We start from the raw sequence: 54,298 nt of genomic DNA on the forward strand, positions 1-54,298 counted from the left end.
TCTAAGGTGAAACTGAAAGAGAAAAGAAATATTATAGTAGATACCTCAAAAATAAAAACAGCAAAAGTGCCATAGGCCAACAAGTTCTGGTCAGCTGCTGGATGGGACCTTGAGATGCCTCCACTAGCCAGGGGCAAACAAATCATTGGCAGAACATCCACATGGGACTGGGTTCCCTTTCTTTCATAAACTTTCTGTACTTTTCAGCATATAGATCTTTTACGTCTTTGGTTAGGTTTACTCCTAGGTATCTTATGGTTTTTGGTGCCATTGGAAATGGGATTGATTTCTTGGTATCTTTCCTGCTGCTTCAATATCAGTGTATTGAAATGCAACTTATTTCTGTACATTGATTTTATATCTTGAAACTTTAATGAATTCATGTATCAGTATTTTGGTGGAGTCTTTCGGGTTTTCAATGGAAAGTATCATGTCATCTGCAAAAAGTGAAAGCTTGACTTCTTTCTTGCCAATTTGGATGCCTTTTATTTATTTTTATTTTCTGATTGCTGAAGTTAGGACTTCCAGTACTATGTTGAGCAACAGTGGTGGAGTGGACACCCCCATTACAATCCTGATCTTAGGGAGAAAGCTCAGTTTTTCCACATTGAGGATGATATTGGCTGTGGGCTTTTCATAGATGGCTTTGTGATGTTAAGGTATGTTCTATCACTACTTTCTTGAGGGTTTTTTTTTTTTTTATCAAGAAAGTATCCTGTATTTTGTCAAATGCTTTTTTTCTGCATATATTAAAAGGATCATCTGGTTCTTATCCTTGCTTTTATTAATGTGGTTTATCACATTGATTGATATGCAAACATTGAACCAGCCCTACAGCCCAGGAATGAGTCCCAATTAATCGTGGTGACTAAATCTTTTGACGTATTGTTGAATTTGATTTGCTAATATCTTGTTGAGAATTTTTGCATTCAGGTTCATTGAGGATATTGGCCTGCAATTCTTTCTAGAGGGGTCTTTGGTTTGGAATCAAGGTCATGCTGGGTTTGTAGAATGAAGCTTTCCTTTCATTTCTATTTTTTGGAACATTTTGAGGAAAATAGATTTTAACTAATCTTTAAATGTCTGGTAGAATTCCCCTGGCCCAGGACTCTTATTTGTCAGAAGATTTTGGATAACTGATTCAAATGTTTTTGCTTGTTTTGGACCTGTTCAAATTTTCAATTTCTTCCTGTTTGATTTTTGGTAGTGTGTGAGTGTCTAAGAATTTGTCCATTTCTTCCGACTCTGCAGTTTGTTGGCATATAATTTTTCACAATATTCTATTATAATTGTATTTCTGTGGTGTTGGTTGTGATGTCTCCTCTTTCATTGGTGATTTTATCTATTTGGGTCTTCTTGCTTTTCTTTTTGAGAAGTTTCGCTAAGGGGTTATCAATTTGGTTTATTCTTTCAAAAAAACAGCTCTTGGAGCACCTGGGTGTCTCAGTCGTTGGGCATACAACTTTGGCTCAGGTCATGATATCACAGCTTGTGAGTTTGAGCCCCACGTTTGTGCTGACAGCTCAGAGCCTGGAGCCTGGTTCAGATTCTGTGTCTCCCTCACTGCCCCTCCCCTGCTTGTGCTGTCTCTCCTTCAAAAATAAATAAACGTTAAAAAAAAAAAGCTCTTAGTTTCATTGATCTGTTCTACATTTTTTGGATGCTTTATCATTTATTTCTGGTCTGATCTTTATTATTTCCCTTCCTCTGCTGGCTGTGGTCTTTATTTGCTACTTCTTTTCTAGCTTGTTTAGGTGTAAGGCTAGACTGTGTATTTGGCACCTTTCTTGCTTCTTGAGATAGGCATGAATTGCCATTTATTTTCCTTTTAGGACTAACTTTGCTTGATCCCAAAGGGTTTGTACCATCATGCTTTTATTTTCATTTGCTTCCATATTTTTAAAAATTTCCTCTTTAATTTCCTGGTTGACCCATTCATTTTTTTAAAGTGTTTATTTTTGAGGGGCGCCTGGGTGGCTCAGTCAATTACGTATCCAATTTCAGCTCAGGTCATGATCTCACAGTTTGTGGGTTCGAGCCCTGCATTGGGCTCTTTGCTGACTGACAGCTCAGAACCTGAAGCCCACTTTCTGTCTTCCCCTCCCTCTGCCCCTTCCAGGCTCATGCTCTGTCTCTCTCTGGACTCATTGTATAAAGTGGGAGTGATACAGTAGGTTGTGAAACCGGAGTCATATAAGCTGTGATCGGGTCCATAATGCCCCTTGATGTTCCCCTAGCCAGACAATAGTGGCCTTGAATGCCTGAAGTTGGGCAAAGACTTGATCAATTCTCACTTGTTATTCTAAATCTAATGTGGTATTTTGCATATACTGGTTTATCTGATATTCGGTCTGTAAGGAGATAGGTGTCTGCCCAGGCAGCTGTTGCTGCAAGTGCCACAATGGCCAAAATAGCCACCAACAATGTGCCTAGAAAATTTTTGGTTCTCTTTCTTCTAATGCACAGGCAAGCTGTTGCAGTGGGGACCCCCCACCCCCCACCTTGCCAAGGCCGATTTAATTGGACTCACAACCAGAGCTGTGCCTTTTGTTTGGTTGTACAGTCAAAGGTTATATATAAATGTGATATGTTTGTAGTGGAGAAACAGGAGTCACCCACTTTTTGTTCCCTGTGAAAACAGTGTTTATCTCGTTAAAATACGGAGTTGTAGATGCAAGTAAGGAAACCTGTGGCTTGGTAGTACATATAAGAGTACTGTTGATTTCATCAGTGTAGGACCAGTTAAATTTACCACGTATAAATGAAGCAGGTCCATGTCTAAATTTTCTTTGAATAAATGGTAGGTCAATCCTCCAAGAGGAAGTTTTAATAGAGGACTAGGCATTGGCGGAGTATTTGAGTCTAAGTATTGGACCCACAAATCCAGGATTCCATATGGGGTTAGAAGTATCATAACGGAAAGGAAGTGACCAGTTCCAGATACGTCCTTCCCAGGTTCTATTAATTTCCATCACCATTAGTCTTTGGGGTCCTTACTTTTCAAGGATTGTATTGTTAAATAATGATATTTGAGTAAAATTACAAGAACAGCAGAGGTGCCGTGAGAAGCCATCATAGGACACTGTCTCCAGCCAGGGCCTGGTCCATACTGGAACTGGAGTTTTCGGTACTCATTTTCCTTCACATAGGTCTCCTCCTATTCCTATTGTGAGAAAAAATGTTGATATTTGATACTACTTACCTGAGATTCATCTTCTGGTATTTTAAGTATGTTATTCACATACCATTGTTTGTGAAAAGGGACACAGAGGCTTAGGTTAGTATTGCAAATATTAGGACTATAATAGAAACAAAGAGGTATGCCCAAGTGAGACAAAGTCCAATTTATTGACAGTCTCTATGTGATAGACAAGTCATCAGCATTAATAGGAATCCAGTGTCCTCTGGTAATAGAGGAGTCACTAGGTGAGATAGGAATTTCAGGATCTTCCCAGGAGACTACATCAAACATAGGAGGGCTAAGAAGATGAGCCGAAGAGGTAAAAGTAGAGTATGGATGAATAGAAGCAACAGGTAAAGAATGCAGACACATTAGCAGGAGTGTTACCTTACTTGAGTTGGCAGTAAGGCAAGACATGAAAGGATAGAAACATATTTTCAGGGGTCACAGGCATGCCCTTGTTCATTAAAATGTCTTCAGGCTGGAGGTTATTGATTATTGATGTTTATTTTTGAGACAAAGAGACAGAGCAAGAGTGGGGGAGGGACAGAGAGAGAGGGAGACACAGAATCCAAAGTAGGCTCTAGGTTCTGAGCTGTCAGCACAAAGCCCGACTCAGGGCTGAAACTCACAGACTGATATCATTACCTGAGCTGAAGTAGGATGTCCAACTGACTGAGCCACCCAGGTACCCCTGGGAGGTTAATTTCTTAACATCACCCCAGGAGATGTCTTGGCTGGCTGAGTGGTCAAACTTCCTCTTCTTTGGATTCAACATCCCATTGGGAGGAGCCACCGCCATCAATTTGAAGGCTGGTACTGGATTTCTGAGTCCCTCATGCCATCTCATGATGTGGTTTTATTAACGGGCAGGTACCCACACGGGACCTTGAGGAGAAAGCCCAGCAGCATAACCCCTCCCCCAGGTTAACAATGATACTGGACCCTTCCAGGTTGGCCCCTCATTGGACAACCTATACCATACCTTGTGTTTTGGGAATCCCTGTTCCATTTGGAAATGTTTGAACATTGCAGAATGACAATTTCTAATTGTAAATGATTTAATGTGAATAGGGCTCTCATTAATCTGGCCCTAGGGGTGGAATTTCCCCCCATTTGTTTTAATAAAAGTAGTTGTAGGAGGACATTTGCATGTTCCATGATAACTTGACCTTGTGGGTTATAAGGAATTCCAGTGGAGTAGCATATATTCCTTTGTTGTAAGAAGAGTTCTAATTGTTGTGAGGTGTAAATCGGGGGATTATCAATTTTGATTTTTTTCGGGTACCTCCATTACAGTAAAACATTCCAATAAATGAGAGATAACAAGTGAGGTGCGCTCTCCCCTCTGGTCAGAAGCCCATATATACACAGAAACAGTGTCTATAGACACATGCACCCATTGAGACTTACCAAAAGATGATATATGTGAAACATCCATTTGCCATAATTGATTGGCCATTAGGCTCTGAGGATTTATTCCGTGGGGCAAGTAAATAGGGGAGAACTGTTAACCTTCTGGGCAAGAACAAGTGACATTTTTCTCTTAAGAGGAACAGAAAATTGTTTGGATACAGAGTGTGCACCTCGGTGAAAAAAGGAGTAAGAAGTGATATTAATGAGAAAAGTGATCCTATTAATAAGGAGTCAGCTAAGTCATTTCTGTACATAAGGGGTCCAGATAAATGAGAATGACTTCGAATGTGAAAATGAGATGATGATGCATTTGTAAAAGTGCTTGGGCTTCTAGAAACATGTTGAACAAAGGTTGATCAAGGTTAATATTGAGAGTGGCACAGAAGGTCATTAAGTAATTGAACAATATATTGAGAGTTGGTAATTAAATTAATTGGTTGATTCAAAAATGTTTTGAGAGCCAATATAGCAGCAACCAGTTCAACCCTTTGGGAAGAAGTAGTGGGAGCAGTAAAGGCAAATTTCCAGGTGGTGCTTCCTATCCATGTAATGACATCTCGGAAGGTCCCCTTTGAGCCATCAATAAAAACAGAGCATCAGAAATTGGTTGTTTTGAAATGAGGGGTTTAGCAGAGAAATGAAGAAATTGAAGTCCTTGGATTCTTTCATCATCCAGGAAAGAATTAAAAAAATCACCTGTGTAATCTGCCATAGTGATTAGGAAAAGTTCATTGTGGGTCCAAAGGTATTCTATCTTATCTTTATTAGTTCCTGGGAAAATAGATACAGTGTCAGCCCTGACAAATTGAATGATGTGATTGTGGCCTTCACGGACTAATTGCAGTCAGAGTGACAGATAAGGAAGATAAAAATAACCATTCAGTGATCAGATATTTAGTAAGCAAAAGTTGATAAAAATTCCAGTGGGAGAATGGGCTATATTTACAATTAAAAGAGTGAAAGAAAATTGGGATGCCTATCGATTAATAAAGATAATGGAGGCCTATGGGCTATGAGACAATTGCTCTAGAGCTCTTGGCGTGATGTGTTGTGGGGAAGCAGAACTAGGGTCCCCTGTTATCAAGTGAAACAATGAAGTAAGGTGATAAGTCAGGATTCCTAATGTGGGTCTGAGCCAAATGATATGTCCTAAGCATTGTTGTAGTGAACTAAGGGTCCAAGGATTAGGAAGATGAATTTTTTCTTTGTTGTGGGATGACATAACTTTGCAAAAATTTATATCCTAAATATTTCCATGGAGTTGACCTCTGAATTTTTTCAGGAGCAATGAGGAGGCCGACTGAAGTAACTGAATAAGAAACTGTAACCAAGTCTCAAGTATTTTTTGGGGGGTGGATGTTGCTGGTAGAGTATCATTTGTGTAATGATAAATGAGAACTTGGGGCTTCTGGTGGGTGTTACACCTGCAGTAACAAATGACTGACCCATGATGGTGCTGTTCATCATGTGTGGGGGCAGGAACTTCCAGTGAAATCTCTGTATATGTTGGTGATTATTACTAGTAGAGGACAAAGAAAGCAAATTTTTCCTTGTCATCTGGATGCAATGAAATAGTGAAAAAAATATTTTTTTTTCAATATATGAAGTTGATTGTCAATTTGGTTTCCATACAACACCCAGTGCTCATCTCAAAAGGTGTCCTCCTCAATACCCATCACCCACCCTCCCCTCCCTCCCACCCCCCATCAACCCTCAGTTTGTTCTCAGTTTCTAAGAGTCTCTTATGCTTTGGCTCTCTTCCACTCTAACCCCTTTTTTTTTTTTTCCTTCCCTTCCCCCATAGGTTTCTGTTAAGTTTCTCAGGATCCACATAAGAGTGAAACCATATAGTATCTGTCTTTCTCTGTATGGCTTATTTCACTTAGCATCACACTCTCCAGTTCCATCCACATTGCTACAAAGGGCCATATTTCATTCTTTCTCATTGCCACGTAGTACTCCATTGTGTATATAAACCACAATTTCTTTATCCATTCATCAGTTGATGGACATTTAGGCTCTTTCCATAATTTGGCTATTGTTGAGAGTGCTGCTATAAACATTGGGGCACAAGTGCCCCTATGCATCAGTACTCCTGTATCCCTTGGGTAAATTCCTAGCAGTGCTATTGCTGGGTCATAGGGTAGGTCTATTTTTAATTTTCTGAGGAACCTCCACACTGTTTTCCAGAGTGGCTGCACCAATTTGCATTCCCACCAACAGTGCAAGAGGGTTCCCGTTTCTCCACATCCTCGCCAGCATCTATAGTCTCCTGATTTGTTCATTTTGGCCACTCTGACTGGTGTGAGGTGATATCTGAGTGTGGTTTTGATTTGTATTTCCCTGATAAGGAGCGACGTTGAGCATCTTTTCATGTGCCTGTTGGCCATCTGGATGTCTTCTTTAGAGAAGTGTCTATTCATGTTTTCTGCCCATTTCTCACTGGATTATTTGTTTTTCAGTGTGGAGTTTGGTGAGCTCTTTATAGATTTTGGATACTAGCCCTTTGTCCGATATGTCATTTGAAAATATCTTTTCCCATTCCGTTGGTTGCCTTTTAGTTTTGTTGGTTTCCTTTACTGTGAAGAAGCTTTTTATCTTCATAAGGTCCCAAGTTCATTTTTGCCTTTAATTCCCTTGCCTTTGGGGATGTGTCAAGTAAGAAACTGCTACGGCTGAGGTCAGAGAGGTCTTTTCCTGCTTTCTCCTCTAGGGTTTTGATGGTTTCCTGTCTCACATTCAGGTCCTTTATCCATTGTGAGTTTATTTTTGTGAATGGTGTAAGAAAGTGGTCTAGTTTCAATCTTCTCCATGTTGCTGTCCAGTTCTCCCAGCACCATTTGTTAAAGAGACTGTCTTTTTTCCATGGGATGTTCTTTGCCGCTTTGTCAAAGATTGGTTGGCCATACGTTTTGGGGTCTAGTTCTGGGGTTTCCATTCTATTCCATTGGTCTATGTGTCTGTTTTTGTGCCAATACCATGCTGTCTTGATGATGACAGCTTTGTAGTAGAGGCTAAAGTCTGGGATTGTGATGCCTCCTGCTTTGGTCTTCTTCTTCAAAATTACTTTGGCTATTCGGGGCCTTTTGTGGTTCCATATGAATTTTAGGATTGCTTGTTCTAGCTTCGAGAAGAATGCTGGTGCAATTTTGATTGGGATTGCATTGAATGTGTAGATAGCTTTGGGTAGTATTGACATTTTGACAATATTTATTCTTCCAATCCATGAGCAGGGAATGTCTTTCCATTTCTTTATATCTTGTTCAATTACCTTCATAAGCTTTCTATAGTTTTCAGCGTACAGATCTTGTACATCTTTGGTTAGATTTATTCCTAGGTATCTTATGCTTCTTGGTGCAATTATGAATGGGATCAGTTTCTTTATTTGTCTTTCTGTTGCTTCATTGTTAGTGTATAAGAATGCAACTGATTTCTGTACATTGATTTTGTATCCTGCAACTTTGCTAAATTCATGTATCTGTTCTAGCAGACTTTTGGTGGAGTCTATCAGATTTTCCATGTATAATATCATGTCATCTGCAAAAAGTGAAAGCTTAACTTCATCTTTGCCAATTTTGATGCCTTTGATTTCCTGTTGTTGTCTGATTGCTGATGCTAGCACTTCCAACACTATGTTAAACAAGAGCGGTGAGAGTGGACATCCCTGTCTTGTTCCTGATCTCAGGAAGAAAGCTCTCAGTTTTTCCCCATTGAGGATGATGTTAGCTGTGGGCTTTTCATAAATGGCTTTTATGATCTTTATGTTCGTTCTATCCTGACTTTCTCGAGGGTTTTTATTAAGAAACATTGCTGAATTTTATCAAAGACCTTTTCTGCATCGATTGACAGGATCATATGGTTCTTATTTTTCTTTTATTAATGTGATGTATCACATTGATTGATTTGCGAATGTTGAACCAGCCCTGCATCCCAGGAATGAATCCCACTTGATCATGGTGAATAATTCTTTTTATATGCTGTTGAATTCGATTTGCTAGTATCTTATTGAGAATTTTTGCATCCATATTCATCAGGGATATTGGCCTGTAGTACTCTTTTTTTTACTGGGTCTCTGTCTGGTTTAGGAATCAAAGTAATGCTGGCTTTATAGAATGAGTCTGGAAGTTTTCCTTCCCTTTCTATTTTTTGGAATAGCTTGAGAAGGATAGGTATTATCTCTGCTTTAAACGTCTGGTAGAACTCCCCTGGGAAGCCATCTGGTCCTGGACTCTTATTTGTTGGGAGATTTTTGATAACCGATTCAATTTCTTTGCTGGTTATGGGTCTGTTCAAGCTTTCTGTTCCCTCCTGATTGAGTTTTGGAAGAGTATGGGTGTTTAGGAATTTGTCCATTTCTTCCAGGTTGTCCAATTTGTTGGCATATAACTTTTCATAGTATTCCCTGATAATTGCTTGTATCTCTGAGGGATTGGTTGTAATAATTCCATTTTCATTCATGATTTTTTTTTTTTTTTAAATTTTTTTTTTCAACGTTTTTTATTTATTTTTGGGACAGAGAGAGACAGAGCATGAGCGGGGGAGGGTCAGAGAGAGGGAGACACAGAATCAGAAACAGGCTCCGAGCCATCAGCCCAGAGCCCGACGCGGGGCTCGAACTCACAGACCGCAAGATCGTGACCTGGCTGAAGTCGGACGCTTAACCGACTGCGCCACCCAGGCGCCCCTTCATTCATGATTTTATCTATTTGGGTCATCTCCCTTTTCTTTTTGAGAAGCCTGGCTAGAGGTTTATCAATTTTATTTTTTCAAAACACCAACTCTTGGTTTCATTGATCTTCTCTTCTGTTTTTTTAGATTCTATATTGTTTATTTCTACTCTGATCTTTATTATTTCTCTTCTTCTGCTGGGTTTAGGCTGCCTTTGCTGTTCTGCTTCTATTTCCTTTAGGTGTGCTGTTACATTTTGTATTTGGGATTTTTCTTGTTTCTTGAGATAGGCCTGGATTGCAATGTATTTTCCTCTCAGGACTGCCTTCACTACATCCCAAAGCATTTGGATTGTTGTATTTTCATTTTCGTTTGTTTCCATATATTTTTTAATTTCTTCTCTCATTTCCTGGTTGACCCACTCATTCGTTAGTAGGGTGTTCTTTAACCTCCATGCTTTTGGAGGTTTTCCAGACTTTTTCCTGTGGTTGGTTTCAAGCTTCATAGCATTGTGGTCTGAAAGTAGGCATGGTATGATTTCAATTCTTGTATACTTACGAAGAGCTGTTTTGTGACCCAGTATGTGATCTATCTTGGAGAATGTTCCATGTGCACTCGAGAAGAAACTATATTCTGTTGCTTTGGGATGCAGAGTTCTAAATAGATCTGTCAAGTCTATCTGATCCATGTATCATTCAGGGCCCTTGTTTCTTTATTGACCGTGTGTCTAGATGATCTATCCATTTCTCTAAGTGGGGTGTTAAAGTCCCCTGCAATGACCACATTCTTATCAATAAGGTTGCTTATGTTTGTGAGTAATTGTTTTATATATTTGGGGGCTCCTGTATTCGGCACATAGACATTTATAATGTTAGCTCTTCCTGATGGATAGACCCTGTGATAATTATAAAATGCCCTTCTTCATCTCTTGTTACAGCCTTTATTTTAAAGTCTAGTTTGTCTGATATAAGTATGGCTACTCCAGCTTTCTTTTGACTTCTAGTGGCATAATAAATAGTTCTCCATCCCCTCACTCTCAATCTGAAGTTGTCCTCGGGTCTAAAATGAGTATTTTGTAGACAGCAAATAGATGGGTCTTGTTTTTTTATCCATTCTGATGCCCTATGTCTTTTTGTTGGCACATTTAGTCCATTTACATTCAATGTTATTATAGAAAGATAGGAGTTTAGAGTCATTGAGATGTCCGTAGGTTTCATGCTTCTAGCGATGTCTCTGGTACTTTGTCTAACAAGATCCCCCTTAGGATCTCTTGTAGGGCTGGTTTAGTGGTGACGAATTCCTTCAGTTTTTGTTTGTTTGGGAAGACCTTTATCTCTCCTTCGATTCTAAATGACAGACTTGCTGGATAAAGGATTCTCGGCTGCATATTTTTTCTGTTCATCACATTGAAGATTTCCGGCCATTTCTTTCTGGCCTGCCAAGTTTCAGTGGAGAGATCCGTCACGAGTCTTATAGGTCTCCCTTTATATGTGAGGGCACGTTTATCCCTTGCTGCTTTCAGAATTTTCTCTTTATCCTTGTATTTTGCCAGTTTCACTATGATATGTTGTGCAAAAGATGGATTCAAGTTACGTCTGAAGGGAGTTCTCTGTGCCTCTTGGATTTCAATGCCTTTTTCCTTCCCCAGATCCGGGCAGTTCTCACCTATTATTTCTTCAAGTACACCTTCAGCACCTTTCCCTCTCTTCCTCCTCTGGAATACCAATTATGTGTAGATTATTTCTCTTTAGTGCATCACTTAGTTCTCTGATTTTCCCCTCATACTCCTGGATTTTTTAATCTTTTTCTCAGATTTTTCTTTTTCCATAATTTTATCTTCTAGTTTACCTATTCTCTCCTCTGCCTCTTCAATCCGAGCCTTAGTTGTCTCCATTTTATTTTGCAGTTCATTGATAGCAATTTTTAGCTCCTCCTAGCTGTTCCTTAGTCCCTTGGTCTCTGTAGCAAGAGATTCTCTGCTGTCCTTTATACTGTTTTCAAGCCCAGTGATTAATTTTATGACTATTATTCTAAATTCACTTTCTGTTATATTGTTTAAATCATTTTTGATCAGTTCGTTAGCTGTTGTTATTTCCTGGACGTTTTTCTGAGGGGAATTATTCTGTTTCATCATTTTGGATAGTCCCTGAAGTGGTGCGGGACTGCGGGGCACTTCCCCTGTGCTGTCTTGAATGACTTGCATTGGTGGGCGGGGCCACAGTCAGACCTGATGTCTGCCCCCAGCCCACCGCTGGGGCCACAGTCAGACTGGTGTGTGCATTCTCTTCCCCTCTCCTGGGGGCAGGATTCACTGTGGGGTGGCATGGCCCATCCGGGCTATTGGCACACTGCCAGGCTTGTGGTGCTGGGGATCTGGCGTATTAGCTGGGGTGGATCAGCAAGGTGCACAGGGACAGGAGGGGCAGGCTCAGCTCGCTTTTCCTTCGGAGATCCGCTTCAGGAGGGGCCCTGTGGCACTGGGAGGGAGTCAGACCGGCTGGAGGGATTGATCTGCAGAAGCACAGCATTGGGTGTTTGCCTGGTGCAAGCAAGTTCCCTGGCAGGAACTGGTTCCCTTTGGGATTTTGGCTGGGAGATGGGCGAGGGAGATGGCGCTGGAGAGCGCCTTTGTTCCCCACCAAGCTGAGCTCTGTCGTCCGGGGCTCAACAACTCTCCCTCCCATTGTCCTCCTGCCCTCCCGTTCTCCAAGCAGAGCTGTTAGCTTATAACCTTCCAGATGTCAAGTCCCACTTGCTGTCGGAACACACTCCGTCTGGCCCCTCCACTTTTGCAAGCCAGACTCGGAGGCTCTGCTTGGCCGGTGGACTGCCCCTCTGCCCCGGCTCCCTCCCGCCAGTCCGTGTAGCGCATACCGCCTCGCTGCCCTTCCCACCCTCTTTTGTTGGCGTCTCTGCACTTGGCTCTGGAGACTCTGTTCTGCTAGTGTTCTGGCGGTTTTCTGGGTTATTTAGGCACGTGTAGGTGGAATCTAAGTGATCAGCAGGGCGCGGGGTGAGCCCAGCGTCCTCCTACACCACCATCTTCCCAGGATCCGTGAAAAAAATCTTTTAAATCAACTATAATATTATAGTCTCAAGGAATTAAAGCTGGGTTAGGAAGAACTAACTGCAATGGCCCCATTGAAATCAAGTGAGCATTAACATCCCTGAACTCATGGAAGAGCCTCTATTTACCTGACTTGTTTGGAATGCAAAAATGGTGTTCCAGGGGCAGGTTGAAGGTTCAACATGTCCAAGATTAAGTTGTTCTTTTCTTAATATTTGAATTTGCTTTAATTTTTACCCTTTTAAAGATCATTGCTCCACCCAGACCGGTTCTCTAGCTTTCCAGGACAGTTTGAGGTGGGGGTGGGGGGTGATTTTGCCAACAATGGCCTTTAGGGTAAATTTGTATGGACAGGTTTAATTGGGTAAGTAAGTCCGGACCCCATAATGATAGTGGGAGGTCAAGGACAAATGGGGCAATGGTAGTCTGGTATCCCTCCGTGTCAGTACAGACAGGAAATTTATTTCCTAATGGAAATCCTTTTCCCCTTATCCCATTAATTATCTGTGTTGTAGAGACAACGGGGATCTCAGATGGCCAATCATGTGTCTTAATAACTGTAACACTGGCCCAGTATCAATTAGACCATTAATTGTTTGGTTTGCAATTTTTATTTGTAAAGTAGGTCTTACATGTTGTATGAGCATGGCCCAGAATGCTTCATCTTTAGGATTAGTGCACTAAAACCTTTAGGGCCACACTTAGCATTGGCAGTTGCCAGCACCCAAGAAGGTAATGTAAGAGATTATGCTATAGGGATATTTGCAGGAATCTCTGTGTAAACAGAGGAAATAAGCATGATAGGAATTTCTGCAGTAAAGTCAGAATCGGTAACTCCAGGTAAAAAAATACACCCTTTAAAATGGTGCTAGGCCTCCCTAATAGAAGTCCTGTGTAACTGGAAAGCAGGAGGCTGAAAATACCTGTAGGTCCCTTCTTGACTTCCCCCACGATGTTAAGGGTTAAATTAGATGTAAGGGCCAAATCAAGTCCTGCATTGTCAGAGGTGGCAGCCAGGAGATATGAGATTGTCTAGGTTTTGATCAAAGGGGTTGTTTGTTTACTTGAGCATCCATTCCTTGACATTCACATTCCAAATTTGGGATGCCTGATTTCCATTTGTCTTGGGGCATGGGCACCCCTCTTCAAGTTTCCCTGAATTAGGGTTACCTTGGGAATCTATTCTTGATCTGCATTGATTGTCCCAAGGATATCCTGTTTTACATTTCAGGCATTTTTTAATAGAGCATTTTAGGTCTTGTTTTCCATATTTAAAATATTTGGGGGGTTTTAATGCTAAGGCTAATAACACTGCTTTATAGGATTCAGTCCCCACATTTTGACAGGCTTTAATCATTTCAGCAATATTAAGGTTTTGTCCCCTTAAGGAAGCAAGGATCTTCTGGCCATCTTGCTTAGCATTTTCCTATGCCAATTGAAGGGTTAGGACATTTTGAGCATCCACATTATCAACCTGTCTTAAGATAGCAGTTTGTAATCTTTGATTAAAGGACATATAGGGTTCATTTGCACCTTGTTGGATGGTGGCAAAAGAAACCCATGGGTGTCTGAGCATCAGGGATACAGGATCAAGCTTTAGATGCTGCATCTGAGATCTGGGGAAAAGTTCTGTGGTCCATGTTTATTTGAGGCTATATAGGCATATAGGGACCCTCCCCCAAAATCATGTCCATTTCAATAGGAATTCCATTCTTTAAATTCCCCTTAGCTGGGGGCACCTGGGTGGCTCAGTCAAATGTCCCACTTCAGTTCAGGTCATGATCTCTCAGTCTCTGAGTTTGAGCCCCGCATGGGACTCTCTGCTGACAGCACAGAGCCTGGAGCCTACTTTGGATTCTGTGTCTCCCTCTCTCCCTCTGCCCTTCCTCTGTCTCAAAATAAGCATTAAAAAATATTTTTTAATAAATAAATTCTCAATAGCTGTAATTTATAGGCATCTTTAAATTCTTGCAACCAGAGGGAATATTGAGGAGTACTGAGAATGATTTTAAGTAAAGTTTTCCAATCCCAAGGAGTCATCTCATATCCTCCCCCCTTCTTCCTCTATAATTCCCCTGGTAAAGGTGCAGTAGAGTCCATTTTCATGTATGCTTTTATGGAGCTCCTTACACACCTGGAAAGGAAGGTGATCGTGCCAAGGTGCCTGACCTTGAGCCCATAGACTAGGGAAGGCCATAGCAAAATCTTCCTATACTTGTCCTTCCTTTAACATGCGTTCTACTAGAGAAGGTGAAGGGCTTGAGGGCATTAATGCAGGATCCACTGGCAGGACCAGAGGAGGACATAGAGGAAAAGGAGGGTCCTGCATATTATTGGAGTTGGGGTTACACATATTTGTCACTGTGCCTCAGGCTACAGGTTTTGGGGTCTTAGCCCTAATGGGAGATGGAGGCATTGAATTAGGAGGCAGAGGGACTAAGTCTTGGCAACTATTTGTATCCTATTTTTCTTGTAAAGCATGAATAGCAATATGGCATAAGGTGTGTAAACTAGAGATCATTATTGGGCCAAGAGCTTTTCCTTTTTCTTTCTTTCTTTCTTCCTTTCTTTCTTCCTTTCTTTCTTTCTTTCAAAGTAGTACCCTATGCACTCTCAATCAGCCACTTCAAGGGATCCCTTAGTGGAGTATCATGGGCATTGATGATAAATTATAAAAAAAAAAACAATTGGGTTAAATCTTTGGGACTTTGCATCCTGATGAGTGCAAAAGGATATGGATTGCTCCTTGTGTATATTTTGCTGTTTAGATAGTGAAACTTCCATGACAAGTAAACATAAAAGTAAAAGAGACAAGAAGTTGAGGGGTTCTGCATGCCTGATTGGAAAAGGAAAGACAAAGTATATTTTGCTCATCCTGTCATGGGCACCGAGTGCCGGTAGACCCTACTCAAATGAGGTTTATGGGCACCAAGTGTCAGTAGATCCTACCTGAATGAGGGTTAGGGGCAGTGACTGCCAGTAGTTCCTACCTGAATGAGTGGATGTCCTTTTCCCTTTTTGGGGCTTGAGAGATGAGCTGCATAGCTGGGAGCTAGTTGATTCTGCTGGTCCCTGTTTGGACACCACTTGTAGCCATGCACTGAAGAAAAAGTTCTCAGATACTTAGACTGAGTGGATGTGCAGGGCTGTCTTTGCCAGCAAAATAGCAACAGCAGCAGCCAACTGCACATACTCTCTGTTTCATGTTCACCAGGTATAAACATCCAAGAATGTTAAAGCATGGAAGGAAAACACAAAGAGCCTCAAGACATAGACCAAACACACATCTGGCGTTTACAGAGAAGCATGCAGGAAAGATGTGCAGTTTCAAGAACTGGTAGGTAGTTACAGTGGGTCAGTCTCCCAACTGGCCCCTGGGAGATCATGGGGCTCTGTTCTCATGGTGCTATTACGTCTGACAGCCTTGAGACCAGAACATCGCTGATGCTTCAGCAATTACCCCATTCACTTTCCCAGGGCTTACAATATACTTTCCAGAAATTACTTGATGCATTATGGGATCTTTTTTGGGGAATGTCTCACGTACACTTGAGAAGAATGTGTATTCTGCTTTTGGGTGAAAAGTTCTAAATATATGTGTTAAGTCCATCAAATCCAATGTGTCATTCTGAGCTGTTGTTTCCTTATTGTTTTCCTGCCTAGATGATCTGCCCATTGTTGTAACTGGAGGATTAAAGTCCACTACAATCACAGTATTATCATCTATACAGTTATTTATGTTTATGATTGATTTATATATTTTGGTATTTCCACATTAGGGTGTAACACATAGCTCCTCTTCATGGATAGACTCCTTGATGATGATATAATGTCCTTCTTTATCTCTTGTTACATTCTTTTTTTTTTTCATTTTTTTAACGTTTATTTATTTTTGAGACAGGGAGAGACAGAGCATGAACAGGGGAGGGTCAGAGAGAGAGGGAGACACAGAATCTGAAACAGGCTCCAGGCTCTGAGCTGTCAGCACAGAGCCCGACGCGGGGCTTGAGCTCACAGACTGCGAGATCATGACCTGAGCCGAAGCCGGATGCCCAACTGACTGAGCCACCCAGGTGCCCACATTCTTTGTTTTAAAATCTAATTTGGGGGCACCTGGGTGGCTCAGTCAGTTGAGTGTCCAACTTTAGCTCAGGTCATGATCTCACGGTTTATGACTTCAAGCCCCACGTTTGGCTCTGTGCTGACAGCTCAGAATCTGGAGCCTTCTTCAGATTCTGTGTCTCCCTCTCTCTCTGCCCCTCCCTTGTTTGTGCTTTGTCTCTTGTTCTCTCTTAAAAATAAATATTTAAAAAAATTGTAATCTAGTTTGTCTGATTAGTTATGGCTACTCCAGATTTCTTTTGATGTTCATTAGCAGGATAGATGGTTCTCCATCCCCTCACTTTGAATCTGCAGCTGTCCTTAGGTCTAAAATGAGTCTTTTATAGGCAGCATACAGATGGATTTTTTTTTCTTTTTATCCATTCTGATACCCTGTGTCTTTTGATTGCAATATTTAGTCCATTTACATTGAGTGATTATTGAAAGATATGGATTTAGTGTCTGTTATGTTATCTAAGGTTTCATGTTTGTGATGATATCTCTGGTCCTTTATATTCTTGGCTGCTTTCCACTCAGTCACGCTTTAGATCTCCTGCACAGCTGGTTTAGTGGTCATGAATTTCTGTTTAGTTTTTCTCTGGAAAAGACTTAATCTCCCTTATTCAAATAACACCTTGCTGGATAAAGGATTCTTGGCTGCATATTTTTCCTATTTAGCACATTGAGTATTTCCTGCCTCTTCCTTCTGACCTGCCAAGTTTCAGTGGACATGTCTGATACTCCCTCAGGTGTCTACCCTTGTAGGTTAAGGCCTGTTTGTCCCTAGCTGCTTTCAGTATTCTCTTTGCATTTTGCCAGTTTCACTATGATATGTTGTGGTGTTGACCTGTTTTTGTTGATTTTGAAGGGAGTTCTCTGTGCCACTTGGACTTGGATGCCTGTTTGCTTCCCCAGATTAGGGAAATTCTCAGCAGTTATTTTTTCAGGTAATCTCCTGCCTTTCTCTGACTCTACTTCTTCTGAAACTTCTATGATATGGATATTGTTTCATTTCATGGATTGAAAATGTCATTTCATGGCCTTACCACATTTTCCACATATATAGTATTCTATTTGAGTATGGATCCTGTGGTGTTGAATGAGACTTGAACATAAATTAAAGGGCTTGCCAAATTCTTTATATTTGTAACACCATCTCCAATATGCATTTTCTGATAAGTAATCAGGGTTTACATTGCCTAAAGACTTAACACAGTTTTTATGTGTATCATTCTCCAAAATGAATTTTCTAATCTGGAGTAGGGTTGAGCTGTTCTTACAAATACTGTCAATCTTAAAATTTGTAAGGTTCGCTCCAATATGAATTCTAGGATAATGAGTAAAGATGGAACTGTGATTAAAGGACTTCTCAAGTTCTTCACTTTGCTAAGAATTCTCTTCACTACAAATTTTGTGATAGTTGAGTAAGGCTTGAGTGGTAGGTCAAGGTTTTGGAACATCCTTTATATGTATTTGGTTTCACCTCAGTATGACTTCTGTGATGTCAAGTAAGAGTTCAGTGCCTCTTCAAGACCTTGTCACATTCTTTACCTTTGTAAGGTTTCTCTTGAGTATCAATCCTTTGATTTCTAATAAGGTTTAAATTATGGTAAAAGCCTTGCCACATTCTTTACTTTTATAAGGTTTGGGTTTTGTTATTTATTTACTAATTATTTAAAATTTTTAAATTTATTTTAAGGTTTGGGTTTTAAAGGATTTACTACATTATTTACATTTGTAGGGTTTTTCCATAGTAAGAATTCTGTGATGTTGAGTAAGGTGTGAGTGGCTCTTGAAGGTCTTGCCACATTCTTTACATGGGAAAAGTATGAATTCTATGACGGTGAGTAAGGTGTGAGTGGCTCTTAAAGGTCTTGCCATATTCTTTACATTTGTAAGGTTTCTCTTCAATATGAATTCTTTGATGTGAAATATGGTTTGAGTGATTGCTAAAAACCTTACCACATTCAGGGCACCTGGGTAGCTCAGTCAGTTGAGCATCCAACTTCAGCTCAGGTCATGATCTCACTGTCCACCAGTTCGAGCCCCATATCGGGCTCTGTGCTGACAGCTCAGAGCCTGGAGCTTGTTTCAGATTCTGTGTCTCCCTCTCTCTCTGCAAAAATAAATAAACTTTAAAAAAAAACAACAAAACTTACCACACTGTACACATTTATAAGGTTTCTCTCCCATATGAATTCTGTGATGTCGATTAAAGTTTGAGTGGTGGACAAAGGCCTTGCCACATTCTTTACATTTATAAGGTTTCTCTTTAATATGAATTCTTTTATGTTGAATATGGTTTGAGTGACTGTTAAAAGCCTTACCACATTCTTTAGTTTGGTAAGTTTTTCCCCCAGAATGGATTCTCCTATGTTCGTTTAGTGATAAGCCATAAAGTTTTACCACATTCTTTGAATTTGTAAGGTTTCTCTCCAGTATTCATTCATTGATGATAAGACAGTCTTGAGGGCAGGAAGTTCAGGGTGCCATGTGAAGATACAGCTGAAAGATACCAAATAACAGAAAAGTAAAATCATTCTACTTCTTATTCTCAGAGGATGTGCTGACAACTTCTAATATACAACCTTAAAATCAGAATGTCAGCAAGGTGGCTGAGAAGCAATCATCAGGACATTATTCCTCCATAGACACATAATCTTGCACACAACTTAGTGACCACATAGCCTAATAGATAATGCTGTGGTATTGTCGTGGTATAGCACAAATCATTTTCTTATACCTCACATACTCAGGAATACAACAGGAGCCCAAAATACCACAAGGAAGGAAATTTAAACATAAAACGAAAATGAACAATATTGGATATAGCAAAACCAGGAAAATATCAACAATAGAGTTCATTTTCAGAACAAATGAACAAAATTGGCAAACCATTAACTAAATAATGAGAGACCAATTACAATCAGAAGTGAAGGCAGACACAGTATAACTGATATCATAGAAATAAAAATAATTAGAAGAGGTAACAATAGAGAATTACATACCAAGAAACAGATAGTGAAAAATGGGTATAAATGTCAAAAACATAGAACCTACCTAGACTCTCTCATGAAGAAATATTTTCAAAAATCTCAACTGATCTTTAACTACTAGGTAGATTGAACAAGTAATTATGAGAAAGTACTTCAAATCTCTTCAAACATTTCCAAGAAGGAAAAAGAAGGGAGATTAAGAACACACTGTCTGTGACCCCAGCATTAGTAGGTTATCAAAGCAAAGGAAGACATCACAAGTAAAGAAGAGTACAAACTACTACCTGTGGGAAATATTCATGGAAAGTCCACAATAGAACAAAGCAAATTAAATTTTAAAAATTAATATTTTAAATCATTAGCAAGTAGGAAATCTTCTTGAAATTCAAGGGTCTTTCAATATATGGAAAACTATGAGTGTAAGCCTGTGCCTTAACAGAATGAAGATCAAAAATGGCATGATCGTATTAATCAATGCACAACAGGAAGTGAGCATATTGGATACAATTTCGTGATTAAAAACATTCAATAAAGCAGGAATAGAAGGAAACAACAGCAACTTAATAAAGGCCATGAATGTTGGAAAGCTGAAATCTCACATATTCAATAATAAAACACTAGAAGCTTCTCCTGTATGATCAGAAACAAGGTAATGAAGTGACTTCACTACTTCCATTCAACATAGCACTGGATAGCCTATTCAGAACAATTAGGCAAGAAAAAAAATACATTATAGGCATCAAAAACAGAAGAGAAAAAACAAAATGATTTCTGTTTACAGATGATTGATCTATAGAACTCCTACAGAATCCTTATTGTTATATTTTTTATGTTTTTGCTTTGTTTTGGTCATCACTTGTATTACTATTTCTGCTAATTTTATCTAGTAGACACTCCATTTTCAAATTTTTATTCTATCAATGCTTGAATCAAGTTGTTAATTTCAACATTTTTCTTTTGTTTCAATGTTTGAGAGAGTAAGAGGTGGAGAGAAAGAGCAGAGTAGGGGCAGAGAGAGAGAGAGCGAGACCGAGAATCCCAGGAAGGCTTTACACTGGCAGCACAGAGCCTGACTTAGGGCTTGAACTCATGAACAATGAGATCATAACCTGAGCTAAAATCAATAGACACAAAACTGACTGAGCCACCCAGGAGCCCCTCACTTTTGTTTTTGTAACATTACATCACAACGAACTAGAGAAAATAAAAAACTATAGGTAAAATTTAGTAGAGGAAGGAAATAACAAGGAAAATAATAAATAAGTGACAAATAAAATAGAATAAACAAATAACATTGAAAGTGATGACCAGTTTTGAAAATAAGCATAATAGGCAATGAGTTAACTAAGAAAACAGGAAAGAAAACTAAAAATCCAAATGAAAAATGGAAGAAAAAAATGACACAATACCCCCAACAGTATATCATGTGATAACAGATTACTATAAACTAATCAGATAACTTAGGGAAAAAATAGATAAAATGCTTACGTTACCAAGATTGAAATATGAATCTTAAACCCAAGAAACAGGAACTCTTCTTAGACTACAAGAATGAAAGTTGAATTTGGAATAAAAACCTCCCAGCACAAAAAAGCCCAAGACCACATGCCTTCATTGGTCAATCCTAACACACGCACATACAAACACACACACACAAAGATAAATAATGATCTTCATCCAAATCTTACAAGTACTGGAATAGAGGGAAGATGTTCAAAATCATTCTATGAGGGCAACATTACCCTGATAGCAAAGCAGTATAAACACAAGAACAAAAATGTCCAGTTTGTCCATCATAATTATTGTTACTCTTTCTTCTGACCTCCATTTGCATGATAAATGTTTCTCTCACCTTTTCAATCTGTAAGTGTCTTCAGGTCTAAATTGAGTCTCTCCTCGGCAGCATATACATGGGTCTGGATTTTTTAAGTCCATTCAGACACCCTATGTGTTTTGATGGAAATGTATAGTACTTTTTTCATTCAAAGTAATTATTGATAGATATGGGCTTATTGCCATTTTATTACTTGTGTCAATATTTCTGGAGATTTTTTTCTGATCCTCTCTAGTCTTTGTCACTTTTGGTGTTTTCATTGCACTCAAAAAGTCCCTTTAACAGTTCTTGCAGAGCTGTTTCAGTGGGGATGAATTCCTTTAGATTTTGCTTATCTGGGAATCTCTTTATCTCTCCTTCCATTCTGAATGATAGCCTTGTTAGATAGAGTTCGCAGCTGCATATTTTTCCCATTTAGCCCATTGAAAATATTATGTCATTCCTTTCTTGCTTCCCAAGTTTCTATTGAGAAATCTCTACCTAGCCATATGGTTCTTGTCTTCCCTTGCAAGTAAAGACTGCTTTTCTTTTGCTTTTAAGATTTTTTTCTATGTCACCATATTTTGCAAATTTAATTCAAATATGTCTCCATGGCAGCCTGCTTTTTGCTTACTCTGTGCCTCCTGTATGTGGATGTCTGTTTACTTCCCCAGAATAAGGATGTTTTCTATTATTTCTTAAATTTCTGTTCCTTTTCTTACTCTGGAGCTCCTATAATAAGAATGTCATTAATTTTGATGGAGTCATTGAGTTCCTAAGTCTATTTTCATGGTACAAAATTTTTCTATTTTGTCTTCTAGGTCACTAATTTATTCCTCTGCTTCCTCCAGACTGTTCATTGCATTAGGTCAATTTCTAATCTTGTTTATTGCATTTTTCTCCTCACTGCAGACCACTGATCTGCAGATGCTCTCCTTGCCTGCTGTGGACAGTGTTTTGTGCCTGGCCTGAATGTGGTTAGTGTTCACTAAGTGTGCTGAGGTCTCTTTGTGAAATCAGACCTGACACCAACTCCACCAGCACTGAGGCCCTGCAGAACTGTCTGCTCAGGAGACATGGTATGGTCAGGGGCTTATGCAAGTCTCCTGGAGAGGGGCTGACCTTGCTGGGCCTGAGGCAAGCTTCACTGAGAAGGACACTGCAACCACAGCACAGGGTGGTAGGACTTGGTGTAAGCAACTTAGAGAACCAGTCTCCCCATTGAGCTACTTCACTCAGGTAGCTCTGTGTTCGTGATGTAGGGTGGGGGAAAAATGGTGCCACTCAGCTCCTTTGTTCTCAGACATCTCAGTGAATGCTGCCATTGAGGGAAGTGCTCATAGAACAGTGAATAATCTCACCCTTGTGTGACCCCCAGTGATCTTCAGATCACTGTTTCTAACCTATCTGCCCCCCCCCCCCCCCAAAAACACACACACAGATTGTATGCCTGCCTTCTCTCCAGGAGCAGTGCAGTGCCCTCCTATCTACAGCTCACCTTTAAAACTCTAGGCATTAAGCCATGCTGGTTCAAAGAACTCAAAAAGTTCAACTCCTCTTGTTTCCCAAGCCACTGGCTTTGGGGGAAATAGCCTCCTTGTGCTTCTCTTTCTCTGCAACCTCAGTTCCCTGCCCTCCATAGCAGTACAATCTGTTTCTCTCTAAGCCATGTCTCTGAACTGCCTACAGTCTTTGACGTGCTAGTTCTCTCTCATTAGTTGGGTAGTTCCTCTGTCAATCTTCAGGTTTCTTTTTGGGATATTAATGATGATTTGACAGTCACCTAGTTGTGTTTTGGGATGTGATAAGCCTAGGGTCCTCCCATATCGCCTCCATCGTCCTCTTTTCTGAAGAATCCTTGCTTTAAAAAACCTGTTAAAACTCACACAAATTTTACAAAGTTGGAAATACAAACCCAAGACTTAAAAATTAACTGTTTCTATGCAACAAACAACAATCCCAAAATAAAGATAGATTTACAATAGCATTACAAAGAATAAAGTGTATATGGTTTATCACCTTGATAGAGGTCACAGCTACTGTGATGAAAACTATAAAATATTGTGCAGGATTGAAAGAAAAATAAGTGGAACCATATCCATGTTCCTGCATAGGAACACTTAACACTACTGAGCTACTGGAGTGCCTGCTGGTTTACTTGGTTAAGTGTCTGACTTTGCCTCAGGTAATGATCTCATGGTTTGCGGGTTCAAGTTCTGTTCAGGTTCTTTGTTGAGACTCTGTGTTGACACATCAGAGCCTGGACCCTGCTTCAGACTCTGTGTCTCTCCCCCCACCTGCCCCCCAAAAAAATCACTACTGAGCTGTCAATACTACTCAATGTTATATATTTAATGCAATCTCTATCAAAATCCCAATGACATCTTAGGCAGAAAGATCAATACCCATCCTAACATTCATATTGATTAACGGGATATCACATAATGAGAATATTCATGAAAAAAAAAAAGTACATTGGTAGCACCACACTTCCTGATTTAAAACATACTAGGAAGCCACAGTTATCAAATAATGTATTACAGACGTAAAGACAGGCATAGAACAATGGAAAGTGTTCTTTCCATTGAAAGCTACACATGTATGTCTCTAATGCTAATGTGTATGGCAATGAACTAAAACTCTTGTTAAAATTCATATTTTGATTGGGATTTCTGGGTGAGGTCTGAGTTTTTCACATTTCTCATTAGCTTCAATGGATGTCAACATCTTCAGTTCAGAAGCCATACTTTTGGGGAGCCTGTGTGACTCAGTTAAGTGTCCCTCTCTTGATCTCAGCTCAGGTCATGATCTCATGGTCATGAGATTAAGTCCCAAATCAGGTTCTGGGCTGAGCATGAAGCCTGCTTGAATTCTCTTTCTCCCTCTCTGTCTACCCTCAGCCACTTGCAAACTAAATAAACATTAAAAAGGATCAATACTTTTTTTTTAAATTTTTTTTTCAACGTTTTTTATTTATTTTTGGGGCAGAGAGAGACAGAGCATGAACGGGGGAGGGGCAGAGAGAGAGGGAGACACAGAATCGGAAACAGGCTCCAGGCTCTGAGCCATCAGCCCAGAGCCTGACGCGGGGCTCGAACTCACAGACCGCGAGATCGTGACCTGGCTGAAGTCGGACACTTAACCGACTGCGCCACCCAGGCGCCCCAAAAAGGATCAATACTTTTAAAAAATGGGTGATAAAATGGAGGAGTGCCTGGTGGCTCAGTTGGTTAAGGGTCCAACTTCAGCTCAGGTCATGATCCTAGGGTTTGTGGTTTTGAGCCACATATCAGGCTCTGTGCTGACAGCTCAGAGTCTGGAGCCTGCTTCAGATTCTGGGTCTCTTTCTCTCCCCCCCCCCTTCCCTGCTCATTCATATTCATTCATTCTCTCTCTCTCTCTCTCTCTCTCACAAATGAATAAACATTAAAAAATTACAACTTCTAACATGAAGAACAGAAACAACAATTCTTACTGAACATTTACTACACACTACAGACCATTCTAACAGTTTTTCATAAATTCACCCATGAGTCTACACTAACCTATGAGAACAGAATTGTTCTTCATCTTTTAATAAAATCTTGGCAAAACTTGAGAAATAGTAGAGCTTAAGTTTTACCCCAGCAAGTCTGACTTTGAATTCATCTAAGAGGAACACACAGACTACTATACAAAGGCAACCCTAAAAGAAGGTTCACAGCAGGCTTCAAACTGACATGGTAATGCAAACACATTTACACCACACAACTGATCAACTAAAAGAAGTGAATATACAATATAAAATATGAAAATTACATATTGAATAAAAAAGAATAGAGGTAATAGAGTAAAAATTTTTTCATTGGCATGGAAACTAAGAAATGTTTTCAGGGGCATAAAATTTAGAAATCTATTTGTAAAAGAAAGTTATAGTGTCTTGCAAACACACCGCAGAGACAAGCACATACCCTATTTAACCAAAATAGCTATTTGTGAGTCTCCTATAACACTTAAAGTTTTTGTCTCATATCTTTTGTACTGAATTATATTTTACAATTTGAAGGCAGTGGAACATATATGGTGCATGTTTTCTTTCTCTGAAACAACAGAGCAGTGATAATGAAGATTGTGTCTGTGATAGGAGTGTGAAATAAAATGGAAACTTGTAGGACTGAGCCCTGACTGAAATACAATCTCCACTTCAAACACCACTATCTTCAACAAAAACAGGAGAGAGCCCTCATTTTCCAAGGCAGACTCAAAACAAAGTGAAAACATGGAACGGAGTTTCTAGAATGAATATCCTCTTGTAGTAAATCCTCCTAAGGTACTTAATATTAAATGAGAAAAAAACTATTAACCTTATGGTAGAGGGATGTGGCAGAGAGAAAATGAAGTTCTTGAACCTACTATAATGGATCACGTTGGTGTCAAGTGCCTAATGATTTTCAAAGGGCATAATAACTGCATTGAAATAAATGTCCAGATTAAGTATGTAAATCATAATCTAAATATAAAGGTAGGGGCATCTGGGTGAATCAGTCACTTACGTGTCCAACTCTTGATTTCTGCTCAGGTCTGGATCTCACAGTTCATGTGTTCGAGCGCTGCATCAGGCTCTGCACTGACAGCATGGAACCTGCTTGGGATTCTCTCTCTTCCTCTTTCTGGCCCTCTCCCACTTGTCTTCTCTCTCTCTCAAAATAAAATGTAAAATAAAATAATAAAATAAGATAAAATAAATGGATAGCATCTGTTTTATTCAATTACTGAGCCCAATATAGCACCCATATCTTTTAACTATAATAATGTATTTGAGCTTTGTCTTTCATGAGTGATCAGAGACTTTCAGAAGCTCCTCTTTGAATTCTTATCAGCTCAATCACAAAAGCTTGGGCCAGAGATCCTGACATGAGAGATTACCTGATGTACAATGCTTGGAAAACTATGATCTCCTTTTGGTGTCCTTTCCTAATTTAATGATATTCTCCAGCGTTCCTGAAACATTGTGGGATTTCTCCACTGCAAAACAGATGGACTGGGAGTTTTAATAGAAGCCCTAGTCCTCATGCTGATTGATATCCTGTCCCATTTTTTTTTCTCTCAAAGATGATATTCCTCTTTCTCATAGTGCCTATAGCACAGTATCTTTCTATAAAAACATTATTGATCTAGTAAGTAGAAGAGGAACAGGCAAAGCTCATTTAATGCTTCATTCCACTGATTTAACAAGCACAGGTGACCCTGTGTACCCACCTGTATACCCAGGTGTACCCACCTGTGTACCCACCTCCCATGCTGTTGAAATCCATGTATAACTTTGACTCCCTAACAATTCATTTTAATAGTCTATTGTTGACAAGAAACCTTATCAAAGAGTCAATTAATATATATTTTATTTTATAGGTGTTAAATATGGTATTCCTGCAATAAAATAAGCTCAACAAAAGAAGATGCTAAGAACATCAGAAGGAAGATAAAATATAATACTATACTGTAAATACATCTGACTGTAAGTGGACACACAGTTCAAGGCCGTGAGATTCAAGAGTCAAGTGTGTTTTGTGTTACTATCTGTTTACCTGCAGCCTTGATGAAGGTGGGGCCAGCTAAGGTTGGTGTAGGACAATAGTTCATCTATTACAGATCACTGATCACACAGTAAAATCCATTCACTGTTATTTATTAAAATAATAAGTTCAAAAACTCACTAAACAAACCACTGCAAGATCACTGTAGGATCCTTGGTCAAAATACCCATCACAAGCATTCAAGAACCATTCTTATTCCTGATATAATGATCTGTGACTTGTACTTCCCATGTTTTTCACACTGAGGCTAATTATTGAGTAAATGTGGATTTACAATATCTTGTGCTCTTATGGGAAAGTTAGCTATACTTTCCTCAAGTATCTATGAAAATTTCTTTATGTCAACCCTGTAACAAACGTTCTTCTATGAATGGCTATTATGAAAATACATCCAGATTTTAATGAATTGCTAGTGTCTTCTCAAACAGCAAGTGGCAAAACTATTTAAAATTAGACCATATCTCTGTCTTACTTTAATGCAAAGAATGATGCCCTGAACACTTACTTCATGCTGACTTACATCACTTTTGTACATCAACAACAAACAGCATCTTCAGGTAGACTTTCTTCATACATTGTACATGACAGCCTCTTGAATCTTCCATCAAAAAGTAGGTATGAATGCCACATCGTATAAGAGCCTATGTGTGAGACATCAACAATCAAATCACTTTGCATGCACACAAATAAAGCCATAGCATGAGATGATTTAAGAGTAAAATTATTAATATGCCTATTGCAAATACTCTTATAGTAAAAAAAAAACAAAACAAAAAAACGAGAGACACACTGATAATAACTATCCCTCTCCAGACATCCATCCCCTCCTTAATACTTTCATGCATATTAACAAACACAGTTGCCAGGGCCCCTGGGTGGCTCAGTCAGTTAAGGGTCTCTCGGTTTCAGCTCAGGTCATGATCTCAGGTTGTGAAATTGAGCTATGCTTCAGGCTCTGTGCTGACAGTGCAGAGAAGGCTTAGGATTCTCTGCCCATCCCTTCCTCTCAAAATAAACAAACATTAAAAAAATACAGCTGACCATTGAATAACATGGGTTTGAACACTGTGGGTCCACTTATTCATATATATATATATATATATATATATATATATATATATATATAATATAGTACTGAAAACATGTTTCCTCTTTGGTTTGATTTTCTTAGTATTTTCTATTCTCAAGCTTATTTTATTATAAAAATATCATATATAATACAGATAGCATACAAAGAATGTGATAATTGACTTAATATTCTAGGTAAGTCTTCTAGTCAACAATATACTATTTCCATATAAAAGTAGGTATGGTTTTAAGTTTTGCAGACTCAGACATTACACACGGATTTTTAATTGTGAAGGGGTTAGTGCCCCTAACAATTGCATTGTCCAAGGCTAATGTATAATTGATCTGAGTGTTTTAAGTTTTCATTCTTCTATGTAATAAATACTCTGATTTTGAATCATGTCTGAAAACTAGTATTTACTTATGCTTTCTGCTGTGAATTCAGATTTTATATAGATATAGCTTTCTACTACATAGTTTGCTGATTGTTTACATCTGTCTGTTTTTATCCTTTATAAAGACTATTTTAGGGGGTGCCTGAGGTGCTCAGTTAGTCGAGTGTCTGACTCTTGATTTTGGCTTGGTCACGATCCTATGGCCATGGGATTGAACCCCACATGGACCTCTGCATTGAGCATGGAGCCTGCTTAGGATTTTCTCTTTTTCTCCCTCTGCCCCTCTCCCTCTATCTACAAGAAAAGGCAAGACTGTATTTTGTACTCAAGTGTATTTTAAAAACAAAGGTCTGCCATCATTTTTTTTTTTTTTTTACATTTCTAGGGTTTCTATCCAGTATGCTTTCCATAAAGACTTTGCCAATATTCTTCACTTTTGTAAGGTACCACCCCAGGATTTGCTATCTTCTGTTGAATAGTTTTGATTATGAGTTAAATGGTATGCCACATTCATTACATTTCTTTATATTTTATTTTGTAAATGTTTATTTTTGAGAGTGAGAGCAAGAGCAGGAGATGGACAGAGGTGGGTAGGAGGGAGACAGAAGATCTGAAGTAGGCTCTGCACTGACAACACAAAGCCTGATGTGGGACTTGAGCTCACAAATTGTGAGACTGTCACCTGAGCTTATGTGAGAAGTTCAACCAAGTGAGCCACCCAGGTGCACACAGTCCTTACATTTTAAGGTTTTCTCCAGTACTCTCTGATGTTCACAAACTTTATAATTCTGCTTAAAGGCTTTGTCACATTTTATTTTACATTTGTAGCCTTCTCCCAGCTATTTATAAACTTATGTTTGTTAAGTTTTGTGTGGTAGTTAGCATCTTTGCCACATTTTATTTGTAAAAGCATTCTTCCCATTATAAAATCTCTGCTGTTGAGCAAATTTTGAAGACAAGTTAAAAGTTTTGCGACAGTTACTACATTTCTAGGTTTTCTTTCCAACAAGGATACAATGATGTATACTAATATTTGAACTTTCATAAAAGACTTTCCCATCCTTATTACTTTAAGACTGATTCTCTGGTGTTGGGATTAACATTTTTTCCCAGATTCGTTGAATTGGTAAACTCTGTTTCCATTATAAAATCTTTGGTAATTATGGAAGATCGACTACTCACTGAAGATTTTCCTAACAACACATGAAACTTGTTTCAAATTGTTCAATAGTATCACATAATACTCATGTTTAAAATAAATATCTAACCATGTCTGTCAAAATTAAAAGACTTTGGAACAAAAAGTGATGATGTGTTGGTGGAAGGAATCAAGAACCCTTCAAAAAAGACTTGTTAAATCCATCCCATTCAGAATTATCTTCATTGTTAAATATCTAACCTTCATAAATGTTTCAGTGAATGATTAAACCAATGTTCTATATGAAGTGGTTTGAATGATTACTTTTAGCATGGACTAGGTGACTTTCCAGAACTTCCGAATGTCCTTTCAGAGAATATAGATGTTTCAAAAATGGATTTGGATCCTTTCATTCAAAGACAGTGTTGCGAAAATATAACTGACTTAATGTTGCCCCCCCCCCCCGCCAAGTTTTTATATTATTGATCTCTCCTGACAGTAAGGATTTCATTGTGGTGATTTGGCCACTTTTGTTATAACCATCATAACATCCTTTCTACCCTTACCACTGTCTAAGTGTAAATACTCAGAGCCACAGCCTCCAGATCTACCCAAATTAGGTGTAGGGAATGAATCTTCTTTTGCCAATCATTGCCAACAAGCATAGGGTGTTATGGAGAGACACAACTACAAAATATAAAAGAAGTTTTCCCACTCACTAAACTCACACAAACATACATTAAAATGCTAATGTAAAAAATTAGTTCCCATCACAGGACATCAGCAGAATGGAGAAATAGGAAATACCAGCACTTTGCTCTTCCATGAAATCAAAGTGGACCAAATTACCTTTGGAATGCTCCAGAAGCTGGTTAGGAGAACACAGCATACCCAGAAAAGTAAAAATGGAGAAGAGCCACATCAAAGAGACAATGAACATTGGTGAAACTTGCCCACAACTGCTGTTCACCCTCTCTGGCACTCTGTGGAAAGACCGTGAGAAAACTCTTACCTCCTCTAAGGAGAGAAACCATAAGTGACCTGAATAATGATCTGGCTTATTTTCAGCTGCGTGAAGAACTCGTTTATCATGCAGGACATACAAAGCTGAAGGAATGAGAGGACCCACTGGATGCACCATGGTAGCTGCTCAGATAAAATGTGACTATCTGTTCAAACAACAGAAGGTACAGAGGTGAAAGCAATCAGAAAAAGGAAGGTGTCATACATTCTCAAGTAACTACATTTTCTCAAACTGGGAAATTTAAAAAACTCAGACATTACAAATGGCCAAAATGTGTGACAGATGCCAGAATTACTATTATTTGTGTTTCCCTCTACAAAGCAACTTCATAAGCCCATGCCCAGAGGATTTTTTTTAATTCCCAAATCGAGAGATCACAAAGTATACAAAGAAAATGTAAAATGCATTGCAATCAGAGTAATAAAGTGCATCTTCAAAACTGACCCTAAATTAATAAGGAACTACTAATTGTCTGACAAAGATGTCAAAAAAATAATCATAAATGAGGCACCTGGCTGGTTAAGTCAGTGCAGGGTGTGATTCTTGATCTCAGGGTTCTGAGTTATATCCCCACATTGCATGTAGAGATGAGTTAAAAATAAAATCTTAAACAAACAAAAAAAAATGTATCCTAAAGATGCTCATGTAGGAAGAAGAAAAAAGAGGTAGGTAATGAAATAATATCAGAAAACTATACATGACCAAAATGAAAATCCAAAGAGACAAAACAACAACCCAAAATTAGGATCTGAGGAATACAATTACTGAATTTAAAAATACACTAATGGGACAGCAACAGACTTGATCAAGCAGAAGAAAGAACCAGACAACCTTAAGACCCCTTGTTTTAAATTAACTACTAAGAGAACCAAAGAAAAATGTGGAAAAGAACAGAGTCTAGGGACTCATGGGTCACCAACAAGTCTCATTCCCCATACGGAGAGGAGAGGAGAAAGAAATCATATGAAGAACTAAAGGCTTGTGGTTCCCATGTATGTGGAAAGAAGAGACCAACAAGCTCAGTAAATTCAAAGGATATGTGTCAAGATATGAACACAGTGACACACTTTAATTAACCTATCAAAAGTCATGATGATAAATGATGAATTGTTAAACACCATGACAAAAGCAGCTCATCTTCTACAAGAGAGCTCTTTTAAGATTATGAGTGGGATTCTCAGTAAACCTGATAGGAGGAAGTACATGGGACAATGTATTCAAGTACCGAAAGATCAAAAATATCCACCAAGAATACTCTACCTGGCAAAAGTAATTTTCATGGATGTAGAAATGAAGTCTTTCCCAAGTGAAACCATGCCCAGGTTTACCAGTAGACCTCTCCTATAGAAATGTTCAAGGAAGTCCTTTTAGTTGAAATCAAAGGATTCTAAATGGTAAATGAAACCATACGACAACATATGCTCTCTGCTAAATGTAAAGAGTTACACAATTACAGATATCTTTAGTGTTGTAATTGGGTAGCACATGTCACTTCATTTCTGCTAGCATTTTTTTAAATAAAAGCATAAAGATCATTAATCTAGGTAATAAAGTATACAACATAAAGAATAGAATTAGTCATATTTGTCAAGTGGGTACACGGGTGGAGATAAGTAGAAGAATTTTGCATGTAATGGACGCTATCAGTTCACAATGGTTTGTTAGTTTAAGATGTTTTAAGTAGTCTCTTGGGTAACCACAATGAAAATATATACAGAGGACACAAAAGCTAATGAGAATGGTGTCAAATCATGCCATGGGTATAATACCAGAATTAAGGATAAAATATAATATCTAAACTTGATACAGTTATATAAAATGTTTAAATATTACTCTCAATTCACAAAAAGGGTTTCTCTCATGCAGAGAAAACATAAATTCACCAATAACTAGATGCAACTCATCTAGACATGATATGATGTAAACTGAACACTAACCAGGAAAGAAATGAAAAACATGTGTCTCAAATTATGCATGGGTGGTATTTATTCAGGCAAATGCATAATTTTATGGGTGAAGGGCATAAAGTTGATTTACATTTGAGTTAAACTCATCCTGTCTTAAAATGTAGTGAGATGAAAATTGTCAGCCTGTAACAAAATTCACAGGCAGAGATTTAATTACAACTAATGTTGTGAAAGTTCCCACCAAAAGGAACCACATTGTTATGGGATTATAAAATCAGAATAACAATTAACCCCAAAATACTACATAAGATGAATTTTTAAAAGGAAACCTTCTATATTACTGTAATTTTAAACTGCGTAACCATGAAAAGCAAGCATTTTGATTTCTTGGCATGCTTCCAGTGACAATAAAAGTAAAGAATATTCAGTAAAATCAACTATAAAATGCTCTAATTAAAAATTTTATGAATAGGGGGCCCTGGGTGGCTCCGTCTGTTAAGCGTCCGACTCTGACTTTGGCTCAGGTCATGATATCACTGTCCGTGAGTTCAAGCCCCGCATTGGGCTCTGTGCTGACGGCTCAGAGCCTGGAGCCTGTTTCGGGTTCTGTGTCTCCCTCTTTCTCTGCCCCTCCCCTGTTCATGCTCTGTCTCTCTCTGTCTCAAAAATAAATAAACGTTAAAAAAATTTTTAAAAAATTGTATGAATAAACACTGAAAATACATTAAAAATGTATTATGTTACAAATTTGTATTATATTATGTGTTATGTCAGTATTATGTTACTAATTTCCATTCAAGGAGAACTACTCAAGTGACATTTTAAGTTCCATCTTCCTACTTTACATTTGGATCTCACCTCTGTCATCTGCTTCATTCATTACCACCTACCCAGATGAGTGGCTACTCTCTCTTTTTGCTTCACATTCCAAGACTCCTTCTTTTGTTCCAAAATGATGACCAGGTCTAGTTTTGACACAATATGACCTGTTTATTAGAAAAAAAGGAACATTTGAGACAAATGAATGGCTCAGTCGGTTTAGCATCTGACCCTTGATCTAAGCTTGGGTCATGGTCTCCTGGTCTCAGGATCTCAGGATCTCATCAAGACTAAGTTGGGCTCTTTGCTGACAGTGAGGAGCCTGTTTGGGATTCTCTTTCTCTCTGCTCCTTTCCTGCTTGTGCTCTCTCTCAAAAGAAATAAATATTTTTGTTTTTAATAAAGGAATATGAGTATTGATGGAGATTCTAACTTTCAATCCATTATTGTGTTCAGGAGAAAATAAAGAACATTGTATAATTCTAGACAGTGATTTCCCAAATGCTGTTGCCCAACAACCCCTTTAGAACATGCAGGAGGGATTTCTGATGTTCAGATCTTGACCTCCACTTCCTAGTACTACCACTACATAAAGGAGTAGAAACTGGTATTTAAAATGTGAGAAATACCACTTGATTCCACTCAGTGTTTATTTATTTTTTTTTTTAATTTTTTTAACGTTTATTCATTTTTGAGACAGAGAGAGACAGAGCATGAATGGGGGAAGGTCAGAGAGAGAGGGAGACACAGAATCTGAAACAGGCTCCAGGCTCTGAGCTGTCAGCACAGAGCCCAACGCGGGGCTCGAACTCACGGACCGTGAAATCATGACCTGAGCCGAAGTCGGAAGCCCAACTGACTGAGCCACCCAGGCGCCCCCCACTCAGTGTTTAGATTGCCACTAAGTGCAGCGCCTGGGTGGTTTGGTCGGTTATGCATCTGACACATGGTTTCTGTTCAAGTCATGATCTCATGGTTCCTGAGTTTGAGCCCAGCATGGGGCTCTATGCTTACAGCATGGAGCCTGCCTAGGATTCCCTCTACCCCTCTCTCTGCTCTTTCTCAAAATAAACTTAAAACATTTTTTTTTTTTAGAACTGCCATTAATCCAAACAGAGCCTCTGAGTCTGGCTGGCAAAAGCGGAGGGGCCGGACGGACTGTGTTCCGACAGCAAGCGCGACTTAGCGTCTGGGAGGTCATAAGTTAACAACTCTGCTCAGAAAGCGGGAAGGCTGGAGGACAAAGGGAGGGAGAGTTGCTGAGCCCCCGGACAACAGAGCTCAGCTTGGCTGGGAACAAAGGCGCTCGCCAGCGCCATCTCCCCCGCCCATCCCCCAGCCAAAATCCCAAAGGGAACCAGTTCCTGCCAGAGAACTTGCTCGCTCCACGCAAACACCCAACTCTGTGCTTCTGCGGAGCCAAACCTCCGGCAGCGGATCTGACTCCCTCCCGCTGCCACAGGGCCCCTCCTGAAGCGGATCACCTAAGGAGAAGCGAGCTAAGCCTGCCCCTCCTGCCCCCGTGCACCTTGCCTACCCACCCCAGCTAATACGCCAGATCCCCAGCACCACAAGCCTGGCAGTGTGCAAGTAGACCAGACGGGCCACGCCACCCCACAGTGAATCCCGCCCCTAGGAGAGGGGAAGAGAAGGCACACACCAGTCTGACTGTGACCCCAGCGGTGGGCTGGGGGCAGACATCAGGTCGGACTGCGGCCCCGCCCACCAACTCCAGTTATACACCACAGCACGGGGGAAGTGCCCTGCAGGTCCTCACCACTCCAGGGACTATCCAAAATGACCAAATGGAAGAATTCCCCTCAGAAGAATCTCCAGGAAATAACAACAGTTAATGAACTGATCAAAAAGGATTTAAATAATATAACAAAGTGAATTTAGAATAATAGTCATTAAATTTATCGCTGGGCTTGAAAACAGTATAGAGGACAGCAGAGAATCTCTTGCTACAGAGATCAAGGGACTAAGGAACAGTCACGAGGAGCTGAAAAGCGGTTTAAACGAAATGCAAAACAAAATGGAAACGACGACGGCTCAGACTGAAGAGGCAGAGGAGAGAATAGGTGAACTAGAAGATAAAGTTATGGAAAAAGAGGAAGCTGAGAGAAAGAGAGATAAAAAAATCCAGGAGTATGAGGGGAAAATTAGAGAACTAAGTGATACACTAAAAAGAAATAATATACGCATAATTGGTATCCCAGAGGAGGAAGAGAGAGGGAAAGGTGCTGAAGGGGTACTTGAAGAAATTATAGCTGAAAACTTCCCTGAACTGGGGAAGGAAAAAGGCATTGAAATCCAAGAGGCACAGAGAACTCCCTTCAGACGTAACTTGAATCGATCTTCTGCATGACATATCATAGTGAAACTGGCAAAATACAAGGATAAAGAGAAAATTCTGAAAGCAGCAAGGGATACACATGCCCTCACATATAAAGGGAGACCTATAAGACTCGTGACGGATCTCTCCACTGAAACTTGGCAGGCCAGAAAGAAATGGCCGGAAATCTTCAATGTGATGAACAGAAAAAATATGCAGCCGAGAATCCTTTATCCAGCAAGTCTGTCATTTAGAATCGAAGGAGAGATAAAGGTCTTCCCAAACAAACAAAAACTGAAGGAATTCGTCACCACTAAACCAGCCCTACAAGAGATCCTAAGGGGGATCCTGTGAGACAAAGTACCAGAGACATCACTACAAGCATAAAACATACAGACATCACAATGACTCTAAACCCGTATCTTTCTATAATAACACTGAATGTAAATGGATTAAATGCGCCAACCAAAAGACATAGGCTATCAGAATGGATAAAAAAACAAGACCCATCTATTTGCTGTCTACAAGAGACTCATTTTAGATCGGATGACACCTTCAGATTGAGAGTGAGGGGATGGAGAACTATTTATCATGCTACTGGAAGCCACAAGAAAGCTGGAGTAGCCATACTTATATCAGACAAACTAGACTTTAAATTAAAGGCTGTAACAAGAGATGAAGAAGGGCATTATATAATAATTACAGGGTCTATCCATCAGGAAGAGCTAACAATTATAAATGTCTATGTGCCGAATACCGGAGCCCCCAAATATATAAAACAATTACTCATAAACATAAGCAACCTTATTGATAAGAATGTGGTCATTGCAGGGGACTTTAACACCCCACTTACAGAAATGGATAGATCATCTAGACACACGGTCAATAAAGAAACAAGGGCCCTGAATGATACATTGGATCAGATGGACTTGACAGATATATTTAGAACTCTGCATCCCAAAGCAACAGAATATACTTTCTTCTCAAGTGCACATGGAACATTCTCCAAGATAGATCATATACTGGGTCACAAAACAGCCCTTCATAAGTTTACAAGAATTGAAATTATACCATGCATACTTTCAGACCACAATGCTACGAAGCTTGAAACCAACCACAGCAAAAAGTCTGGAAAACCTCCAAAAGCATGGAGGTTAAAGAACACCCTACTAACGAATGAGTGGGTCAACCAGGCAATTAGAGAAGAAATTAAAAAATATATGGAAACAAACGAAAATGAAAATACAACAATCCAAACGCTTTGGGATGCAGCGAGGCAGTCCTGAGAGGAAAATACATTGCAATTCAGGCCTATCTCAAGAAACAAATCCCAGGGGCGCCTGGGTGGCGCAGTCGGTTAAGCGTCCGACTTCGGCCAGGTCACGATCTCGCGGTCCGTGAGTTCGAGCCCCGCGTCAGGCTCTGGGCCGATGGCTCGGAGCCTGGAGCCTGTTTCCGATTCTGTGTCTCCCTCTCTCTCTGCCCCTCCCTCGTTCATGCTCTGTCTCTCTCTGTCCCAAAAATAAATAAAAAATGTTGAAAAAAAAATTTAAAAAAAAAAAAAAAAAAAGAAACAAATCCCAAATACAAAATACAACAGCACACCTAAAGGAGCTAGAAGCAGAACAGCAAAGGCAGCCTAAACCCAGCAGAAGAAGAGAAATAATAAAGATCAGAGCAGATATAAACAATATAGAATCTAAAAAAACTGTAGAGCAGATCAACGAAACCAAGAGTTGGTTTTTTGAAAAAATAAACAAAATTGACAAACCTCTAGCCAGGCTTCTCAAAAAGAAAAGGGAGATGACCCAAATAGATAAAATCATGAATGAAAATGGAATTATTACAACCAATCCCTCAGAGATACAAACAATTATCAGGGAATACTATGAAAAATTATATGCCAACAAATTGGACAACCTGGAAGAAATGGACAAATTCCTAAACACCCATACTCTTCCAAAACTCAATCAGGAGGAAACAGAAAGCTTGAACAGACCCATAACCAGCGAAGAAATTGAATTGGTTATCAAAAATCTCCCAACAAATAAGAGTCCAGGACCAGATGGCTTCCCAGGGGAGTTCTACCAGATGTTTAAAGCAGAGATAATACCTATCCTTCTCAAGCTATTCCAAAATTAGAAAGGGAAGGAAAACTTCCAGACTCATTCTATGAAGCCAGCATTACTTTGATTCCTAAACCAGACAGAGACCCAGTAAAAAAAGAGAACTACAGGGGCGCCTGGGTGGCGCAGTCGGTTAAGTGTCCGACTTCAGCCAGGTCACGATCTCGCGGTCCGTGAGTTCGAGCCCCGCGTCAGGCTCTGGGCTGATGGCTCAGAGCCTGGAGCCTGTTTCTGATTCTGTGTCTCCCTCTCTCTCTGTCCCTCCCCCGTTCATGCTCTGTCTCTCTCTGTCCCAAAAAATAAAATAAACGTTGAAAAAAAAATTTTTTTAAAAGAGAACTACAGGCCAATATCCCTGATGAATATGGATGCAAAAATTCTCAATAAGATACTAGCAAATCGAATTCAACAGCATATAAAAAGAATTATTCACCATGATCAAGTGGGATTCATTCCTGGGATGCAGGGCTGGTTCAACATTCGCAAATCAATCAACGTGATACATCACATTAATAAAAAAAAAAAAAGAGAAGAACCATATGATCATGTCAATCGATGCAGAAAAGGCCTTTGACAAAATCCAGCACCTTTTCTTAATAAAAACCCTAGAAAAAGTCGGGATAGAAGGAACATACTTAAAGATCATAAAAGCCATTTATGAAAAGCCCACAGCTAACATCATCCTCAATGGGGAAAAACTGAGAGCTTTTTCCCTGAGATCAGGAACACGACAGGGATGTCCACTCTCACTGCTGTTGTTTAACATAGTGCTGGAAGTTCTAGCATCAGCAATTAGACAACAACAGGAAATCAAAGGCATCAAAATTGGCAAAGATGAAGTCAAGCTTTCACTTTTTGCAGATGACATGATATTATACATGAAAAATCCGATAGATTCCACCAAAAGTCTGCTAGAACTGATACATGAATTCAGCAAAGTTGCAGGATACAAAATCAATGTACAGAAATCAGTTGCATTCTTATACACTAACCATGAAGCAACAGAAAGACAAATAAAGAAACTGATCCCATTCACAATTGCACCAAGAAGCATAAAATACCTAGGAATAAATCTAACCAAAGATGTAAAAGATCTGTACGCTGAAAACTATAGAAAGCTTATGAAGGTAATTGAAGAAGATATAAAGAAATGGAAAGACATTCCCTGCTCATGGATTGGAAGAATAAATATTGTCAAAATGTCAATACTACCCAAAGCTATCTACACATTCAATGCAATCCCAATCAAAATTGCACCAGCATTCTTCTCGAAACTAGAACAAGCAATCCTAAAATTCATATGGAACCACAAAAGGCCCCGAATAGCCAAAGTAATTTTGAAGAAGAAGACCAAAGCAGGAGGCATCACAATCCCAGACTTTAGCCTCTACTACAAAGCTGTAATCATCAAGACAGCATGGTATTGGCACAAAAACAGACACATAGACCAATGGAATAGAATAGAAACCCCAGAACTAGACCCACAAACGTATGGCCAACTCATCTTTGACGAAGCAGGAAAGAACATCCCATGGAAAAAAGACAGTCTCTTTAACAAATGGTGCTGGGAGAACTGGACAGCAACATGCAGAAGGTTGAAACTAGACCACTTTCTCACACCATTCACAAAAATAAACTCACAATGGATAAAGGACCTGAATGTGAGACAGGAAACCATCAAAACCCTAGAGGAGAAAGCAGGAAAAGACCTCTCTGACCTCAGCCGTAGCAATTTCTTACTTGACACATCCCCAAAGGCAAGGGAATTAAAAGCAAAAGTGAATTACTGGGAACTTATGAAGATAAAAAGCTTCTGCAAAGCAAAGGAAACAACCAACAAAACTAAAAGGCACCCAATGGAATGGGAAAAGATATTTGCAAATGACATATCAGACAAAGGGCTAGTATCCAAAATCTATAAAGAGCTCACCAAACTCCACACCCGAAAAACAAATAACCCAGTGAAGAAATGGGCAGAAAACATGAATAGACACTTCTCTAAAGAAGACATCCAGATGGCCAACAGGCACATGAAAAGATGTTCAACGTCGCTCCTCATCAGGGAAATACAAATCAAAACCACACTCAGATATCACCTCACACCAGTCAGAGTGGCCAAAATGAACAAATCAGGAGACTATAGATGCTGGCGAGGATGTGGAGAGACGGGAACCCTCTTGCACTGTTGGTGGGAATGCAAATTGGTGCAGCCGCTCTGGAAAGCAGTGTGGAGGTTCCTCAGAAATTAAAAATAGACCTACCCTATGACCCAGCAATAGCACTGCTAGGAATTTATCCAAGGGATACAGGAGTACTGATGCATAGGGGCACTTGTGCCCCAATGTTTATAGCAGCACTCTCAACAATAGCCAAATGGAAAGAGCCTAAATGTCCATCAACTGATGAATGGATAAAGAAAACGTGGTTTATATACACAATGGAATACTACGTGACAATGAGAAAGAATGAAATATGGCCTTTTGTAGCAACGTGGATGGAAGTGGAGAGTGTGACGCTAAGTGAAATAAGCCATACAGAGAAAGACAGATACCATATGGTTTCACTCTTATGTGGATCCTGAGAAACTTAACAGAAACCCATGGGGGAGGGGAAGGGAAAAAAAAAGAAAAAAAGGAGGTTAGAGTGGGAGAGAGCCAAAGCATAAGAGACTGTTAAAAACTGAGAAGAAACTGAGGGTTGATGGGGGTGGGAGGGGAGGGTGGGTGATGGGTATTGAGGGTATCCCTTTTGGTATGAGCACTGGGTGTTGTATGGAAACCAATTTGACAATAAATTTCATATAAAAAAAAAAGAATTGCCATTAATCTACAGAAATGATGATGTTACCCTAAGGAAGGGGAAGCTAAAGCTGAATAGGAAACATGAAGATTTTTCTCTACATCTACAAACCCCTACTTTTTTCCCTGACTGCAGGCATCTGAATCCCACTCATGCAAAGAGGAAGCTTCCAAGAGACAGTCTTCAAAAGAAGGAACAAAACTCCAAGTGTTGTTGGGAAGTCTGGAAGGAGTTATCCTCACCCAAGAAGAGGAGGTGTCCATAGTTCTTTAACATCACATCCCTGTACAATTCCCACTGACTATGGTTCAGGCATCCCCATTCCTCCTGAGAGAATTCTATGGCCACATCCCTGAATGTCAGCAACCCTGCAATAAATACCATAGTTACCTAGTGGCCATAGGCTGAGGTCATAATGGTACCTAAGATGCAAGAGGGAGTTAATGTCACTAGCTAGAACCCCAGACCTGACCTTCACTGCTTGCCTGCTTATACCCACTGACCTTAAACCCACACTTTACCTAACCTCTTTTTTCTATCTTATCTTTTACTTAAGACAAAACACTCCATGCCATTGTGTCCTGTGGTGGAAACAAAAAGTATCCCACAAAAGGACATGACTACCCTGAGGAAGAGCTTGGATTGGCCCAATTTGAGCTTAATCCCTGACGTACTTCTAAGCAGCTGAACAAGAGAGTAAACCATGGAGTGAGGACAGTTACCTTTATCTCATATTAAAAAAATAATGTTTATTTCCTTGAGAGAGAGAACACAAGTGGGGGTGGGGCAGGGAGACAGAGAAACAATTCCAACCAGGCTCCATCCTCAATGTGGAGCTGGACTTGGGGCTTGAACTCAGGAGTGAGATACTGACCTGAGCATAAATCAAAAGTCAGATGCTCAGCCGCCTCAGCCACCCAGACGACCCCTTTTACCTCATTATAATACTAAAATCTCCACCCAAGGAGGAGCACAAATCCATTTACTATGTAACATACAAAGTATGTATAGAACTGTTTTTTTAAGGCTCATGTGCAACCTTATCCTGACCTCTATATAGATGATGACCTCTCCTTTTTAAATATCCACCCTAACCCAAAATAAAAGGAAACCATTCCCACTTCCTCTGAGTCTCTGCTTTGGATGTTATTCCCTGTGATCTTATTTTTTTTAATGCCTACTTTTGACAAAGAGAGACACAGAGTGTGAGTGGGGGAGGAGCAGAGAGAGAGAAGGAGACAGAATCCAAAGTAGGCTCCAGGCTCTGAGCTGAGCTGTCAGCACAGAGCCCTACCCCCAGGGCTCGAAGCCACAAGGCATGAGATCATGATCTGAGCTGAAGTCAGAGGCTTAACCAACTGAGCCACCCAGGCACCTATCTTCTTATTTCTTGTAAATCAATTTTCCTTGGTCTGACATTCCTCCCCCCCCAACCCCCCCCAACCCCCCCCCCCCGCTCCATGTAGTTTTTTTGTGATTCACCAAGGAGTGAACTCATGTTACTTCAGTTATATTAGGAGAACTGTTTCTGGCTTAGGTGAATTTCCTGCTTTCTGCAGTAAGAGAATTGGTAACACAGTATTAGGCTCTAGTATATTCTCTAAATTTGAAGTGAGTTGAGCTACCCATGTGCCCTGCAATTTCTACAGGCATGAAATTTCCCAAGAAACAGACAACAGAGCCTCTGGCCTTGGATGCAAGGCTTACCTGAGAACTGGCCATTTCTTCTTTCACCTTTCACCTTATCCTCTAGATTTCTTTCTCAGAAGATCTTTGTGGAGAAATCACAGCTGAATTAGAAGAAAATGCCTATATAGCCACCAACACAACCTCTTCACCTGTAAACTGATCACTTGCAGGCAGGACTTTAAAATGCAGGGGCACCTGGGTGGCTCAGTTGGTTGGGCTTCCAACTTCGGCTCAGGTCATGATCTCGCGGTTTGTGGGTTTGAGTCCCACGTCGGGCTCTGTGCTGACAGCTCAGAGCCTGGAGCCTGCTTCGGATTCTGTGCCTCCCTCACCCTTTGCTCCTACCCTGCTTATGCGCTCTCTCTTTCAATAATAAATGAACATTAAAAAATTTTTTTTTTCAATGCAGAAAAGGCCCAACTTCCTAGTCCTTTGTGTCAGGAGTTATTCAGAAACCAGGAGCTCCCACCTGGAAACCAATCTCTGAATTTCCCTTCCCTGCTTTCAGGGGGCCTCCCCCTGCCCCCACAGAAGCCCACAAATTCTGCTTGATCATAGCAACATTGTGCTACATGGACCTGACCCTCCCCAACTCCTGTGGAGGAGACCCTTGTTACCTCTCCTTGAACCAAAGCCTGCACCCAACTCTCATAAATTAATGGGAAGATTTCCTGCTTAACTCTGGGTCTCACTGAGAATTATGGTAGGAAAAGATAGGATTCTGTATGCAGAGAGGGAAAGATTAAGACCTGAAGACCTTGGGTGAGGAAAAACACATTTTAGAACACTGTGATTGCATTGTCCAACATGCCCTCCTGAACTGCCAGTGATCAAGGTCTGGACAATCACTGGAATCATCGTCATCCAATGGCATCTGGTCCTCAGTAGGATACAGGAATTCAAATTAAATCATGAAGGTGGTCTTCATGACTTAATCTTTTAATCTTCAGGAACCCACCACGTTTGCCAATTTCTTAATTCTGTGACATTTATCAGATGATGCCACCAAAGAGCTGCCTGTGACTTTGAAGTTAGAAAAGGGAGCCACTTTGGGTTCCCTCCCTCCACTGCAAAGAGCTCTTCACATCTTTTTCCTTTCCATACTTTTCCCACCTTTAATAAAATGAGATAGGTTATCACTGGTGGTGGGATAACATTTCATTCTGTACACAGCCATGTCAACATGTCAAAAACCATTATGTCTTCTTAAAATGTGTTAAGTTCACACACAGACCAAGTCATGCATTTCCAATCCACCCAATTGTCATTGTTCAAAATGCAGACTACACGCCTTCCAAAATTATTTGTTGATAGTATGATGCGAGAATACAGATTTCCATAATTTTCAGGCCTAATATCATTCTTTAAAAATGCGTATGTACAATTTTACCCCATTTGGGGGAAGAGTTGGCTATCCTCTTTCTGATATCTGTGAGGATTTCTTCATTTCAACCACAACAACTGGCATTTTCTCCTTCTAACTATTGCTATGATGAATACACACCAATATGTTTTACTGCACTGCGACCTTTTTCCCTAAAGACCAGTTGGCAAATTATTTTATTGGTAACATTCAAGAATATTTTGTTTTAATACAGGGAGAAGAATGATGTTCAGAACACTTATGGTAACTTACATCAATGTTATAACCACAAACAGCATCTGAATTAGATTTTCTTAAATATTTTGTGTAATGTTGTCCTTTGTCTTCCATGGAAAATTACGCATGAGTCCCACCTAAGAAGAACATGTAGGGGCGCCTGGGTGGCTCAGTCGGTTAAGCGTCTGACTTCAGCTCAGGTCACAATCTCACAGACCGTGAGTTCGAGCCCCACGTGGGGCTCTGGGCTGATGGGTCAGAGTCTGGAGCCTGCTTCCGGTTCTGTGTCTCCCTGTCTTTCTGCCCCTCCCCAGTTCATGCTCTGTCTCTCTCGGTCTCAAAAATAAACGTTAAAAAAAAATTAAAAAAAAAACAACCATGTCATATCTTTGCTGCAACAACGAGCCACGTAAGTTTCCAAGGAATGAATGAATTTCAGAAGGAAACTGAGAGTAGAAATGCATTGATACTTGGTAGTCATAAATGTCAGGATAGATTTGAGGGGGGAAAACTCATTTTTTATTTTTTTTACAAATGTTTATTTTTGAGCGCTAGTGGGGAGGGGCAGGGAGAGAAGGAGACAATCTGAAGCAGGCTCCAGGTTATAAGCTGCCAGCACAGAACCTGATGAGGGGATTGAACTCACAAACTGGGAGATCATGACCTAAGCCAAATTCGGATGCTTAACCGACTGACTGAGCCACCCAGGTGCCCCCAAAAAACTGAGAATGAAATTAGCTATATTTATGCAACAATTCATCCAAATAACCTTTTGAAGCATAATAGCACATACATTTTGAACATGTTTAACTTTGTATTATTCCTTATAATGAATATTTTGATGTAATATATTAATAGTAACAACTGCTTTCTCTGTAAATTCTGGGATATTGACATTTGATGTTCAATTAAATACTTTTATAAATATTTATAGCTTTCAAGTTACTTTTATGTACTCTCTGGTGTATCCTAATGTGTACATTTAATATGAAGACTTTCCTCATTATGTTTGTAGGGTTTACATCTAGTATGCACATTGAAATACTAGGAACGAATTCCAGTTAAAGGCACTGCAACTTTCTCTATATTTTATGGTTTCTATTCTGTAAGAAAATAATGATATTGATCAAGTTGTGAGTTCCAGCTACATGCTTGACACATTCTTTCCCTTTGTATGTTTCTCCTGAGTCTAAACTCTGTGATGCTGAGTAAGGGTTGAGCAGTCCTAAAAATTTTACCACATTCTATACATTTTAAGTTTCTTTTCCAATATGAATTCTTTGATGTATAATGAAGCTTAACCTCAAATAAAGGCCTTGCCACATTCTTTACATGGGTAATGTTTCTCTTCAGTGTGAATTCTGCGGTGTGCCATAAGGTTTGAGGTCTGGGTAAAGGCCTTGCCACATTTTTCACATTGGTAAGGTTTCTCTCCTGTATGAATTCTCTGATGTACAAAAAGGGTTGGTTTCTGGGTAAAGGCCTTGCCACATTCTCTACATTGGTAAGGTTTCTCTCCAGTATGGATTCTGTGATGTCTGATAATGCTTGTCTGGTGGGTAAAGACCTTGCCACATTCTTTACATTGGTAAGGTTTCTCTCCAGTGTGAATTCTGTGATGTACAGTAAGGCTTGAGTACCTTTTAAAGGCCTTGCCACATTCTTTACATTGGAAAGGTTTCTCCTCAGCATGAAGTTTCCGATGTCCAATAAGGCCTGACTGCCAGTTAAAGGTCTTGCCACATTCTTGACATTTGTAAATTTTCTCTCCAGTATGGATTATCCTATGTTTATTTAGTGATGAGCTGTACTTATAAGTTTTACCACATTCTTCACATTTGTAAGGTCTCTCTCCAGTGTGCTTTTGCTGATGTAGAATTAGTGTTGAGTGCCAGTTGAAGGCTTTGCCACATTCCTTACAAATGTAAACTTTCTTCCCAATATGGATTGTCTTATTGGTATTAAGTCTTGATGACTCACTAAACACGTTCCCATGTTCATTGCATGTGTACGGGTTTTTTCCCACAGGACTCCTCGGATGATCACCAACATTGGAGGACTGGTTAAGAATTTTCCCACACTCAGTATATTCAGAAGGATTCTCTCCCAAATGTATTCTTTTCTGTCTAATAAGGTTTGAGCTTTGATAAAAGACTTCCCTACATGTAGTACAGTCACAATAGTTCCCTGGCAAAGGAGTCCATAGATATTTATTAACATTTGAATCCTGGTTCAGTATTTTCTCAGATTCACTGCAATGAGCAATTCTGTTTTCATTGAAAATGCTGTGGTTTTGTTGTAAGGTCGAGTGCTCAAGGAAGGACCCCTCAAATGGATACCACTTACCATTTTTTTCTTCCTTTTTCAATCTCTGACTTTCAGAAATATTTGACTGAAAGGGTAATGCAATCCTCTTGTCAAAATGGTGCAAAGAAGTATTTTCAGCATGGGCTAGGTCACTTTCCAGATTCTCCAAATTTTTGTTCTGCAAATATGTGTGTTTGACCACTTGATTTGAGCCTTTGATTATAGAAACACACTGCCTTGCAGAAGTAACAGTGTTAGAGAGGGGGGGCTTCCAAAATGTTTTATATCCTTCACTGTTTTGGGCAGTGAGATTCTTATAATGGGCAGTTGTCTCTATTTGCATATGTGTTTCATGAGATCTTTGATGCCCTTGTCTCTCCCCAACACAGTTCCACTCTATCACCAAGTGTCCATTCTCAAGGGCACTATGTTTATATTTATCCACTGACACCCTTTCGAAAATAGTTCCTATGCACATCTTTGGAAAGAGGCTCTGGGTATCGTGTGAAGATACAGCTGGAAGGTAACAAATGAAAGTAAAATCATTCTACTTTCTACTATCAGATGAATACAGTTAAAATTTCTTACACACAAGACTAAAATTGGACAACTTCGACTTTTGGAAAAATAAATCATTAGTTTTTCTACTTTTCAAGATGTATCTGAATTTAACCCAAGGATTCTTTTTATAAAGTGATTGTTGGCCTATTTTACAACTTTGGTGGTGTTTGTTTATTTAGAAATGAAAGGTTTTGGGGCATCTCAGTGGCTCAGAGGGTTGAGTATCAAAGTCTTCACTTCAGCTCACGATGTCACCTTGTGGTTTGTGAGTTCCAGCCCCGCATCCTACTCTGCACTGAGAGCACTGAGCTAGCTTGGAATTCTCTCCCTCTCTCTCTTACCCTCCTCCACTCTCTCTCTCTCTCTCTCAAAATAAACTTAAAAAAAAACTAAAAAAAAATAAAGAAATGAAAAGTTTTTCTTTCCTTAATATTAAAGAATGGATTATACCCTTAAATTCTGTGTAATAGGAGGGATCTATTAACATAATACATTTAGTCATCCATAAAAGTTTTCATTAGAGCTTCCCATGGTTGATTTTATGAATATTCTTTATAATTTTATGCCCATGAAGACATGCCAATAATTCAAAATGTTCCTTTTTTCATGGGTACACTGTCACAGTTTACAATTACAGCCACAGGGTGCTTGGGTGGCTCAGTTGGTTAAGCGTCAACTTCAGCTCAGGTCATGATATCAGGGTTCCTGAGTTGGAGGGCTCTGTGCTTTGTGACTCAAGCTCTCTGACAACTCAGAGCCTGGAGGCTGCCCCAGATTCTGTGTGTGTGTGTGTGTGTGTGTGTGTGTCTCTCTGTAACTGTCCCCCGCTTGTGCTATGTCACTGTCTGTCTCAAAAATAAACATTTAAAAAAATTAAAATTATATACATTACACACACACACACACACACACACACACACAGAGGAGCACCTGGGTGGCTCAGTCGGTTAAGAGTCTAACTATTTTGACTCAGGTTATGATCTCACTCTTCTGGAGTTGGAGCCCTGCTTCAGGGTCTGTGCTAACAGTGCAACGCTGCTTGGGATTCTCTCTCTCTCTCCCTCCCCTGTTTATGCTCTCTATCTGACAAAGTAAATAAACTTTAAAGTAAAATTATTGTAGGTTTCCTTTAATTCATTTTTTATATAGAATTTTTGGGGTTATATTTTGTCTTATTCTGGTTTTGCAATTCCATACTAATGTGCTTCATTTTGTATGGGAGTTTCCACAGCATTATTTAGGTGTGATTTTGTTTTTACCTGTGTATGTTGTTATAGTGACAATTTTCAACTCATTACGTTTTTGGATGATGTGAATGTAACTCAAATATGAATCCGTTTTATGCCCTGTGCCAAAAAAATCATCCATGTATTTGTAGAAATATTACCTATGCATACTTTGTGACTCATCTTGTGTATTTTTCTCCTTGGTTAGTGGTCAGTGAATGTTGTATCAGGTCTATGTGAATTGTCATAATAATGGAATTAATTTCATCATCTATTTATTGGTGAATATATTGTCTGTATTTTCATTGTGGTTACCTTAAAGATTCCTTAAAACATCTTAAAGGTATAACGAACCATCATAGTGCTGCTAGCACAGAGCTCAACACAGGATTTGAACTCATAAACTATGAGACCATGACTTGACCTGAAATCAAGAGAGGGACACTTAACCAACTAAGCCACCCAGGTGCCCCTATGTAGCTATAATTTTAAACTGTGACTGTGTGCCCATGAAAAAAGGAACATTTTGAATTATTGGCATGTCTTCATGGACACTAAAACTGTCAAGTATATTCATTAAAATCAACCATGGAAACCTGTGATGAAAACTTTTATGAATTAAGCACTTAAAAGACATAGATCCCTCTTATTACAATGAATTTAAGTGCATAATCCATTCTTTAAAATCAGGCAAACAAAACCTTTCATTTCTTTTTTTTAAGTTTTTTTTAAGTGTATTTTGAGAGGGGGAGTGCAGAGAGAGGGGGAGAGAATTCCAAGCAGAGTCCACAGTCAGTGAAGTGCAGGACATGGGGCTCAAACTCACAAACATTGAGATCACGACCTGAGCTGAAATGAAAAGTCAGATGCTCAACCCTCTGAGCCACCAAGATGCCCCAAAACCTTTAATTTCTAAATAAACAAACACCACCAAAGTTATAAAATATGGCAACAACTGCTTCAAAAAAATCTTTGGAAAGAGGTTAGAGTGGGAGAGAGCCAAAGCATAGGAGACTGTTAAAAACTGAGAACAAACTGAGGGTTGATGGGGGGTGGGAGGGAGGGGAGGGTGGGTGATGGGTATTGAGGAGGGCACCTTTTGGGATGAGCACTGGGTGTTGTATGGAAACCAATTTGACAATAAATTTCATATATTGAAAAAAAAATAAAAAATAAAAAATAAAAAAAATAAAAAATAAAAAATAAATAAAATAAATAAATAAATAAATCTTTGGGATTAAATTCAGATACATTCAGAGGAAAGTAGAAAAACTATTTCATTTTTCTTGAAGTGAAATTACACTTACAATTAAAACTTTTTTTTTTTTACATGGGAAGTTTACTAATTACCTACTTTACTTTTTATAAAGCACATGCCCATGTCACATCAGAGCGTTCGATCTAATCATAAAGGAATCTCACTCAGAAAGTGAAAACACATATGACAAAGTCACAAGAACTTCATATTATAAGGACAAAAGTATAAAATAATTCAACTATTAGGACATAAGGTAACATTTGAGACTTTATTATAGGCTGCAAATTTTAAATTCTAAATGTTCTAGCTTCCCCATGCCTTTAGTTTATATAGGAATTCTAGGAAATAACAGGTGTTTTAAATTATTTTACTATTGAATAATGAAATTGATAGAGTGGAAATTTCTTATTTTTGTTAATACAAAGAAAATGAACTTTAAAAATTTTTTTTAAGTTTGTATTTATTTTGAAAGAGAGACAAAGAGCAAATGGGGAGGGGGAGGGGGAGCGAGAGAAAAGCAGACAGAATTCCAAGCTGACTCTGTGTTGTCAGCAAAAAGCTCTCTGTACTGCTGGAACTCACGAACTGTGAGATCATGGCTTCAGCCGACGTCAGACACTTAACCAGCAAATCCACTCATGTGCCCCGAGAAATGAACTTTTGAAGTGAAATAAAGGATTAGATTTTCTCATTTGAGAGAGGCGCTTTGCTATCTGATGAAATTACTGGGTTTCATATTTGTGCAACTAAGATTAAAGCTTCCATAATACTGGAAAGCATAAACCAGATAACATGTAATCTCTGTCTCCAGTGTTCCTGGGATTTCTGCACCAAACCCCAATATGCCCACCACTACCCTGACACACTTCTCACATGAGGCAAAACAGAACTCAGTAATGGATTAGCATAAAGTTCCTCAGAAATAGAGATTTCCCCAAGACCCTCAAAGCAATGAAGAGCCAATCACATTATGGAGACCCTCACAGTGGAACTGAAGGAGAATCTTAAGAGAAAGCAAGATCATGATGTGTTGGAAAGCAGATATCTGCGGAGAGGGAGAGACATAAAGCTAGGCTTCTCAAACTTATTTCCATTTGAGGAGAGCTGCTCAAACCACATTTAAGGTCCATCTTCCTCCTTTACATTTGGATTTCACCTCTGTCATCTGTTTCATTCCCACCTACCTGGGTGTGAGGCTACTGTGTGATTTCTCTTCACATCCCAGAGCTCCTTTTGTTCCAAAAAGATGACCAGGTCTGGCTTTGACAAAACAAGACCTGTTTATCAGACAAAAGGAATATGAGTGTGGCTGGAGATTCTACCTTTCAACCCAGTATTGGACTCAGTAGACAAGAGAGGACATTGTAGAATTCTAAAAAATTATTTCCCAGATGATGTTGCCCAACAACCCCTTTAGAACACATGGGAGGGTTTCCAGTGTTCAGATCTTGACCTCTACTTCCAAATAATACCACTACAATAATGAGTTGAAATTGGTATTTAAGACGTGGGAATTCCCATTTTATGCCACTCAATGTTTAGAATTGACATAAATCTATAGAAATGACGATGTTACTCTACAGAAGGGAAAACTAACCTGAAAGGAAACATCATGAAGATATTTCTCTACATCTAGAAACCCCTACTTCTTTCCCTGACTGCAGGCATCTGAATCCCACTCATGCAAAGAGGAAGTTCCAAGAGACAGTCTTCAAAGGAAGGAACAAAATTCTGAGTGTGGTTTGGGAAGTCTGGAAGGAGTTATCCTCACCCAAGAAGAGAAGGTGTCCATAGTTCTCTAACATCACATCCCTGTACAGTTCCTGCTGACTGTGGCTCAGGCAGCCCCACTCCTCCTGAGAGAATTCTATGGCCACATCCCTGAATGTCAGCAACCCCTGCAATAAATACCATAGTTACTGAGTGGCCATAGGCAGAGGTCATAATGGTACCTAAGATACAAGAGGGAGTTAATGTCACTAGCTAGAACCCCAGACCTGACCTTCACTGCTTACCTGCTTGTACCCACTGACCTCAGTCCCACATTTTACTTAACCCTTTTTTCTACCTTATCTTTTACTTCAGGCAAAACACCCAATGGGCATAGTGTCCTGTGGTGGAAACAAAGTATCCAATAAAAGCTAGTGAGTACTCTGAGGAAGAGCTTGGATTAACTCAATTTGAGCTTAACCCCTGACTCACACCTATGAAAATGAACAATAGAGTAAACCATGGAGTGAGGTCAGTTACCTTTATATCATTATGCTAAAAAAATTAAATTTTTATTTCCTTTAGAGAGAGAACACAAGTGAGGGTGCAGCAGGGAGGGAGGGAGAGAGACAAAGACAGAGACAAAGAGACAGAGAGGCAGAGACAGAGAGAGAGAAAATTCCAACCAGGCTATATGCTCAGTGTGAAGCTTGACTTGGGGCATGATCTCAGGACTATGAGATCATGACCTGAGCCTAAATCAAGAGTCAGATGCTCAACTGACTGAGCCACTCAGGAGTTCCCTTTTAACTCAATATAATACCCAAATCTCCACCCAAGAAGGATCACAAATATTTTACTATGTAATATACAGAGTATGTACAGAACTGTTTTCTTAAGGTTCATGTGCAACCTTATCACAAGCTGGACATAAGATGATGACATACCCTTTCTGAATATCCACCCTAACCCTAAATAAAAGTAAACAATTTCTCCTGCCTCTGAGTCTCTGCTTTAGAAGTTATTCCCTGTGACCTCTTATTTCCTGTAAATCAATTTTTCTTTGTCTGACATCCCCACCTGGTGTAGTGGTTTTGTGGTTCACCAAGGACTAAACTCCTGTTAGTTCAGTTATATTAGGAGCACTGGTTCTGGCTTAGGTGAGTTTTCTGCTTTCTGCAGTAAGAGAATTTGCAACACGTTATCATGCTCTAATATATTCCCTAACATTGAGATAAGAACATTTATAAATATTGTGTTTATTCAAGTGAATTTGTAAAATGAAGGCATCAACACAGCCATACACATTTTTGAATCCTTTATTTACATCATACAGTACATGTGTCTATTTCCTAAATGGAAAGTTTTGGTGAGTTACAAATGTACTTAGCATATTCTAATGTGAATTAGAGTTTACAACAGTGCACTGGGGATCCTATTAAAATGCAGATTCTGCTCAGTTCTGGGATTGGGTGGGTGTCTGCATTTCTAACAAGGCATTAGTCTATGGGCCAAGGGATACATATTTCAATAACAAAGAAGCAGAATTCAAAGACAAGAACTCTTGGAGGACTCGGAACTGAATGGGTTTTATAGCAATTACAAGTTCTTCTAGGATAGCAAGAAAGTTGACAAGCCTTTCCAATCATTTCCTGGTTAGTAGATAGCATCTAACAGGTTCTCATAAACTCATGGAAAATAAATAATAATGACCTAAGAGAACAAACACATTATTCTTCCATTTTTATGGAATATTTTGTCAAATATCCAGTACATGGTACAGATCAGGTTTTAACCCAGGTTAACTGACCTAAAGTTGATCTAAAATGACACATAGGTCAATAAACAGAGGGGACCCTAAAGCAATGTTTATAGCAGGTGTCAAGCCTGAGAAGAAGGTATCCACACAAAATTGATCTTTATACATTCCATGCACACATCCATTCTGAAAGTAGTTATATACACATTAAAAGTGATAGAATAGAAAATTATCAGGATGACTAAGAAATATATTTAATGAGGGGTTCACCAGATGACTCAGTCTGTTAGGTGTCCAACTCTTGATTTTGGCTCAGGTCATGATCTCATGTTTCCTGAGTTTGAGCCCCATCTCAGGCTCTGTGCTGAGAGTGTGGAGCCTGCTTGGGATTTTCTCTCTTTCCTCTCACTCTGCCCCTCCCTCTCTCTAGAAAAAAGAAAGAAAGAAAGAAAGAAAGAAAGAAAGAAAGAAAGAAAGAAAGAAAGAAAGAAAGAAAAGAAAAGAAAAGAAAAGAAAAGAAAAGAAAAGAAAAGAAAAGAAAAGAAAAGAAAAGAAAAGAAAAGAAAAGAAAAGAAAAGAAAAGAGAGAGAAAGAGAGAAAGAGAAACAGAGAAAGAGAAAGAAAAAGAAACATTTTCAATGCCATGAAACTCCTAAATCTAGTTATAGATGATCATGCTTAGGTCTTTCACTCGACTATCAACACAAACACATAGAATTATATAAATAACACAGTATTTGTGAGTCTAGTATGATTAGGGATGCAAGAAGAAAAATGTTCACCTTCAGCACAAAGACTGCATGTTTTTTATTTTTTTAAATGTTTATTTATTTTTGAGAGAGAGAGACAGAACATGAGCAGGGGAGGGGCAGAAAGAGAGAGGGAGACACAGAATCCAGAGCAGGCTCCAGGGTCTGAGCTGTCAGCACAGAGCCCAATGCAGGGCTTGAACTCATGAACCATGAGATCATGACCTGAGCTGAAGTCGGATACCTAACTGACTGAACCACCCAGGCACCCCTAGATAGTTTTGATAAACATCAAATAAAGGCTGGTTCCTCCATTCTGTTTTTCAAGTGTTTATTTATATTGTGAGAGATGCATGGGCTATCAGGGTGTGAAAGGTGGAGGGGCAGAGAGGGAGAGAATCCCAAGCAGGCTCCAGTCTGTGTCTGAGCCACCCAGGGGCCCATGGATGATACATTTTAAAGGGTCTCCTGACTGCCCTTATATCTCACTAATAGTTAATGAGCTGAATCATAAGCACCAAAGAAATCTTGCAGAAGTAGTTTTACAAGTAGAAAGCTAAAGAAACATTTGTAATTGAACTCTCAGTACACCTACCCTTCCCCTTGAACATACATATAAGCTCCAAGCAGCCAAAGTACAGTTCGTTCTGCCCACGGGTCCTGTCCTTGTGCTATTTCAGTAAATTCCCTGTCTTGTACCATACAGTAACTCAAGAATAGCATCTTGACCATAGTACTCAATGATCCCATAACATACTAGTTCTTGGAAAGCTTTTTTAAAATTATTTTTGAAAATTCTTACTTTATTTTTTATTAAGAGAGAAAGACAGAGGGCACAAGTGACTGAAGGTGTGGGGAGGGAGAGAAGGGGAGGGAGGGAGAGGAGGAGGGAGGGAGGGAGCAGGGCACATGTTCACCTGAAGTGGAGCATGCGCTTAACTGAAGTAGGTCTTGAGGTCACACCAAATGGGACTCAAATCAACAAACCGTGAGATCCTGACCTTAGCCAAAGT

At 39.5% G+C, this 54,298-nt stretch overlaps 2 protein-coding genes across 2 annotated transcripts; both read right to left on the reverse strand.

The window, feature by feature from the left end:
- Positions 1 to 18,828: 18,828 nt before the first annotated feature.
- On the reverse strand, positions 18,829 to 40,810 carry LOC131500122 (KRAB domain-containing protein 5-like). The gene is made up of 6 exons (XM_058708873.1): positions 40,669 to 40,810; positions 33,206 to 33,333; positions 30,429 to 30,585; positions 27,321 to 27,456; positions 25,775 to 25,917; positions 18,829 to 18,938 (listed from the first exon to the last, which is right to left on the reverse strand). The coding sequence occupies exons 1-2, from the start codon at positions 40,808 to 40,810 to the stop codon at positions 33,227 to 33,229; spliced, it is 249 nt and encodes an 82-aa protein (XP_058564856.1). The 3' UTR covers positions 18,829 to 18,938; positions 25,775 to 25,917; positions 27,321 to 27,456; positions 30,429 to 30,585; positions 33,206 to 33,226.
- A 3,318-nt stretch (positions 40,811 to 44,128) lies between these two features.
- LOC131499059 (zinc finger protein 429-like) lies at positions 44,129 to 51,118 on the reverse strand. Its single transcript, XM_058706759.1, has 3 exons — positions 50,839 to 51,118; positions 50,252 to 50,344; positions 44,129 to 46,538 (listed from the first exon to the last, which is right to left on the reverse strand). The coding sequence occupies exons 1-3, from the start codon at positions 50,870 to 50,872 to the stop codon at positions 45,019 to 45,021; spliced, it is 1,647 nt and encodes a 548-aa protein (XP_058562742.1). The 5' UTR covers positions 50,873 to 51,118; the 3' UTR covers positions 44,129 to 45,018.
- Positions 51,119 to 54,298: the final 3,180 nt, after the last annotated feature.

This window comes from Neofelis nebulosa, chromosome 17, assembly GCF_028018385.1.
Source record: "Neofelis nebulosa isolate mNeoNeb1 chromosome 17, mNeoNeb1.pri, whole genome shotgun sequence".
Lineage (NCBI taxonomy): Eukaryota > Metazoa > Chordata > Mammalia > Carnivora > Felidae > Neofelis > Neofelis nebulosa.

Coding starts and splice junctions, on each gene's coding strand:
- LOC131499059 (XM_058706759.1), bottom strand. CDS start 50,872: ATGTTAGAGAACTATGGACACCTTCTCTTCTTGG. Junction 50,345..50,838: donor TGGACACCTTCTCTTCTTGG/GTGAGGATAACT, acceptor TCTGATAAACAG/GTCTTGTTTTGTCAAAGCCA. Junction 46,539..50,251: donor CACAGTAGCCTCACACCCAG/GTAGGTGGGAAT, acceptor GTTACCTTCCAG/CTGTATCTTCACACGATACC.
- LOC131500122 (XM_058708873.1), bottom strand. CDS start 40,810: ATGGTATTTATTGCAGGGTTGCTGACATTCAGGGATGTGGCCATAGAA. Junction 33,334..40,668: donor TGGACACCTCCTCTTCTTGG/GTGAGGATAACT, acceptor TCTAATAAACAG/GTCATATTGTGTCAAAACTA.